At 33.2% G+C, this 72,089-nt stretch overlaps 1 protein-coding gene and 2 long non-coding RNA genes across 4 annotated transcripts; 1 reads left to right on the forward strand and 2 right to left on the reverse strand.

The window, feature by feature from the left end:
• Positions 1-3,035: 3,035 nt before the first annotated feature.
• LOC134252838 (serine protease FAM111B-like) lies at positions 3,036-37,983 on the reverse strand. Its single transcript, XM_062735381.1, has 6 exons — positions 37,929-37,983; positions 18,858-19,076; positions 18,393-18,783; positions 16,780-16,877; positions 5,418-5,625; positions 3,036-3,716 (listed from the first exon to the last, which is right to left on the reverse strand). The coding sequence occupies exons 3-6, from the start codon at positions 18,472-18,474 to the stop codon at positions 3,046-3,048; spliced, it is 1,059 nt and encodes a 352-aa protein (XP_062591365.1). The 5' UTR covers positions 18,475-18,783; positions 18,858-19,076; positions 37,929-37,983; the 3' UTR covers positions 3,036-3,045.
• On the forward strand, positions 24,729-29,923 carry LOC134252836 (uncharacterized). Of its 2 annotated transcripts, none has more exons than XR_009989027.1 (5): positions 24,729-25,084; positions 25,901-26,152; positions 26,357-26,423; positions 28,103-28,209; positions 29,493-29,923. It is a non-coding gene; the product is annotated as an uncharacterized LOC134252836 (long non-coding RNA). The 2 variants fall into 2 exon arrangements; XR_009989026.1 differs by having other exon boundaries at positions 25,933-26,152.
• On the reverse strand, positions 31,909-37,155 carry LOC134252835 (uncharacterized). The gene is made up of 3 exons (XR_009989025.1): positions 36,650-37,155; positions 34,943-35,073; positions 31,909-32,306 (listed from the first exon to the last, which is right to left on the reverse strand). It is a non-coding gene; the product is annotated as an uncharacterized LOC134252835 (long non-coding RNA).
• Positions 37,984-72,089: the final 34,106 nt, after the last annotated feature.

Here is a 72,089-nt window from a genome sequence, read left to right on the forward strand (position 1 = left end):
AGCTACAGAAAATATTGTTTTTAAATAATACAATTTTCACAATTGACAAAATTGAAATAACTCTTCTCTATATTCTGAATGTATAAACAACGAGTCACATTGAATCGTTAAGATTTTTTATGGATTGCCGTTTTTGATATCTTATATTCATACATCTCGGCAAAATCTCAGGGCTGTTGTGAACAGTGCGGAAGGAAGCATGTCATGTGACCTTCTGGACCACATGTTTCGTGTATGGCAGAACGGTGGAGTGGGTGAAAAAAAAAGAAGGGAAGTGACTTAAAAGATAATAAACACTAAAACGCTTATTATAATTAATTTCATTATATGACGTTAATTATTTTGTTTGGGATTTTTTCATCTCCCCTTGTAAAAATAATTATTAACATCGAACAAATATTTTCTCTTGGTTGCTTCCTTCATATACCCTTATCACCTACATACGTGGTTTATACCTCTCAGTTGATTCGATACGCAAGAGCAAGCTCTATGCATAATCAATTTCCAGTGAAGTTGAAACAGTGTCGTTAAAAGTTATCATCTCGTAATTTCTAATGTCAATACAATGACCTTGTCATCAAATACATGGACAATCTATCATTAAGTCAAAGGCTGACTGACGGTTTTCATACAATTTATTTAACCATTATTAACAGACTGAAATGTTGACGGATTTCTCCGTTAATTCCCTACCATTACAAGAGCACAAGGCGAGATGTGACCGTATAACAAGGATGCTTACTCCTCCATGGCACCTGATCCCACTCTGATGTTTAAGAGGTCCATGTTTTCCTTTCACCTGATTTGTATTGTTTTATGGGCATATGGGCTTTTATACTGATCGTTATCTCTATGTATTTCATGTTGTGCTCAGATACTATTAATCCCAATAATTCAAATAAATTAATGATCAACTGCTTGAATTTGACATTCATAATTCAAATCTCTTTGTATTTTAGTGAATGAAGGCCATGGTATTAATTATCATGAAAACTTAATTAAGGAAATAGACTTCTTAAATCATTATGGAAAAATATTGCATGATGAATGTTTTAATTTTTTTTATGTCTGTTATGGTTTCTTCATCTTTTTGCTTAAAACACATGCATTTGGTTCTTTTTTAAAAGAGAGCAACCTGTTTTCTATATAACTAATAAAAATGAAATTTTTCAAAAGATGTAAATTGAATCAGAGGACTGAAAGAAAATCCGAATAAAAAAAGGATTTTCTCTATAGTTTGCATGAAAACCTGAAGGGCTGTAAAAATTATTTTTAAAACAAGTTTTTTTTTTAATTTTGTTCCGTATGGAAAATATGAAGATAACAATGAGTAAATATATTATATGTTAAATATCTTTACAGTCAGCACAAAATAGTACATTTGTTCACACTCAGGTTATTGTTTAATGATTTATATTATAGTTTGTAATTAAATTCTGCTATATACTTTTCTTTGGTAAATGGAAAACCATAGGTATCTGGGAGCATCAAACGATTCACTCCAGTGATTTTCCGTTTTTAGTCTTAAAGTTGCATAGACACAGATTTGAAGTTAATATTTTCGGTATAAAATCACGACTTATATAGTGTAATAGCTTTTCACACGAAAACATGAATATTTCATCTAAATGTGATTGAAACTGCAAAATTTTGGATGGGTAAGGGTTTAATGGACACATCTCTTACAATTTCATAAATTTTAATATCATTTTTAATAATTAAAAGTGACAATCGTAATGTGTATAAATGAAAAATATTAAATTTGATTCAGAAAGATATCGTTATTCCGCGCTTAGTGTTGTGTACAGAGTTTAGCAAATTGAACACATCCGTGAAACGTACACACTTTTTGTACACAGGGCATGAGTTCTACTATTGTTAATGTTTACGATTCACCGGGTGTGTTCAATTGTTATAGCCTGTTCACCACAACTGCAAGTAACTTTTTATTAATACACAACGAGATTGCCACTTTTCAGAAGTATTAAGAATAAAATCAAAATTTATTAAAGTGCAAGGATGTGTCAATCAAACCCATCCAAAAACTTAAATTTCAAAAACTTTATAACAAGATATTATTCTTGTTTAAAATCTTATTATAGAAATATCTAATATCATGGAACCTACCATCTGCATCACACGGGTCTCTTATGCATAGAATTCCTGATTTAATCCAATTTTCAAAATAAATTAATTTGTTTTTATGTTTAAAAAATGTATTGTTCTATTCATTCATAGTAGTAAAGATAGAAATTCGTCTTTGGATAGCTTTGTAAAATCTTTAACCATTTTACAGGCATTGGATGTACAAATTAATTCTTTGTAAAAGGTGGGAATGTATTTAAGCTCTTTGCTATCATCTACATTTATTAGATTAGTTTTTTAAGTGTAATATACTCCTTACTCCGCTCCTCTAGAGCAGACGCTCTAGCACTGTGCCACGCGGGCGACGTTAAAACAAGGAAATACATAAAAATAAATGAATATGCATTAAACATATAATGAGAGGCATTGATTTCAAATCCTACACTTTTAATTCTATTTTTCAGTGCATTTATATAGGACACATTTTTGATTTGAAGAAAAAACCAATTCAATGCTTCATTAAGAAAAAAAATATCGATACTACTTTATAACAAACTGTACAACAACAAGAATAAAGATGGGTTTCTTTATATTCAAACTATTTGACTTTTAATTTACTCGAATTTCAATCCTATTAAGCAGATCATTAGATAAAACCTGTACTTGTTATAAAACTGGTGTATAGTTCATGCCCGTAGCTGTCACTGTTTCTTGCTGTTTCTGCTGTTTCTTCTGATCATGAATGGAACTATATATATTTTTTTCAGAGTAATTGTGTGAAGAGTACTTGACAAAGGTAATTTAGATCTATTGTGAATAGATAGTATTCACTGAACAAAAGTTTTGTAAAAGGTTTTCATATCACTTCTGTGTGCATGCCCTATCGTTTTGGCATCAGAACATATTTTAAATAAAATTGACCTTCTAAAGGGACAATGAATTTCAGGATATACAACTGTTTTAAATCCATTCTTTGAATATTTCTGATGCCAGTTTTCTAATACTTTCACTTTGTGAGGTACGCATATCTTGATGAATATCTTCCATTGCATATCCATATTCAACCTTCTTGTTGTCTTCTATTGACAAGTTTGAAAACTTGTTCTCGTAAAAACAACTTGGAGCACCGCCCCTTACGATGAGAACCACACTTGGTCGTTGTTGTCTTAATATGACGCCAGGTGAACCGGATGACCCTTGGTTAAACGCTGAATGGAATAAGATTTTCCTTGGTGGATCACGAAGTTCTCTGTAATAGTCTACACCATCAGGAAAATATCCCACACTCCACTGACTTAAGTCTTCAATGTATTTGTCAACATCATTATTTGGTTCAATAATTCCTGGGTAAACTTCGCTGTCTTCCTTCATCTGTACACCACCAGGATGACCTATAAGATGTACCTCTGAAGGAAACTGCTGAATTGTACTGAATGAAGACAAGGCTGGTGGAAACCCGACGTCTGAAAGGTGATGCTTCTTCAGTTCCAGAAGAGCAACATCAAATCCATCGTGTACGTAATGAACAGATCGTTCAAAGTTGAAAGAATTTTTTTCTTCACGGTCTTGAAGGTAAAGCTTCCTCTCAAATTGTATGAAGATTCTGGAGTGGTCCGTCAATTTTCGATGTTCTGTTATGTTAAAATATTTTTCAATCAATCATTCATTTCATATCAAATACAAATGCAAGCAAAGTTGTTAAGAATAATTATAGACAAATTCTCAAATCAGATGTCACATGAGTTTTGTTTGAAAAGTTGATATAATTTGTTTGTAGGAAATCAGGACAAAGCATTGTAAGAAATCAATGGATATTGAAACAATTATGTAAATTGGCAGATACGTTGTAACAGAGTTGAGTAACAAAACAAAAAGCATGCAGATTATACAACTATTAATATCGGAACATTCAAAACATTTATTTTAATGAAAACAAGCTAATTCAGAGAATTTGAGTCCTCCGCTTAGGAAAAAAGTAAACCAGTTTGGGTAGAGGGGGGGGGGGGTCGGATACCCTTGACTGAATTTGTAGAATTATGAAATGTATACATGTATACTGAAGAAAATAAAATATGCAAATATGGATATAAAGGTTTGATTGCTAATTCTTTAGTATGTGTATTGAAGAGTCTTTTTATATGGAATATTTATCACACTGTAATGATGAGTATATGAGTTTGTACAAGCCAGACCTCATACATTTTTCATTTCACATGCTGAATACTATCATTTAGTAAAAAATTTCGAAAAAAATAAATGGCTTAATCGGGATGCGAACCAGGGCCCTCTCACATGTGAAGCGAGAGACATACCACTAGACCAGGCGCCGCTATACACTAGCGTAAATTATATGCAAAGATGAAGTCACATACATGTATATATTCACGTTTGATATTGTCAAAATTTTACACAATGCATGGTGTCTAATATAACCTTCATTAAACAGTTCTATTAGATGTAATAAGAATATAAAGTACAATAAATACAATAACTACCAATAAAACAAGCGAGACGGGAAACTTTGAGAGAGGTGAGAGAGGTCCTAGGGAGTTTTGGTATAAAATTACATTGCAAAAGCTCAAAATCTTCTTAAAATATCGCCCGGTAAAGATAGTGTTTCATACAGACAGAATGTATAAATTCACGACCTTGAACTTTGACCTTTTGACCTCAAAATCAATAGAGGTCTTCCTTGGGCCACAGGAATTAGTTATGTAAAATTTCATTGCAAAAGCTCAAGGGGTTCTCGAGATATCGCGCGGAAACGAAAGTGTTATAACAGACAGAATTTGCGAATTTATGACCTTGACCTTTGACCTTTTGACATCAAAATCAATAGGGGTCTTCTTTAGCCCATAGAAGACGGACGGACGGACGGACAGACGGACGGACGGACAGACCCAAATTAATATCCCCCACTTTTCAAGCGGGGGACAAAAATTAATGTAAATCACAATAATATTATTCAAAACATTTGAACCTCATGACTTTAAAAACGAATGCCATCCTGTTTACCCCCTGTTTTATTCAAAGCTTGCCGTAACGTTCGGTACGGTAGTATATTGACTATGAGGAAAATAATCCAAATTTTTGAAAGGTGTTAAAATGAAATATTGATATTTCTTGAAGTATGTATACCACTACACATTGATACAGAAAATTCCAAAGAAGTTTTAACAAAAAGGCATTGATGATAGAAAAGTAATCTCAAAAATAATGATATCAATTCCTTTTGAAAATAGTTTTTCAACAATATAATCCTACTTTTAAGATGTTACGGAATATCTATGATACAGATACAAACTAGAGAGTTCTGAATATGAACTGTTTACCTGTAATAATGCTCTGTATTACGTGTAAACAAGTCATAATATATCTGTCTCCAACACGGAATCCTGTCCCTGCAGGATGACCATCGATGTAAATCATCCCAACACTTCTGCTGACTTCTGCTTTAAGTTGACTTGTCATCACATCTCTTTGAAACGTTGTCTTGGAAAAGGGATACAGTGGTCCTGTCTTTGATAATTTCGTCTTCGGCTATATGAAATGTAATATTATATAATTAAAAATTGAAATAGAAATTCTATAGAAATCTTTATATGCAAGCAGAATTCCTCTTAAGATTTGTAAAAATCGATAATATGAAATTTAATAAATTTTTGTCTTGGAATAATGATAACTTATTCAGATAAATTGAAATCTATAAAGCGAACAACAATTTATTATTTTCTATCACGAAGTGTAAAAAGAAAATTTAGACAATAACCTCGGAATGAGTTAAAACATTTAAACGATTCCGCTTCTGTGCTGAACTCTTTGTATGTGAATAGAACTGCGGGGCTTTTGGTTCCTCCTTGGAAAAAGAGATAGAAAAAGACATAGAAGCTATGTAAAATATATAAGATTTCTTCCCTATTTTTCATTCATGCTTTTTGGAAAACATATTTTATAAACATTGTTATGTGTCATGGGTTATTAAAACCATCATCTTAATTGTAGATTTAACGGAGAAGTGTGGGGGATGTTGATTACACAGAAAATCATTTTAATACATATTATTAGTAAAACTGATAATAAGTATTCGTGCTGAAATCTTTAAAACATATTTACCATTAACGTCACAAACTATTGTAATATAAATTCATACTTTCTCTCTTTTACCTGTTTCCAGAATCGCAGAGTGCTGGGAACGTTTATTTCGTGTTTTTCATCGAGGGGACAGTGCATACATTGGACTGTTTCATATTCTATTTTTAACAATTCACTCTCGGGTATAAATGACAGATCCTTTTCATTACATATTTTGTTTTGACATTTGAAACCTTTTTGAAAAGTCTTCTTTTCAGCAAAAGTCTTCGTGAGTTCTAACAGTCCAAGTTCAATATCAATTCTGATTCTAAGACAAACTTCAGAGTTTATTGTTAAAGGAGCAATACACCTGACTTGCAGCTGTATGTCATCATTACATATACCAAGAATCACCGTGTGATGTTGATGTTCAAACACTGCTGCTGTGTGATAGAGACATTGACTGCCTTTATCACAAGCAACACGCCATCCGAGGTAGCTCATGCAATAGGCTACAAGCCTATAAAACACGAACGAGGCAAACGAGTTGAATCGAAAACACAAAATCGACGAATAACTCCAATTCTCGTCAAAGATGTCTTTTTTAAAGGGTTTCTTGTTCATGCATGGGACATACCAAGACATTGCAGTTTTCTTCTTACTAATCACGACAAGCATTCGAAGCCTCTCCATATAAGACATAAGCTCAGCTTTCAGTTTAACATACGACGGTTCCTCTTTCCAAAGAGCTTCGAGAAGTGTACCCTTTAGTTCCCCTATCACGTTGAAACATTTCCATTCTTTTACATATATTCTTTTACAATCTTTGGTTACGTGGATTTTATCAGCAATAATTCTGCTGAATGCATTAGAGAACCATTGTATTCCAAGAATAACATGCTCGTTTAGTCCATCTTCGACAAAATATAGAAAAATTTCATGTGCATGATAAAATAGTAAGAAATCTAAAATTTCTTCATTTGTTTTCAATTGATATTTTTCGGGGATTTCAGAATTGACTTTTTTGATTTCCCCAGTGGACAGCAGCGGCTGTTTTAATTTTTTCAAATAATGTTCAAGCAAAGCCCATGAAGAAGGAACTTCGATTTTTGTGTCTACTTTGCGTGATACTATGTCTGCAATTGAACATTTTATGGACTGTAGAGAATTCTTGCATCCTTTGTTCAATTGCAAATTCGTTTCCATTAATAGACTTGTAAAGCCATGATTTGTCCTCTTCTGGTACGGCGAGCCAAAAGCTCTCAAAGAACTTTTCTATATCCTGAATTAAATAAAAAAAACTTTATTTATCAAGCTTATTTAGATATCCAAAACTAAGAAAACAAATATTAAAAAAAAAAAAGAAATTTTACATAAAATTTAACAGAACAGACACTCTCTGAAGATATATATCGTTGCCTTCTGTATTTCGTTTTGTAAAATCAAACAATTAAAATGACAAAACAAGAAGTCTGTGAGCCAATGCTCGCTAGTAATACCCCACTCTGATGTGAATATACACTATCATGTTAATATACACTAGTTCAGTTACGGGAAGATGCACAGATAAATAAGAAGTTGACATCAGATTCATATAAAAATAAATCCAACCATATGATATGCTCAACAAAGTATATGCTAGAATTTCAAGCATCTGCAATGAGTAGTTGCTGAGAAAACTGCACTAAGACTTAGGTTCTGTATGATACAGACAGACGCATGGATAAACAGGAAGTTGACATCAGACGTGTACAAAAATAAATCCCACCTTATGGCATGCATTAGCTATTGAGAACATTGTGTTAAAATATCAAGCATCTGCAATAAGAAGTTGCTGAGAAAACTGCAACAAAAATTTGTTAAGTATGAAACTTACAGATGCACAAATAAACAGGAAGTTGACATTAAAAGTGAGCAACACGAGTTCTAGGGGCCACATCGCTCACCTGAGCAACTAGCTAGGTAAATGCCAAAATCAGTTCAGTATTGAAAAGTTTCATTATATTATAAAAGTGAGTTCCAGGAAAGAGGGGGTGGGGATTCGAACAATCTCAAATCTGCATTTCCTAAATAAGAATGCTATTGAATTGATATGATAAAAATGGCTTTGGTGTTTATTGCTATGATTCATTTTAGTGATGCTATTGGATTGATGATCAATCATGGGTTTGTGAAGAATTTTAAGGATTGTTTTCATGCATTAATATGTAAAACTCTGATACCCCTTTTTGGTCCCAGTATGATTTGAACAAACTTGAATCTATACTACCCAAGAATGTTTCCATATAACTATGACCAATCACAACTTTGCTGTTGTCAAAAAGAAGAAATTTAAAGATTTTTTTCTACGTAATCCTACTTTAACCCCCACCCCCTTGAGCCCCCTATCCTCGAGGGTCGTGATTTGAACAAGAGGCCCAGGGGCCATATTGATCACCAAAGTACTGTGGCTAGGAAAAAGCAAAAAATCAGTTTAATATAAAAAATAAAGTTCAATGAATGAGTGGCCCCAACCTACTCCTCAAGGGAAGAAGGGGAAAGGGGAAAGGGAGAAGGGGTTCAGTTTGAACAAACTTGAATCTACACTATCTGAAATTGCTTCCAAATAGAATTAGAAACCATGGCTTTGCAGTTCTTGAGAATATTTTTCCTATATATTCCTATGTTAAACTTTAATTTGATTATCCATTGTAGCTCCACCCTACAAAGGAGGGGGGGGGGGGGGGTTATCAAACTTCAATCTACGTTATCTGTGGATGCTTTCTTATAAATATTTACAATCACGGCTTTGGTGTTCTTGAGAAGAAGACATTTGAAGATTGTTTCTATATACTATTATTCTGAACTTTCATCGTCCATTGTGACTCCATCCTATCAACAAGGGCCAAGATTTAAACAAACTTGCACTACACTACCTGTGGAATCTTTCACATAAATTTGACCAATTATGGCTTTGATGTTCTTAGGAAGAAGATTTCTAGAGATTTTTTTCCTATAAATTCCTATGTAAAACTTTGATCGTCCATTGTGGGCCCACCCCTTCCCCAGGTGTCATATTTTGAACAAATTTGAGTCTTCACCAACTGCAGATGCTTCCATATAAATATGACCAATCAAGGCTCTGATGTTCTTGAGAAGAAAAGTTTTAATATGTTTCCTATATATTCCTATTTAAAACTTTAATCATCTATTCTGGCCCCTTCCTACCCCAGGGGGTCATGTTTTGAACAAACTTAAATGTACACCTTTGAGGATGCTTCCATATAAATATCACCAATCATGGCTTTGCTGTTCTTGGGAAGACTACTTTAAAATACTATAAACTTAACAAAACTTCTAAGTGTTCACTTAAATAAATGTATAATTTATTTAAAAACTCCTTTATGGAATGGTGTGATATTTTCAAATTATTACAACAAATGAGTTTACTCAACAATTGTTGAAAGAAAATCAAATATCACTGATGAAAGCCAATGTTCCGTGACGAAGCTTAAAAATAATTAATCTGTACTTTGTGGCACGTGTTTTGTGTAATTAGTATCATTCTGTGATAATTATTAAAATCTTAAAACTGGTTTCACTAAAAACACAAAACATTGGCAAATTGACTATTGAGATAGAAGGGAGAGCCGTTGGAATGTTGATATCTGGATCATCATTACGACACATTTTATTCACTTTTATTTTAGTGCTTAATTGTACTTGATAATGCTTTTAAAAATTAACAACAAATATCAAAACCCATTTAAACACATTTTTCTATAGACTGTGTGTCATTTTTCATCACAAATTTATCAGAATTTGAAAGGTTTTGACAAAATTTGACCAAACCGGAAGTGACCTTGAACTTCTTCTGATGCCAGAATTTTGCGTCACACCATGTTAAAAGAGTGTTAAATTATCCTGAAACAATCGTAGAAACATGAAAATAAACAATTTTAATCGTACGAAAATGATAAGAAATCGGTGATCATGACAGTCTAATATCAGCTCAAGCAGTCTGAATTACCCTTTAAGAGATGCTCTTGTGCTAAACACCCTAGGGTATAGACCAAAAAGGCATCTGTGTGATGATACACTGTCAAATTCCCGGATCTGAATCCCATTGAACACATTTGGGATTTTATAAGAAATGTCACCCCCCCCTTTCTATGCAATTTCAACGGTTTGGAAAGATATAGGCAGTAGGTGTTACAGCAGATGGGTCAATATACTACTAAGGGTCATATGGTATTTTAAAAATTGTAATTACATTCTTGTAGTAATTAGAGCGAGAAAAGGATTATCAAAGAAGTTTCCTGTATATTCCATTGTTAAACTTTGATAATCCAATGTGGCTTCACCCTACCCCCGGGAGTCATGATTTGAACAAATTGAAATTTAAATTGTCACTACCAGAGGATGCTTCTACATGAGTTGCATCTATCCTGCCCCAGTGGTTCTTGAGAAGGAGATTCTTAAAGATTTTTCCTCTGTATTCTTATGCTAAACTTTGATACCCAATTCTGGCCCCACCCTACCCCAAAGGGTCATGATTTGAACAAAATTGGATCTACACTACATGAAGATGCTTCCACATAAGTTTAATCTTTAATGGTTCTTGAGAAGATGATTTTTAAAAGACACCATTACTAATACATGATCATCTCCCCTTGGAAGAAGGTGTGGCCCTTCATCTGAACAAACTTGAATCCCTTTCAACCAAGAATACTTTATGGCAAGCTTGGTTGAAAATGGCCCAGTGGTTCTTGAGAAGGAGATGAAAATGTGAAAAGTTTACTTAAGGAATCACTGTCTAGTTTTGAGAGTATGCCAGGGCATCAACAATAGTGGGAAACATGGGATAATTTGCCTAACGGGCGAAGCCCGTTGTGCTGAAAATATCCCATGTTTCCCACTATTGTTGATGTCCCTGGCATACTCTCAAAACTAGACAGTGATTCCTTACATTTTCATTTTGTTGTTGTTTTTGTATGCATCCAATTTAGTAGATTTGAAATACGCAAGGCATTCCATGTTATTTTCCATTGGCCGACCTGTGACGTCAAATTTTACTATAAAAAATAGTCCAATACAAACACGAAACAAACTTAATGATTATTAAATTATACTGCAGTCAAATATCAACATTTATAAAATAAACAAACAAAGAATTTTATATTACGATCAAAGCAATCTTGCTAACTTTAATTATATATGTGACCTAGATTTAGGTTGTCGGAAGAATGAACTCGTGTATAGGCACTAGGTCACTTCTCCGCCGCCATATTGAATGCAATGTCACAGTTGATGAAACGGAGGTTGGTCAGCATGTTCATAAAACAGAATTGTGTGTGTTAAAATAACTGAGGACGTCTAATTACGTAAGAAGTTGGATGGTAATGACTGAGGGACGATGTCTGTATCGGATGATCTATGGGGCAATGCTGATTTCTCCACGTGGTTCACATGGGCTGTTTACCATGTTTACGGAAGTGAAGTTCGCGGTCTCGCAAGGCCTCGGTGACAATGGACAGCGTTGCAATAGTGATTTGCTTTTGATCCGAAGATAATTTATTATTTATTTTGTAAAAAGATATATCATATCTGATTTCTTAGTAAATAATTAAACAAAACATCTTTTTTTTCAATGCATTTATACGCCAATCATATACATGCAAGTTTGACATTTGATCTTTCAGTAGTATTTCAATCTACACAGAAATTTACATGCCGCAGGAATCACGTTGAAATAAACAAGATTCACTTTTGTGTTGTTTATCACAGGGAAAACAATTGGAAATGGAAATATAACAAAGACAACAACGACGACAAACAACGGACAAATTTTGATAAGAATAGCTCACTAGAGGCTTTGGCTCAGGTGAGTTAAAAATGAATTCCACCATATGGCATGCCCCAAAGAAGAATGCGTTAAAATTTCAGAAATATCCGATAAGTAGTTGCTTAAAAACTGCGACGAAAATTTGTTACGGACAGACACATGGATACACAGAAAGACAGTATACCCCTGTCTCTTTCAGAGCGGGGGTATAATAGCAAAATTTTTAATTATCAAAATTAAATTAAGAGTATTATTTTCGCTGTTATTTTTGACAGCATGATGTCAATGATGTCAAAAAGCAAGGAAACAAATTTATTTTGTGGAATAGTTGTATATAGAGTTGAAAAGTTTTTATTTTATTTATTTCGGTTTACGAAAAATACGATTTCAAAATTTCCAAAACTTTTCAAAATTTATAAAAGATTATAAAGAAGATGGTTGAATAAGGCGGGAAGAATGCCTATAGTGCGACAGATAAGAAGTGAAAATTTTAATCTCAATTGATTTCAAATTTTACTTGATATTTCATCTAATATTAAAGTATACTTTATGTAAAATCTCTACAATTTACAAAAGTCTCACAAAGGCTGAAAATATTTGCCTATGAAAATGCTTTCACACACTAAAAAGAATAAAAACGATCATTTCATCATACTTAAACAAAATTTTTCAATATGGGTGGGTCTTCTCTCCATTTTTTTGAAAGATGATCCTAAAAGTGTGCAATAAAATACACATTTTTTGGTTTTCAAAAACATGGAGCGAAAACCCACTATACTTTAAAAGTACAATTTTATGACACAACATTAGCATCTTTCCGAGAAATACTTCAAGTCCATTAAGTTGCGGGTCATATCACAAACATGACTTAAACGCCTAAAATTACCATGTGCGGTGTAGCATAGTGGTTAACGCATTAGGCGCAAAGCAGTATGCTGTTGATACGTCGGATTTTTATTGCTAGGGTTCGAATAATCCACGAATACCATCTAATAATTTTATGAAAGAAATTTTTTACGATATTTTTTCTCTCTCAGAAAAGTTTTTTTCCCTCATAATTTCAAAAATTTCAATAATTAGAAGTTAATTTAAATAATCCATTCACATATTTAATATGATTTCTTAATATCTGACGCTATAGGCATTCTGCCCGTCTTGTTCACCTATCTTCTTTAACAAATCTGATTAACATTACCTCTTGAATATATTGTTGAATAGTAATCCTAACGTTCTCCTTCACTACTGTTAACATTTTAGTGAGGAAGAAAGAAAGAGGCATGATAAAGCATTTACTGGAACCTGCTTTGTATATTTGTTTAAAGGATTTTCATGAAGTTAAGGAATCCAGTAAAGGTATAATAATTAAAATTAATATTGATCGTTGAGAATAATAAATTATTCAACAATGACAGCTAATTATCTAGAATATCCTCCTAAGAAAGTGACCTGCTGATGCACACAAACAAAATGTAGCCTAGATGCGAGTGATTATTCGAAATATTTACAAATCCAATGACAGGTATTTCCACAAAGAACTATTTCCACAAAGAACATATGTTTGAATTATGGAAGCCCTAGCCCGAACAATTCAAAAGTTATGGCCGAGGTTAAAATATTTTAGATGTAGGTTAAACTGCAAGATCAGCAGAAGTTCAAGGTTATTGGTATTGAATGAAAAGACTTGTCACAAGAATTACAAATGTGAAGTACGAAAGCCCTAGCCCTTATTCTTGAAAAGTTATTGCCAAGGTTAATATTTTTTCATAAGTCCGAGAATCTGTAAGGTCAAGGTCAAAAGGTCAAGGTTATTGGTATCTTATAAAAGGACTTGCCACAAAGAATACATTTATGAAGTATGGGAGCCCTAGCCCTAAAGGTTAAAAAGTTATTGCCAAAGTTAATATTTTTTCATAAGTCTGGAAATCTCCAAGGTCAATGTTATGGTATCCAATGAAAGGTCTTTTCACAAAGAATACATATGTGAAGAATGGAAGCTCTACCCCTAACCGTTCAAAAGTTATGGCCAAGGTTTTAAAAAGTTAAAAGTAGGTAAAACTCTAAAGTCAACGTCAAAGGTCTTGATACCAAATGAAAGGTCTTGTCACAGGAATTAAATATGTAAAGTATGAAAGCACTAGCTCAAACCCTCTAAAAGATATGGTCAAGGTTTTTTTAAGCAGGTCAAGGTCAAAGGGTCAAAGCTCTTAGTATCCAATAAAGCGTCATTTTGATTGTCTGTCTCTCTGTCTGTCTGTCTGTTTTTTTGTCCGCAAAAACTTTAACCTTGCCCATAACGTTTGATTTAGTGGAGCTATGACTTTCATATTTCACACGAGTATTTTTTGTGACAAGACCTTTATTTGGGTACAACCAAATTTGGTCTTTTGACCTCGACCTTGGAGTTTAACCCACTTTTACACAAAAATTCCAAACTTTTACTTTGGCCATATCTTTTGAACAGATACCAGGAAATTTATACTTTACATATGTATTTTTTTTTGTTAAAAACCCTTTCATTGGATACCAAAGATCTTGAACTTTTGACCTTGACTTTGGAGATTTTCTATACCAATGAAGAAACTTCAACCTTGGCCATAACTTTTGAAAGGTAAGGACTAGGGCATTCATACTTCACATATGTAGTTCTTGTGAAAAGACGCTTCATTGGGTATCAAGAACTTTGACCCTTTGACCTTGATCTTTGAGTTTGACCTACTTTTGAAATACAACCTTGACCATAATTTTTGAAGTGTTGGGACAAGGGCTGTCATACTTCACATATTTAATTTTTTGTGACAAGTCCTTTTATTTGATATAGAAAATTTTGACCCTTTGACATTTTCCTTGGAGTTTGACCCATTTTTACAAAAAAAATTTAAACTGTTAATTTGGGCCTAATTTTTAAACGGTGGATACTAGAAATTTCATATTTCAAATATCAATTCTTTGTGGCAAGATCTTTTATATGAAAGCAGCAATTTTGACCTTTTGACCTTGGAGATTTCCGTACTTACGAAAAAACTTTAACCTTGGTCATAACTTTTGATCGGAATGACTAAAGCTTCCAATCTTCACATAAATGTATGTAATCCTTGTGAGAAACTCTTCATTAGATATCAACAAGTTTGACTCTTTGACCTTGACCTTGAGTGAAAATACCCTTCATTTGATATCAAGAATTTTGACCCTTTGGCCTTGACCTTGGAGTTTGACTTACTTTTAAAAAGCAAACCTTGACCATAACTTTAAAGGGATATGACTAGTGCTTTCATACTTTACACATTTTTATTTTTGTGACAAGACCTTTCATTTAATAGCAAGACTTTTAACCCTTTGACCTTGAACCTCAAAGTTTGACCTACTTTCAATTTTTTTAACTTGGCCATAACTTCTGAATGGTAAGGGCCAGGGCTTCTATACTTTACATATGTATTCTATGTGACAAGACCTTTCATTTGATACCAATAACCTTTACCTTTTGACCTTGACCTTGGAGATTTCCGTACTTATGAAAAAACTTTAACGTTGGTCATCACTTTTCAAACCTAAGGGCTAGTGATCTCGTACTTCACTTATGTAATCCTTGTGAGAAGACCCTTCGTTGGATATCATGATTTTTTACCCTTTGACCTTGACCTTGGAATTTGACCTACTTTTAAAAAGCAAACCTTGACCATTACTTTTAAAGGGCTAGGGCTAGTGCTTTCATACTTGACATATTTAATTCTTGAGACAAGACCTTTCATTTGATAGCAAGACCTTTGACCTTGAATTTGAAGTGTGATCTTTTTTGAAAAAATGTTAAACCTTGGCCACAACACGAACGGTAAGGGCTTCCATACTTCACATATGTATTTTTTATGGCAAGACCCTTCATTAGATACCGATGACCTTGAAGATTTCCGTACTTATCAAAAAACTTTAACTTTCATATTTCAGTATTTCCAGTGAGAATACCCTAATTTTGGTACCAATATATTAAATTTGCGTTCAAGAAAATTTTAATCTTTGCTATGTTGCCATACGGGGGCATGACTGTTTCACAAACACATCTTGTTTCTAACAAATAATTCATCCTGAATAAAATCAAATGCTCAAGACGACTATAAATTATCATGGAATTAATTACGTTGACCTGTGTTGCATAAATGTGCACTGCATGATGCTAAGGGATCATGTATATACCCGGTAAGACACCATAAAATTTTACATTGGTGTAGCAACAGCACTTATTTTTTAAAAGAATCGAAAAAGACAAAAGACAGGGTGATTTCTGTTATGTTATAATGATTACAAACAGAGAAGAGTAAACGCACGCTTCCCGATCTTTTCAAATGCGAAAACAATCCGGCTGATGTGACGTTAATTTGACGTAGCGATGCTGCTCCAGTTTTATAGACATATGCATGTTTAATATTTCACCAGAACTTATCTAATTATCCTGTGGATAAGAAATTTAGCATAATTGTTTTATTTGTTCTTAATAACATGTTTACGAATTTTCATGAATCTATCTCTGCCCTTTATGGAGTTAAAGTAAATGTCCTAACAACCCTCGTAGATTCCTAAATATACACGATCAGTAACATTTTGCGTAAGTTCTTTAGAAGCATCATTCGCAAAATAAAATTACTTGCTTTCATTTTTTTGGGTACTGAAAAGCATATAAATTCTCTTGAACAACCATCCACTTGTGAATTATATTTTACTCGCGATTTGCCCTCAAAGAGCAATTTCGCTTAATTTCTAAAGTTATATTGGCAAATAATAATAAAGAGACACAATATTTGATTACTTACATCCTTAGTTTTACCCTCTGCGTGTGTAGCTACAAGAAGTACAGTTGCATCAGAACCACCGAACGATTTGATGGAGTTGACCCATAATCGAAGATAGTCTATTAAAAAAAATATAAGGGAACTAAATATTAATACGCCCTCAAAGCATATTCTAACCAATAAGGCGAGTATCATGAACAAGGATTGGTCTCCAAAATTCAATATTACAATTCTTTGACCAGTGCGTACAACACAGACCCATTGAAATTCAAACAGTAAGCATCTCTTGTTGACCAGTCGCACCTGCTATGACCCGTTCTCTGAGTAGATCAGGTAGACGGAATATTTTGTAGCCATATTTAGTGTAAGAACAGAGAGCTACAGTGCCACCCATTGAAGAAAAACAGTACATTTATTGTGCACACAATTTTGCGCTTGGATTAATTCTCCAAAATTCTAATCTCAATCTCAAAAAGCTAGATCATACTATAAAAAAAAATTTCTTTCATTTCAGTTCATTTTATAGAAATTTCAAATTTCTGGACGGGTTTGATTGCCACATGTTTTTAATCTAGAAGAGGACGTTACGGTCATCTATTATTTGGTTGCCCTCTCCTGACCGACTGGCTAAAAATGATACAAATCTTTTTCTGACCTCCAGGAAACGATAATTATTTATGCATTTCATCAAATAAATTTTGAATATTCGGTAATGATTTGAAGGTTTACTGAGAAAAAAACATTACATATCGATCCTAATTCGGGCAAGGGCAATCATAATAAAAAGACTTATTGACAAACGTGCTGACTTTAACTTTCCCATTGTCATCTTCCCGATGCTGACGTCCAAGGCGATTATGATTTTTTATGTCTCCCAAACATTCATGCAATAAACTGTTTATTATTCCGAATCAATTACAAAGCAGGAAATCTAAAAAAGATCCAATGGAGAAAGTAAGCATTTTATAAGAACATTATGAAACAGTTGTTAATGATACTACTAGCCGCACTACATTAAAATAATAATTCGTGAAAAGTCCGTGTGATTTATACACTGGTCGCATTCAAACTCCGCCCAAGAAAGTATGCCTCTTAATATCTACAGTTAATAAACTATATAAACAAACACCATTAAGTCATCTCCTTGTGACGTAACATTCGTGAAACACGAGGTTTGAAGTAGAACAAAAACCGTTGTTACTTAAATATGGAATTTATATCCCCCAGCTAATTCGATACGCAAGGGTATATTCTTTGTACGAACACTTTTCACAACGAGGCAAAAAACAAGAATATGAACAGTCTCGCTTGAAGTTGTCATTTCGCAAGTTTTATAGTCGATACAATAACCTTACCAACCATTTCAATGTAACATCAACGTTACACTGACGCTTGTCATACTAATTGAAAGGCCATTATTTACACCCTGAAGTTTTTAAGGATTTTTCCTTTACCCAATCATGACAAGGAGCACAAGGCAAGTGTGACTGTTCTACAAGGGATGCTTACTCTTCCCGTTTGGGGGTACTTATTTTCTCTTCTCTCGTTTTGTATCGAACAAATTACATTGAAATTAAATATATACATTTAAAAAAAAAAGAAAAAAACATTCGATGAGATTGTAAAAAACAAACCTTTGTAAGTCCACGTAGAAAAGACAGAACCCTTTCGCTCGTCTTTTTCACTGCTTACGACATCCTCAAATTCTTTAGTCATATCCAACACTAGAGTATAAAAAGCCTATGACCTCATGTAAATTTGATGGCATGCATAATAAGCAAATTGTCCAGCAAAATCTAGCATGCTGACACTTGTCTCGTTTTCCCTTTCATCCAATACGTCTTTAAGATCTATTGCTAATGGTTTAGTATTTGCTCGACACTCTTGAACATTGACAGCATCCTCCTCAATATCCATTAAATGGAAATCTGCATCTTGATTTAGACTAAATATTTCTTCTTTCTTCTTGAAAGCGGCGGACTTTGGAACACATCAATTGTTTGCTTTGAGTGTGTTCTTTTTTAGCTAAAATGATTTGCAATCAATAAAACATAATGTATTTGAAGATATAAACTCCATCGGTATAAATAAATCATTACCTCTTAGGGTTCCATCTTTTAATGTAAATACATATTCGTAGATTTGAAGTCCTCTTGTTGACGTTATTTCGTCTATTTCCTGAGGAGTTCTTCCCATTAGTCTGTAAAGGAGTGTTGTTTTACCAGCACCAGCACATCCAACAACAATCCCTCGTGCATGACGAACTGTTATTTTTCCAGAGATCATGTATTGCAAAATCCATTGTTTTGCTAGGATATCTGTTTTCAACAAAAATTGCATGTCTTGTGAAACTTAATTTTGATATTTAAATGAAAATTTTCATTGAATAAAATGACATGTAATATTTTGCTTCAATATGCAGTGGCCTTCAACTCGACATTTAGATATCCATTCTTATGTCGATACAATATATCCTGCTGAGATTGAGATAAAAGAGACCACATCGTCTCACACATCTGTTTCATATTTGGATATTTTACTTGAAAAAGATATTAAAATGGTACAACCAATCTACAGGATGTCCCAGAATATATGATACCATTTCATGAATTAATAAAATACAATAATGAATACTGAATTACAACAAATGCACTATAAACATTGCATCATCGTCGGAAACCCACGGGTGATCTCGTCTTTACTTATCACCCGTGGGCAAACTCGCTGGAATATCGCCGTAAAATATGCTAATTTGTTATTTTTAGACAACCAATCAGAAAGTTGGAACTCTTCAATTTTGAAAAATACGTTTATTACTTTGCTGTTTATGGTAAATATTTGACGCTCGTTAAAACGTGCTAAGTTTGATTTAAAACAATGAAAGTCAATTCGTACAGGTTACTGACATTAATATCTGTCACCTATTATGAAGGAGTACCTCTTTCTAACTGCAAAATGCACCGGTGAGTGGATTTATCAGCTGCGTTAACTACCGATACTACGGAATGAGTTTTTCATGTTTTTGGCAATGCCGAACATGCATACGTAACGTGAACTGTGATTCGTTGTTTCGCATCGCGACTCTGTGATGCGGCCAATCAAATGACCTATGCATATTTAATTACATACGACGATTTTTCGGCGTGTTTGCCTACGGGTGATAAGTAAAGACGAGAGCTCCCGTGGGTTTCCGACGATGACATCGCATATACTGTCCAATTTTATTCATAAAATTTTATGGACAATAAAAGGAACACGAAAGAATGAGTTTTTAACAAATGTCCTCTAATTGACATCCAATCTGGGTAATGATCAAGTCTAGACCTTGCACAAAATTCCATAACCCAAGACAACAATGCGTTTTTCTTTATCTAGATTTTCATTGGATATTTACCTTTTTAGATAAATTAAAGATTTAGATTTAGGTTTAGTAACAATATCTTAAGACTGGATTTGATGATTACAGTTTAGAAATGAGGGTACCCAGCTTATTTGATAAATCAATTTTGCTTCAGATGCGATTTTTAGCAATTTTTTGACGTAATTATGTGGCTACATTGCTCCAACTATGTGAACATTTTTAACTGAAATCTTTTGATGCCAAAAATTGTATTTACTCAAATATTTAATAAGAAAGATTTCAACATAATTGGTCAAGACCTGCGTTTCTGACAATAAATTAAAATGGTATCATATATAATGGGACACCCTGTACGAGTATATGAGTATATGATAAACTTGACGACTTTAAGTTTTCTATCGTCAACTTCCCTTACTTATGCAGCTTATATACCTTTAACGCCTGCATACAGAGTTTATTAGCAAATTAGCCGATATTCATTTTAGTTAAATCATTAATGACAGTTTTTAATATCATCTTGTTAGCCCTATATGGTAGTTTTGATGAAAAAGAAAAAAAAACATCCAATTTTTGAAATGTAAGAATGGGTTGCACGATTGGTAACAGTAATTTTTTTTACGCTTGATCTCCAGGGAAAAGGTAATGACTTTGACCTACCGGTAACCTTTTCTCTAATATAAAATGGTCAAAATTAATCTCACTTATACCATCACTTAGTGATATTTACTTCTTCATTCTTTGAAATTTTCATTAATTTTTTAGTACAAGATACATGAGAAGAATCCTACCTTAAGTATTATGTAACTTAATTGATTTTATAAAATTAAGAATTTATACATATGTATACTAAGACTTTCAGTCTTGATCGAACCCGTCTTTTGAATTCCCACGTTCGTTTTACCTGTCCTTAAAATTATCTTAGATCAAAATAAAACAGACAACTTTATTTAGTTGATGTCTATATTGTTTAATTTTTTCACCTAAACAAAGATTGATGTTAAGATGTGGGATTTCAAGAATATATAATTCATGTACTATTATATAAGTAACTTCCTTCTAAAAACCTGCATCTTTTAAAAACACCTTAACACTTTCACCACAACGATAACTTCGTGGGATTTTCATCTTAATCATGAAAAAAAAATTGTATGAGTTTCTCAAAGAGATGCTACCTGTTATTTTTTGTTGTCATGGTCATTAGAAATATAAAGAAAAATTCACGAAGAAATTATTTCAATTACTTAGGAAAATCCTACCTGAATCTACCGGCCCTCTTCTTTCTATCCGATAAGGAAAAAAACAAGAGATATTTATCATTTTAACTAAACTATTGGTAAAAAGGGATGCTTTTTGTTCTTTATTATTGTCATGATTTTTGGAAATATAATCTAAAAATTCGTGAAGAATTTATTTTAATTACTGAGGAAATTATAATCCTACCTGCACGTGAGTTCCATATGCCTCCTATTCGATGAGAGAGAAAAACAAAACGTATATTGATCAATTTTAATTTAAACCAAAAAAATTAAATTGTATGATTTTTTTCAAAAAGATGCGATTTGTTCTTTATTTTGGTCATAAGTTTTGGAAAGATGAACAAAAATTCCTGAAGAATTAATATCAGTTACCAGAGAAAATAATAATCTTAACTTTACGTCGATGTGTTGTACAAGCATTGCGATAAGAAAAAATACAAAACAGATATTTATCAATTTTGGTTGAAACTAAGACAATAATATATGAATATCTGTTTTCATAAAATGCTGCATATTTAAATCGTCTAAATGAAACATTTCTTAAACAAGGTAAGTAATGACAAGCAAGTTGATGATGTGATATATGAAGGTAACAGACAGTATTCAAGCTCAAAAGTCCATTTTTCAATATAAATTTTGAAGCAGAGCAAACACAAGCCTCTAAAACACCAGAGGTGGGATCATGGTCGTGACAAGGTGAACATCTGTGCTCACAGGTGAAACCCGTTGTGTGCTTCCTGTCGTGATTGACGATTCATTGTGTAATGAAACATATGGAAATAACGAAGAGTATTTTAGATCAAAAGTCCATGAAACAATACAAAATAGGACTAGAGAAAATATTGACTTCCAAAATATTGGATATGGTGTCAGGTCTAATTGTTAGTTAACAATTAGTATTAAAAATGTCAGTCAACATTTGACATTTTGATATAAATTTAATCATTATTGTTAGATTGTATGTTGTTTAAAGTCCTGTTTAAGTATTTTTTACGAATGGCGAGACATCGCAAGAAAACATTGAAGACTTTCAAATTCATTCGGAGCTCAGGGGCATTGAACAATGAGTATTTCTATAAAATTTAGGATATACTTAGGGAATTAATGAATTAAATATATAACATAATTGATTTTATAAAATTAAGAGTATACAAAGACTTTTAATGAACCCCAGCCCTGATCTAAAAATGTGCATCTTTCAAAAACAGCTTAACACTTTCATCACGATAATAACGTCGTTGGAATTTCATCTTTTCATCTTATTCATGAAAAAAAATTGAATAAGTGTCTCAAAGAGATGCTTCTTGTTCGGTATTGCTGTCAAGATTATTGGAAATATAAACAAAAAATTCATAAAGAATTTATTACAATTACTGAGAAAAAAAAATTAACCCACCTAAAATTAGTGGCGGTATAAGTACAGGTCTTCCTGTCCGATAAGAAAAACAAGAGAGATATTATCAATTTTATTTCAAACTTAAATATTTGTTTAATTTTATCAAATAGATACTTCTTGTTCGGTTTTGTTCTCATGATTATTGGAAATATAAACAAAAAATTCGTAAAGAACTTATCTCAATTATTGAGGAAAAAATAATCATACCTCTGTACGGAAACCTTCTTTTTACTATCCAATAAATAAAAAAACAGATAATTATCAATTTTAATTCAAAGTAAAGTGTTTGTATAATTTTCGCAAAGACTGCTTCTTGTTCGTGTTTGTTGTAATGATTATTAGAAATATAAACAAAAATTTTATGAACAATATACTTCAATTACTGAGTACAATAAGAATGAAAAAAGGCCAGTCAGCATTTCACATTTTAATACAAGAAAATCGTAATTGTTAGATTGTATGTTGTTTTACGTCCCGTTTAAGAGTTTTTCACTCATGGAGAACAGTTTTTAATATCAAAGTCCATAAAACAATACAAAAAAGAAGCAAAGCAAAGATGGACCTCCGAAACATATCAGAAGTGGGATCAGGTGCCAGTGAGCAGTGAGCATCCCCTGCTGATCGGTCACTCCCGCGATGTGCTCCTTGTCATTATCTTGAAATAACGGAAACATCCGTCGTCAATTCAATGTATAAATAATGCACTAAAAATTAGTATGAAAAACTTAAGTCAGCATTTGACTCAATGAAAAATTGTATTTGCTGACAAGGTCATTTTATCGACTATTGAACTTACGAAATGATGATTTTAAACGAGACTCCTGTATTCTTGTTTCATCAACTTGCTTATCAATAATTTACCTCGTTTAAGAAATTGTTCAAGCGTAGAGCATGCTCTTGCGTATCGAATCAACTAAGATATATAAACTCCGTATGCAGGTGATGAAGGTATTTCGCTGCATAAATAATGGAAGATGACGATAGAAAAGTTAAAGTCATCACGTTTATCATATAGCGTGGTTGTTAGATTACCATTTACGTCTTTTTCGAGTAATATATCCAAATATGAAACAGATGTGTCAGACTCTGTGATATCTTTTATCTCAAGCTTTCCAATGAAAATTTCCATTATTAATTTATTTCTTACTTTTCACGCATAAGATTTTGCAAAAATTATAAAGCTTAGGATAAACCTAGGGAACTGAAGTATAAAATATATAACTTGATTGATGTTATAAAATTAGGAATATACTAAGACTTTTAATGAATACTGGCCCTGATCCCTCCTTTTGAATTCTCACGTTTGCTTTACCTGCCTTTAAAATTATCTTAGATCAAAATCAAACAGACAACATTATTTAGATGATGTCTCTATTATCTAACCTTTTCATCTAAAAAAGGTAGTCGTTAAGATGTGGGATTTCAAGAAATATAATACTATTATATGGAAAGCCGTAGGGTACCCCCACATTATTATTATTTTTTCCTATATAATTATACCAAAAATAATTATCTCATCCCAAACTGAAAATCTTGCTTTTTACAACATTATTATGTTTTTCCTGCAATAATTATAATGTTGTCTGTTAAATTGTACACATTATTTTATTTTCTCCTCCAATTATAATTATTTACATTTTACAATAATAATCTTGCCAGTCAATGTGGACACGATATTAAAAAAAAATAAATAAAAAAAAAAATTAATTATTTTTTTTTTTTTAAATTATTTTGTACACATTTTTTTTTTATTTTACTTCAAGATCATAATTATTCTTATTTCATCATTTTATAACAATGCATCCCTGTAATAACAATGAAGTGATTGAAAATAAAAAAAAAATTAAATTAAAAAAAACAAACTTAAAACAATTATTTCCGAATTCTTCGTTATATAATCTTTGCAACAATAATAATGATGTAAACGAGACTTTGTTTTTATTTTCAACAGGAAAGATAACTTCTTTTTAGTGACAGTAACGAAAACTCTGTCCCCTTCTCCACAATAATTATAAGATTGTGACTGCCTACATTATTTGAAGCGTGAAGATTTTATTATTTCTAGCGTGACGGATACAAACGTTTAAGTGAGAGAGATTTTCCTACATTATTTGAAGCGTGAAGATTTTATTATTTGAAGCGTGAAGATTTTATTATTTGAAGCGTGATGTTTTTATTATTTGAAGCGTAAAGTTTTTATTATTTCAAGTGTGACGGAAATCAAGCGTCGATGCGAGAGAGATCGTCACCTGAAAAAGCCATGTGCTGTGCGATTATATATATAAACAAGAAGCCGACGACAGACAAAGCGCTGTAAGTAGCCTAATATGTTTTACGGTGTGACCGTTGGGGCGAGCGCAGTTGTACCATCAAAAACACTTGAGATCAGCCACTTCGAACGTCAAGCCGCACGAGATATCTCGACTAGCTGTGACGTCATACGACGTCACAAAGCTCGTCGGAGCTTACGGAGACAGCCGAGCGTCTGTTTGAAACTATAGAACTAGTGCAATTTTTGTCGAAAAACATTGCAGAGTTATTTCTTGTTTCTTTGAAAGATTTCTACAAACTGAAAGTCTGATATATGCTTTACGTTATTATTTATTTATTTATTCGGCAATATTCGCGCAAAGGACATTGGGTAGTGCAGGAATTCTGGGAATGTTGCACAGAGAAATTTGGCTGACGTATGTACAGATTTCAATCCGAATTTCCTCTGTTCTTACACGTTAGTCTATTGAGCTCGCTTCGCGAGCGTCGCTTCGCGACGCTCGCTGCGCTCGCTATTACGTATCATTTATGTACAAGTAAGTGTCATGCATTCATTTAATAAAGGTTACGCTTTCAAATCTTATCGTTTCATGTCAGTCATGATCTGTCAAACTGCAGATCAAATTTAAGAGCTAGCCTACCGAAGAAACAGGTAGTTGGAATTGTCTCTGTACTTCTTTTCCATATAAGAATGGAATTGTTTGGTGATTTATGTTGTACATATAAATAATTTAGCATAATCTAGATCTATTTCTTTATTAATATTCTATATATAGTTAAATTGGCATAATTTAAGTATATTTCTCAAAAAGCAGTATATAAAATAAAAACAAGTAGATAGAAAAAAAAATTTCTCAGGAAGTGGTATTGGATTGGCCATGTATTTATAGTCCTAGGATGGAGAACAACATGATTTGTACTCCGGCAATGACATGGCACTCAGAAGAAAAGAGAAAAGTAAGCTGGCTGAAAAGAACGTGGAGAAGAACAATGGAACAAGAAAGATTCCAGCTGGGTTGGATTAGCTGGGTATCAGCAGGGGCATTAGCCAAAGACAGAGGCAGGTGAAGGCTGTGGTAATGGGGCCTTATGTACCTGTAGGCATGAAGGGTATAGTATATACATGTACTTGTATTTTACAGTTTTAACTTGAATTTTCTCTGCAGTAAGTCTTTCACATCTATTGAAACTGAATGCTTTGATTGGGTTTCAAGTTGAAGTAAAACTATAATGTAATCGTATTGATTTGTCTACTCAGTTTTTATTTACTGTAGGACCAGATCATCAAAATACATGTACTGTCTTATATTGCAGATCATGAGATGTATGGATGTTGTCCTAAGTAGGAACTGTCCTGGCAATGTTGGAATGAAATTTACAGGTAGAAGTGTTATTGCTTGTGTTTCTGCATGTGTGGCTATGGGGGAGGCTTTTAATGTACCGGGTATTGAAGACTCTCTACACAGTGAGAGACCTACAGTGTATTTGATTATGATTTTAATAGAGTAAATAGAGGATATTCAATGTTTTGGAGTTGAATATGGAATTTATTTCACGAGTGGGACAGGATTTTTAAAAAATTTTCACGAGTGAAAATATTATTAGTTACACAGTCAGTTAGTGACCTAATACGGATTCATGCAGGGTGTGAAATGGAAATCCGTTTGCGGCACGGCAACGCCGAGTCCCAATACGGATTTCCATTTCACACCCTGTATGAATCCGTATTAGGTCACTAACTGACTGTGTAACGAATTTATCCCGCTGAAGACCTTTTTCGATATAAAAAAGATATTTGTGCATATTATGAAAATATTAAGCTTTAATCTAATAACAATCAACATAAAATATCGTTACGGTAACAAGAAATTTAACTAAACTACCTACGTAAACCGTTTCTTAGCCGCCATTTGTATTTACAATAACAACGCTTCGAATGGAATCGCGTGCCCGATTTTCATATTACGCCTCGACGGAGACGTAATACGGAAAATTTCAGGTCGTCATGTGATTAGCTTTTATCCAATCAGTTATCGACAAATTTGTCTGAAGCGGGATAAAAAGCAAACCACTTAGTGTGAGTAGGGAATCTGGATATAAACTTTTCAATTTTGACTTTGTACGGATTAAATCCATTCACAAGTATTGTGATGAAAAGATTTTCTACATATTATTTTTAATGTAATTAAATACTGTTTATATAAAGTACAGAGTTTCGCACCATTTGTCAGATTATTATTATCAGTGATTTCACGACATGTGCAATCAAATCATTTCACTTATAGACAATAGCTTGATTCTCATGTTACATTGATTCTCTGTTGTTTTGGAACTGAACTACCAGTTCCCCACCACCTTCGGTATCTGATCAAGGGAAACTACTCATGAGAGGGGGTATTAAAACATTGTTAATCCTATAATGCCTTGATGTGTTAATCTTTTCAAATTTATTTATGACCATCAGTCATCTTAGTCATCAGCCTCTTTACATGATCTCAGGCCATCGGCCAACACATAATGGGAATTAACACATGGTCAATCTTATAAGTAAGTCTTTGACGTGTATTAATCTGCCCTAAAATAATTTGTACTTGTGACCATCGGTCACCTTGGCCATTGGCCTCTGTATATCTCAGGCCATAGGCCTACTCTTAAGTTTTTAAAGCCACCAGCATCACTCAAACCATAGGTCAACAAAGGCCACCGGCCCTCGTCTACAAGGCCATCGGCCTTTGATTTTAGAGCTAACAGGCAAGCTTGGTTATTTTTCCTTTACAGTTTTGTTTTAATGATTGCCATATGTATAGCACACTTTCACTGTACTAGTTTAAACATGCACGCCCTCTGTGTTCATGTTCTGTGTATACCATATGTTATGATATATCATGCCGAGTAGTTCCCAGAAGCAAAATTCAAAATCTGATACTGATTCCTTGCCTTTGTTTTATGTAAAACACTCTTCAGTGCCTTTTTAAACAATTCATTAATCATCAGTCATCATGAGAAATCAAAATTATTCTATAATTATTGAAAGAATTATGTGCACATTTATTTTTTTAGGAGCTACAAAGAGTTTTGGTTTTTAGAAGTATAAATGTTCTAAAGAAAGAAAACAGTGTGGCAAAGAAAGGAAAGGATTATTCACTCGAAGAAATATGGATGACAAGGTAAAATGGACATTCTGTTCTACAGAATTTAAAGAAGTGATTTATTTATTACAGATAATGGCAGATTTACCCAGGGAGGGTGTAAAAAAAGCTTGAGGGCAATTGCAGATATTTTATATGAATTTTTTAGATCTACTGGTCAGAGACCAGAAGAGCTTATGTGATAGTAAGGTGTCCGTCGTCCGTCTAGCTGTCTGTCTGTCTGTAAACAATTTTTCAAAACGCTACTCCTCCTACAGTTTTGGTCTGATTTTAATATAACTTGGCTCACAAGTAGACTACACTAAGATACATACAATAGTGCATCGGTTTTTGATTTCGATGAACGATGTTGCCATTGTTACTAAAAATAGAAATGTCTGTGAAATTCCTTTAAAATGCTACTCCTAAGGCATTCTCCAGTTTTGTTCTAATGGCAATGGCTTCTTTTCTCATCCTTTGTAGTAAGTACAAACCAGTAGAGCTACAGTCTCAACAGAGACTTCTGGTTTAAATATTATACTGCAGAATATATTAATTTAATGATGTACATAATCTAGTGGGCTCTATATTTAAATTTACTCTGTATTGATATGTTAAAATCAGACAATTTATCGTGCGTTTTAGCTCACTTGAGCCAAAGGCTTTATAGGTAAATTTTGCTGATCAGAGAGTGTATGCTATCCATCATATAGAATAACGTTTTTTATCTGTAAACTTTTTACATTTTAATCTCTCCCCTCATAATTCAACAAAATCAAAAGGCAAGATTGAAGGGGTAGGATTAAGGCTAAGGGGAGATAATTCAGAAAAGAAAAAAAGGTTTTATTGAGTCATTTGAAAATCTTCCTATTTTATTCATCTCATTCTTTTAAAACTGAATTTAACAAATTAAATGATAGGAAAAATCAGGTCAAAAAATGTTGATGAAATTAAATAGGTCCCATCAATATGTATCAGCATATAAGGTTTGACAAAAGTATTATTTATAGCTCTTGAAACTGGGCTAAACACAAATTCAAGAAATTAAGGTCAATGTCAAAAGAAAGGTCAATGTCCAAAAAAGTGGATGCAGTTGAGAGGTTCTCTCATTATTATGTGTCAGCATATGAAGTTTATTTAAAAATATTTTGAATACTTTCTTTGAAACTGAGTTAAATGCAAATTGTGATGAAGGGACAGAAATGCATGTTATGGGAGCTCATGTTAAGGTGAGCATTGTGGTCCATGGGCCTCTTGTTATGTGTTATTTTCATTGATCAACAATCAGGTGATATACATGTAATGATATTGTTACATTTCAGTACCTCCAGTGAAGGATGTCATATCCAGCTTTGAAATGTTGTGTTTGAAAGAAAAGGACCTGAAGAAGGAGAAAGATCTATTTTATAGAATTAGATGGATTAATAAACTGTCAAAGCTATTGCTATCACTAAATTTTGTACAATACTTGTAATTCTTTATCACTGAGTCTATGAGCCTTCTGACATGATAGTGTATCTAATCTGAGAAAGCAGTGTCCATGATATCAATCTTGAAACATTTCAAGATAACCTAATATCAGTACAGAATATGTACAGATTTAATAGCAGATGAAAACTCTACACAAACTGGATACTGATGTTACTGAAATTCAGAGATGTCATACTTGGTGTAGATTGATTTAAGAAAAAAAATTAATGTCTGAAATGATGTAATAAACTAATTACTCCAGTCTTGTTTTTTGCTTTTATTTTTAGGAAATATGTACCGGTATTTAGATGTAATTTGCATAGGTGCTTTTAACCCCCATAATTGAAGATTTGGGGGCTTGTGGTTTTTGCTCTGTCTGTCTGTCTGCAAAAACCTTATCCTTTTTTAGCTCACCGAAGGCTTTTCTGATCACATTGTGTAAGTAGTCCGTCCGTCCATCTGTAAACTTTTCACATTTTCAACTTCTTCTCAAGAACCACTAGGCCAATTTTCACCAAAGTTGGTACAAAGCATCCTTATGTGCTGGGGAGTTTAAATTGTAAAAATAAAGGGCCAAGTCCCCTTCCAAGGGGAGATAATCAAGAAAAGACTAATTTGGTCGGGGTCATAAAAAAAAATCTTCTTCTCAAGAACCACTGGGCCAGAAAGGATGAAACTTATGTGGAAGCATCCTGGGGTAGTGTAGATTCTAAATTGTTCAAATCATGACCCCTGGGGGTAGGCTTGGGGCCAAAATAGGAAATCCAAGTTTTACGTAGACTGAAATATATAGGAAAAATCTTCCCAAGAACCAGTGGGTCGGGAAAGCTGAAACTTACGTGGAAGCATCCTTGTGTAGTGTAGATTCTAAATTATTAAAATCAAGATGGGGGTAGACCGTGGTGGTGGTGGTGGGGGGCCACAATAGATATAAGAAAAGGGGAAATCTGGAAAGAACTGGATCACCAAAGTAACTCAGGTGAGCGATGTGGCCCATGGGCCTGTTGTCATAACTTTTGAATTGTAAGCTAATACGATTTATCATTGAGTCAAATGCTGACTTGACGTTTTTCATACTAATTGTTAGTCCAATATTTATACACTGAATTGACGACGGATTTTTCTGCTATTTCCTGATCATGACAAGGAGCACACAGCTTGTGTGACCGTTTGGCAGGGGATGTTCACTCCTCCATGGCAACTGATCCCACCTCTGATGTTTTGGAGGTCCATGTTTGCTCTGCTCCTACCGTATACGTGGAAATTTTAGCAAGAATTTTATTTTGGCATTATTAGCGAAGGCACTGATATCGCTAAAAATCAATTTTGGTTTCATTTGTAATAGCTTCTTCGGTGGCATTTTTAAATGGCTAAAATTACTTCTCGCTAACAGCAAATTTGCATCTCGCTAAAATTTCCACTTATACTGTATTTTGTATTGTTTTATGGACTTTGAAATGGAATACTGTTCATTATCTCCATATCTTTTATTACATTTTTGTCATTCAAATCCAAGAAAACGCTCAAAAAACCCCACCAGTTTATCATCTATTTCCTTATAAATTTAGTACATTCTTTCCCTCTTGGGTGGAATTGTTTTTTTCTTGTTTTTTAAGAAAATGAGTAAATATTACAATATATGATGTATTTACTGTCACTTGATGGGTAGCTCAATAAATCGTCATTATCTGAGTAACCTGATAGCTTCAAATACTTAAAATGAATTACTTCTTTTAGGAAAATGGTAGAGAAAATTCAAATATTTTATGTACATGCTAAACAAGGGATTTTTGAATGATTTTAAACTAGTTAAAAATACATTGCTAGTTAACAATAAATGTGAAATGAACCAAATTGACAAAACCTAAAACATATTAGAAGCTGGTCATTTTTCTCCTTTAGAGATTTTGAAGAATTTTCTAACCTTGATTTAAAAAAAATGTTTCTAATCTGTCAAAATTTATGTGGTATATGTTTCATTTCATTTCATAGTATAATAAAGAGAGAGTTTATGCATATTTTCACCAAGAGATTTGTTTCGGATTCAGATTATAATTTACAATATCTTTAAACAAAAACATGTGCTGCCCATATACTTCAATGTTGAATTCAAGATGCAATTAATTGGACAATAATCAAAATTTGGCAAATTCCTGCGATGAAGCATTTTTATTTAATAATAACTTCAAATCGCTAAAATGATACAATATTGAACCATTCATTACTTTGGTACAAAATATGGTCGCTATACATTGAATATTTTTATACATGTATATGCAATCAATGTAAATGCCAAAATTCAAGTTTGTTAACTCATGCAGATCCCAGTTCATTAAATGCATCACTACAAATCCAATGTCAAATGTTGTCAAAGGACACCTTTCATGTACATATTGTTCAAGTAACAACACTTGCACTCTTCCATTTAGAATTCTCTGAAATTTGCCAAGATTGTTCTTTCTTCAAAATTATTCATATTGCAAATTTTTGGTCCAGGTCTGCATACTCTTTCATCAAGAATTCTCTGAAATTTATCAAGGCTCTGTTTTCCTTACTTATCTTCACCTTGTATTTTTTTGGTCCATAGGTCTGAATTTATGATATTAGCTAATAGTCTTCCACGGATAAGTTGAAACTCCCGACATCAAATTGATGGTTCCCAAACCCTGAAAAAAGAAGTTCAAAAACAGAGAATTCTCATAATACTTTTTTGTAATAAATAATGCATACCTGGGTAATCAAACAGAACCTGGGTAATCAAACAGAACCTGGGTTTGATTGGGGATTATTTTCCTGCAGTTTGTAATGATAACTACCATGAAAAGGAAGCCTCCGATTACTGATACTAATGGCTAAACCAGAAGTCTCTGATGAGACTGTAGCTCTGATGAGACTGTAGCTCTGATTTGTATTTGTAACAAAGGAAGAGAAAACTAGCACTTAAACTTGAAACTATGCCACAGCAAAGTAAAGAATAATGGACCCCATAAAGGATTTTATCCTTCAACTACCCCTTGCATTGACCTAATAAAGGTAACCTAGAGATAAACCAAAGCTTTATCCGGTCACTGCCCTAATAAAGCCTTGTGCATGTATTCCATCGTTCTAAAAGCATTGTGATGTCATGTAAATTGCAATGTTTACACCATGGCGTCATAGTTTCAACTGCAGAGATGTGCCTAAATCTGTCAAAAATAGCTTGTTTTGGACGTTCAAATGTTTAAAATATGTTGCAGGATAAACAAAATACATGATAACTGTCTTATTAACCCTTACATATAATTATATAAAATACATGATTACTGTCTTAAAATATAAGCAATATTTGGGCTCAGGTCGAAAAACGTAAGAGGGGTAGGCAAGCCTCGCTCCTATCATGTTTTCTTACCCTCGCCCAAATATCGCTTATATTTTAAGACAGTAATCATGTATCTTATATAATTATATGTAAGGGTTAATATACTCGTAGCACTCCATTCCTTAAAAATAATGGAGGCAAGGCCCATATTACTTTTAAGGAATGGAGCGCTATGAGTATATTAACCCTCTTAAATTCCACCTTTTAATGCTTTTATTTATTGTTCGTTTATATAAAATTAAGAATATTTATATGATATAGTGTAAATAGAAATTATATATTAGCAGTATTTATTTTTTTATATACTATAGGAAGTAGGCGAAAAAAGTGTACCCAAGTAATTCTCATCCAGTGTTTCCCAACAGCTTCGATAGCTTAGTGAAATGAGTACCCTACTACAAAGCGAAGGGTACCGGGTCCGATTCTTACCATGGGCAATAACATTTTCACAAAGTGAAAATCAACTTCGATTCTTACCATGGGCAATAACATTTTCACAAGGTGAAAATTAACTCTAAAATTTTCTGAAACTCTTCTAAAAAATTTTCGAAGTTCTTTCCATGGCAGAGGCATATAAGCATCTAGGTAAAAAATGTCTTGGTACCTCTATTGAATGGTCAGCTAGCTTAGCTGCTAATTCAGTCTACATTTTGGGATAAAATTATATCAGTAAAAACTAATACAGTGTATTCAGAACAAAAAAAAAGGTCATTTCAAGTAAATACATTTGTAAAATACTGTAGACGTACTTATTTCCACGGGGTCATAATTCCGCGGAATCTCAATTACCCTTTAATCCGCGGGTTGAAAATTATGCGGATTTCTCAGACTGGCACTATGTGCCTTCCATTTATATTAAGAACGCTTGGACAAATTTCCGTGGAAAATGCATGACCGCGAACATAGCGTAAATTAATACCACGCGGAAAAAAGTACTTCTACAGTAATTAAATTCGGTAAGATGTAGAAAGTATTCCCCTATTTTTAATTAAAATCTAGTGTGCTGTGAAGTTGCAAAATAAGGCCATCTTGAATTTGGTACTAAGCATGAAATATTTGTACTAATTTAAGTCACCCTATGTAGCAGCTAGGCTAGCTCTACAATCAAAAGCATAGCTGCAGATCTGTAGCGTTATGGTTTTTTATATTTGTCTTTGACCATAACGCTACAGATCCCGTAGTGCAAAAAATGTGCAATTTACGGCACAATATTTTTTGCGCTCTTTTGGGGAGAATTTTTCCACTTTCTAGCATTGGTCAATCAGCTACCTTTCAACTCCTAATTCTAGACACATTTAGTAGCCAATTTATACAGTTTATCCACCTCCCAACCATTTATGGTTGTCTCTACAGGCAATAAACTCGCTTGAAGTGAATTTTCAGTTATCTATCAAATAATTTTAATCAAGCGAGTCTATCATTTGTATAGACGACTATAAAGGGTTGGGAGATGGATAAAATACACAGATTAGTTAAATAATGTGTCTAGAATTAGGAGTTGAAAGGTAGTTGATTGACCGATGCTAGAAACAGTAGAAAGTGAAGAAATTCTCTCCAAGTGAGCGCAAAAATATTGCGCCTTAAATTGCACATTTTCTGCACTACAGGATCTGTAGCGTTATGGTCAAAGACAAATATAAAAAACAAAAACGCTACAGATCTGCAGCTATCAAAAGCATTGCTTTACATAGTGGCAGCATAGCAGCTACACTTTAGAACACCTCCCAGATTTAAAGGATCAATCAATATAAACAATAAATCGCCTTTCTTTGTTTTGTTAGAATGGGACTTTATGTTGCAGATGTTGCAGAAAAAAATGCATACCCCGCTTACATGGGTTATGCATTTTTTTCTGCAACAACTGCAATGTTAATTACCATTCTAACATTCAAAGAAAGCATTTCATTGTTAAAATGATTTTTATTAAAGCCTTAGTAACCTTACCATCAAATTCTTCATTTTGAAATGAAACATCAGGTATCTCTTGCACCACTTTCAGACAGAATTAATTGTTCAGCTGATTCATTTTCTATCTTGAATTTTCTTTCAATCAGTGGCAGATAGACATACAAAATCTAAAAATATAAATGCCTAGATGTATGTGCAAGATTATGGCATGTACAGAGGTCTGAGGAGTAGATGAGAAATGTTTGGCAAGGAAAGGCATTTTTCACCATGTTAAAGTCACAACCTTTTCATAAAAAGGTAGTGGCGGGGTCTGGGAACTTTTCAGATTAAATTCTTGCATTCACAGGACAGAATATATGTATTTCCACTTGATCAAAGAATGGTTATTTATTTTTTCCACCAAAATCAGACTTAACTATACTATTGTAGCAGGAATGGATTTTGTTATATGCATTTATGCCTTGTATTTGAGTAATAATATGTTATTATCAATGTTTTCATACATATATGTGTATACTGCCTTATCCCTAATACATTTGTTTATATTTAGCATGTTTACAAACCTTCTCAGGGAAAAGCACATGTTGCTTCCATCAAATCTTTTGGGCTAATGTTTATCTAAATTTTGATTGGCTATTAATACGGAAGTTAACCTTTTGGGTGTCACTAATATCAGTCAAAGTTCATACCCTTCGGGTGCATCCACTAGGATTCTAAGTTGAATTTTCTATTGTTTCCGAAAAGTATAGAAACCAGTGTAATTGCTAGTTTAGTGGGGAATCTTGAAAAGCATTGATTTCCTGTAAGTTCCCTCACTTTTATAGAGGTTTATTAAGTATTTAACAGGTTGCACCCTTAGAAATTATGTTAAGATATTATTAGGTATTTGTACAAAAATTGTCGTCGTCTATAGCTCCTGTTAAATTTATTAGGCCATAAAATTAAAAGTTAGGAGTTAGGTTTTCAATAAATAAATGTAAATAAGGGGTTTTTAAATTTCCCTAGGCCTTTTCCCCCGGCTATGTTGGGCTAGCGTTTCCGTACGCTAGGTTGGGGGGTGATTTTTGCTGGGTTTTCAAAATTAGGGTTTTCTTTACAAGGCAGAAATTTACAGTTGTTATTTTTTTTATATACCATTTTTTTGTTTGTCTATACAAAGGTTAAATAAATTTTGTTGTTTATTGAAACTGGTGTTTTCATTATAATATTGACATGAGGTGTTGAAATAAAGTACAAACAGGCTCGGAAATAAGACCAAACACAATCTCAAATCAAAATAAGAACCTGGGAAATAATTTAATGAAAATATAGGAGAGTGTTGAAAATATTCTAGAACCACTAATGACAATGGTGTTCTGTAGACATACTCCTATTACACTATATACAAGGGGAGGGGTGACGGCATGACCACACTGAAAGTCTGACAGATTATATTTTCTTTATTTTTGATATCGACATACCAGTGGCTGACAGAGAATTTATAAGTCAAGGTTCAAATGTTTATTTACTTAATCCGTCAGTACAATCAAATGAAATGATTGTCCTTTTTTAAATCAGACAGGTTGGTTTTATAATGCATGCGTCTATGTGCACACTACATGGTCGGTTTCTGATAGCTGTGTGAGGCAATTCGAAATGTTTTAACTCTAGCTCAATTTACAATAAACTCACAGCCGATTTAAGAGACGTTATCTGAATGATGTAAGTCACTTACATATACATTTATGATTAGTCCGTACTCACCGCTTTTAAAAAGCCTAAAGCTGGATTTTCTGTCTTTCATTTTGTTTACAGCGCACATGGCCTTTTCAGGAGACGATCTCTCTCGCATCGACGCTTGATTTCCGTCACACTTGAAATAATAAAAACTTCACGCTTCAAATAATAAAAACTTCACGCTTCAAATAATAAAATCTTCACGCTTCAAATAATGTAGGAAAATCTCTCTCACTTAAACGTTTGTATCCGTCACGCTAGAAATAATAAAATCTTCACGCTATAAATAATGTAGACAGTCACAATCTTATAATTATTGTGGAGAAGGGGACAGAGTTTTCGTTACTGTCACTAAAAAAGAAGTTATCTTTCCTGTTGAAAATAAAAACAAAGTCTCGTTTACATCATTATTATTGTTGCAAAGATTATATAACGAAGATTTCGGAAATAATTGTTTTAAGTTTTTTTTTTAATTTAATTTTTTTTTATTTTCAATCACTACATTGTTATTACAGGGATGCATTGTTATAAAATGATGAAATAAGAATAATTATGATCTTGAAGTAAAATAAAAAAAAATGTGTACAAAATAATAATAATAAAAAAATTTAATTACTTTTTTTTTTTTAAATATCGTGTCCACATTGACTGGCAAGATTATTATTGTAAAGTGTAAATAATTATACTAGTAATTGGAGGAGAAAATAAAATAATGTGTACAATTTAACAGACAACATTATGATTATTGCAGGAAAAAAATAAAAATGTTGTAAAAAGCAAGATTTTCAGTTTGGGATGAGATAATTATTTTTGGTATAATTATATATGAAAAAATAATAATAATGTGGGGTACCCTACGGCTTTCCATACTATTATATTAGTAACTTCTCTCCAAAAATATGCATCTTTCAAATGCAGCTAAATACTTTCATCACAATAATAACTTCGCGGGATTTTCATCTTTTTATCTTAATAATGAAAATAAATTGAATAATTTTCTCAGAGAGATACTTCTTGTTCGATTTTGTTGTCAAGATTATTGGAAATATACACAAAAAATTCATGGAGAATGTATTACAATTACTGAGGAAAATAATTATCCTACTTGAAAATGTCGGCTTTACATGTATAATTCCTGTCCGATAAGAAAAACAAAAGAAATATCAATTCTAATTCAAACTAAAATATTTCTATAATTTTCTCAAAAATTGCTTCTTGTTCGTTTTTCTTGTCATGGTTATTGGAAATATAAACAAAAAATTCATGAAAAATTTATTACAATTACTGAAGAAAATAATAGTCCTACCTGAATATGCCAGCCATCTTCTTTCTATCGGATCAGGAAGAAAAAAAGAAGATATTTATCATTTTAATTCAAATTAAAACTTTTTGTATAATTTTCTCAAATGGATGCTTTTTGTTCTTTATTGTTGTCATGATTATTTGAAATATAATCTAAAATTTTGTGAAGAATTTATTTCAATTAATTACTGGGGAAAATTTTTATTGGGGAACATTAAACTAGGGAAAAATAACTATTTTACCTGGATGTCCAGCCTATATACTTTCTGTCCGATAAGAAAACACAAGAGATATTTATCAATTTTCATTCAAACTAAAACATTTGTATAATTTTCTCAAAGAGATGCTTCTTTTTCGTATTGTTGTCATGATTATTGGAAATATAAACAAAACAATCGTGAAGAATTTATCTCAATTATTGAGGAAAAATAATCATTCCTGTAGATGGGTGCCTTCTTTTTCCTATCTGATAATTAAAAAAAACCCAGATAATTATTAATTCTAATTCAAACTAAAGTATTTGTATAATTTTCTCAAAGATTGCTTCTTGTTTGTGTTTGTTGTCATGATTATTGGAAATATTAACAAAAAAATCGTGAAGAATTTATCAAAATTTTTGAGAAAAAATAATCATACCTGTATATAATTTAATTTCACTCGTAACGCGTCATTTGATTGGTTAAACGGTTTTATCCATTTTGTATAACATAACTTGCCTACGTCACAATGAGTTACGTCAAAAACGTATTACTCCGCTTGACGTTAACTTCTAAAATATGCGATGTTTGAAGCCTTTTTCCGAAGAAAAAAAATGGAAAAATTGTATCATTGTCTACATTGAAATTAAATTATAAGGAATGAAGCTTATTTCAACTTATGTTATACGATATAACATAACTTGGGGCAGTTTACGCTTTTTTATAAACCGCTTCGCGGTTTATAAAGCGTAAACTGCCCCAATTTATGTTATATCGTATAACATAAGTTGAAATAAGCTTCATTCCTTAAATGAGTGCGAAGCAGTTTCTAAAAACGTAAACTGCCCCAAGTTTTGTTATATCGTATAATATAAGATGAAATAAGCTTCATTCCTTATAATTTAATTTTAGCGGAGACAATGAGACATTTTCCCCCATATTAAGGCTTCACATTGATTAACTTTAAAAAACAGCGTCAAGGGTGTAATACGTTTTTGACGTAACTCATTGTGATGTAGGCAAATTATGTTATACAAAATGGATAAAATCTTTTATCCAATCAAATGACGTGTTATAAGTAAAATTGAATTATTTCTTATTCAAACTAAAGTACTTGTATAATTTTCTCAAAGAGATGTTTCTTGTTCGTGTTGGTTGTAATGATAACTGATTTTTAAACCGATTTTGCAATTGATAGGTAGGTTGACGTCGTTGCAGTGTGTTTTTGACGTTATGATAATCTGTAGCGCTTAAAGAAGGGGGTAATAAAAATATTATTAAAGAAAAAGTAATAAACATACGCTCTTGAAATTGAAAACATAGAAATTTGAGAATATCTCCAATATTTTTATTCTGTTTTCATGTGAATCCATTTTGTGCGTCATATTTTGTAATTCTCTATAAAAATAGTAAAATTTGCTAATTTTTTGCATTTTGAGATGCCCCCTCTGGTAACAAGACGGTAGAATTTTGTGTTTCTTACATATATCGTATAATATAGTATTGCTCATTAAATATTATAGTTTGAACAAAATGTCTATTGTAGTATTTGTATAATTTGCTTTAAAGAACTGGAAATTGGCATTTTCCTATATAATCCTATAGTAAATGTACCTGTATTTTGAGACGGTCCCTCAAAAATACCTAGACGGTAGATTTCCCCCAAACTTTGCATGTACACTGAAGTTAATGTAAGTTATATATGTTATAAAACTGAAGAGTTTCGCTATTGTAGTTTTCACACAATAAAACTATAGTCGGCCCCCTTAATACAAGAAAATCGTAATTGTTAGATTGTATGTTGTTTTACGTCCCGTTTAAGAGTTTTTCACTCATGGAGAGACTTCACAACACATTCATTTGGAACTCGGGGCCATTGAACAATGAGTTTTTCTATAAAATTTAGGATATACTTAGGGAACTTAAGAATAAAATATATAACTTAACTGATTTCATAAAATTAAGAATATACATAGAATTTTAAGGAATCCCAGTCCTGATCGATCCCGCCTTTCGAATCCCACGTTTCTTTTACCTTCCTTAAAATTATCTTAGATCAAAATAAAACAGACAACATTATTTAAATGATGTCTCTACTATCTAGCTTTCTCATCTAAAAAGGATTGGTGTTAAGATGTGGGATTTCAAGAAAATATATAATACATGTACTGTAATACGCCGGTCTTTCTTGTACATCAATGTTACTTATACGACAATTTTTGTATATACGGATTACAACCCCCTGACCTTTTTGCATAATTTGTCAAACAAAAATCAAAGACTGACTAGATGGTGTTTGTTGTTACAAGAATGCAATATAACAATTAAGCATATCAAGGGCAAAGACAATGTATTTGCAGATGCCTTGTCAAGAGTATGGTAAACGTACTAGATTTTGTATTATTTAATGAAAATATATTTTACAATAATTTACGTTTTCATTGGCATTCAAACTTTTTAGGGGTGGGAAGTGTGGGTGTTGTATTTGTACTGTTTCATCATGTATATAATTAGTAACATTAAGACGTTTCTTGAACATTCCAGAGTAGTCATTCTTTCTAGAACATTTTGTGTATGTCCAGAACGTTCCAGTAATATCATGTATTTACAACTTCTAGAATTTTCTATATTTATGATACTGTATAAATACCCCATCAATTTTATGCATAAAAACATTGTCGTATAAGCAATATTGATGTACAAGTAAGACTAGAGTACAAAGAGACTAGGATATACTTTCACTTGGACATTGTGTGCAGCAAAGGACACTCTGATGTATGTATTTTTAGAGTCTTGCTGTAAGTTTGTATTTTTTTGATTTTTGAATATTACTGTAGATGAATTATTGTTAAGTTTAAACTGTGTGATTGATCTTTGCTGGCATTAAGGGTTTTTCTGAATCATAACAGTCCTATTATATATGTAACTTCTTTCCAAAAATGTGCATCTTTTAAAAACATTTTAATACTTTCTTCACATTGATAACTTCGTGGAATTTTCATCATTTCATCTTATGCACGAAAATTTTATGATTTTCTGCAAAAATTGCTATCTGTTCGTTTTTGTCGTCATGATGATTGAAAATATAAACAAAAAATTGTAAAGAATTAATTTCAATTACTGAGGAAAATAATACATGAAATGCTACTTGTATGTGGGTGCCTTCCACTTTCTTTCCGAAAAGTAAAAAAACAGATATTTATTAATCTTAATTCAAACTTTAAAAAAAAAAATGTTTAATTTTTTCAAAGAGATGCTGTTTTTAGGTTTAAGAAAATCGTGAGGAAAGTATCTCAATTACAAAGGAAATTCATAATTTTACCTGTACGTAGGTGCTTTCTACTATCTATCCATTTGTGATAAAATTACTAAGTAAACAACATGTATTGAACTTGCTAATTGAACAACAATTGTTAAATTTTCTCTACTTTTTTGTAAGTAAACAATAAGAAAAAAACTCAAACCATTACCTTCAAATGTCGGTGAAAAAGCATATGAATGTGTTGCCTTTTCTTCTTTTATACAATATGAAAGATAAATGAAACAAAATTATATCATTAAAAAGCCCTTTTTAAGAATAAACACAAATTTATCAATTTAAATTGATAATTTTTACTTTCTGCATAGGTAATAACAAGATTCGTTATAAGTATATGATAACTCTCCTGTGTTTTTCAAACAACAAATTATTTATTATCTTAAAAATATTACGATGGCAAAAAATCATTAGGGCTATTAATGTATTCAATAAAAAACATCTATGCAGGTAGGTTAAGGTTACAACCAAATATTCTATTTGCCTATATGCTATGACGTCATAATAAGCTATATGACGTGAGATTTAGAGATAACAATTTCTTAAAGTCGATATCTAAGATTGATTTGAGGTCGTAAAAATGAACCAAAATATGCAGAGGAATAATTTCAACGGAATTTTGTCGTTCCTGGGCCTCTGTAGGTATCACAGGGGTTACATACCAAACCCGTGACGTCATAACTGTTGATCATGCAGTAGCCGAGTGAAAGTGAAAAGTAACGAAATTTGATGTAAACAAACACAAGAAATCGGAGTTTAAAAACATTTAGAATGAATATCATGTGTGATTCTTCTGGGAATAAAGCGTATGAATAAGGTATGGTAATGTAACTCTGCAATTTCTTCGTAAAATTAAAGCAGGGAGGGTGTTTACTTGCCGATCAGCCTTTCCTCTGCCGTTCGTAACAAAAAAGATGCAAAAGTTCAACACTACGCCGCATACCTTGAAACTTAATCTTTATTTCTATCTAAAGTTCTTATTCTATTGTTTTTGGAAAGTGCTGCTAGAATCGTATGATTTATGGGCATTGATGCATTTTTTTCGATGTTATGAACAAAATGTAAACATTTTGGGAAGGTTTCGTCCGAAATTGTTAAATAATTATTTCTATAAGAGAACAGTAGGATTCTAGCATCACTTTTAATGGTACAGAGATGTTTTAACATAACTATCAATATAAATTGGAACTAATTATCCCCGGGGTAGTGTTAAACTTTTCAGTTTTTTATTAAGGCATATTTTCTAATTATAGACGTCACGTGGTGACGTCGTGGTGAAGTGCCTCCTGTAGTATAAGTTCCATTGAAGTCTATAGAATCCGTAATTATAGTAAAAAATTTATCCTTGACTTTTCCGATTTATTAGTGTTGCACAATTATAAAAAAAGTGTTAATTCGCCGAATTCTGGTCCGTGTGCTGCCTTAACAAACCCGCGTATACATTAGAGGAAGATAACATTTGCTGTGGCCTTCATCTCGACATTGAGGTTCAGCGACGAATGATTATCAATAATCAATAGTTACTAGTTAATATAAAAAAATCATGAAGAATTCATCTCAATAACTGAGGAGAATAATAAACCTAAATAATTTTTTTCCAAAAGAGAAGAAAAAAACAAAATAGATATTTATTAATTTTCATTCAAGATAGGAATTCGAATAGATTGTTGGAAGAACTAGTCTCCAAAAACCACATGGGTAGTGTACAATGAGTTTGTTTTTAACAAAGTAATTTTACAAATGACCAGTGACCAGGTAAGTAAATTTACGGGTTCCTTTTTTATTGGAAAGCAGCTGACAATGATGTCAGAAAACCTGGGCTTTAATTTATCGTGGGAAATAGTTGTATATGAAGTTGAAAAGTCTGTGCAGCCTTGAATAAAATAAATTGGACAAATATATTCTAAAGAATTATCGCACTTACTGATAAGGACGAGGACAAGCTAAACAACGCTTACGGTATTATTTCGGTTTCTCTTAATTTTTACAATGGTTCATTTTCTGTGTTGAAATTTCTGTTTTTTTCTTTTTGTTCTTTAATGTGTGTTTTAAAAAAAGTCATTTTTGTTCTTTAAATGTAGAAACGGGGTGTATAACTAACACCCTCACTTCATTATATTTACTATCTATATAAGGACATAAGAAGATTCGTCATGAATGTGTTACCTCTCCCGAGTTTTTTCAAAGATAAGATCTCGCTAGAAGCAAAGACAGGTCTTGGGTCCTATTCAAAGTTTATTTTAGTACTTGTTAGATATTCTCACATGCACAATATTAATGATAGAAAAATAATTTCAGAATGTTGCGTCCAAACAAGAGAATGTCGTGTTATAGATCGAGATAAATGTCTTTTAGGGATGACAACTTTATCCTATCAAATGGGGTTGGGGCTTTTAAATTATGACTCTTTTGAATCTTTGCCAACTCTAAATATTTCTTTTAAAACGTGAAATTGCAAGAAAAATCACAAATATAAAAAAAAGATTAAATATATTTAAGCGAAGAGCTTTGAACATTCTGAAGACCCTTACCGCGCTCACTATTAAATGAACTTGATGTCTCCTCCATTGAGAATGTAATAACTGTTTCATCAGTTTTTTACAATGTCAGGAGCATGATGTAATTCTTGTCTAGGAAAGAAAAAAAATATATTCTGCATTATAATAACCACGTAACAATCTTGGATTACTATTAAATTCATGTTAATTTCCAAGAATCTGAATAAATAAGAATTACTTTCGTTTCGGTATCATCTCCGGAAGTAGGCCTTTTGAGGCGGTCCTACTAAACAGAGTAAGCTAGTACGATAGAGTACTTTAGAGTACGCTATTAAAATTTTATAATTCAATGCAATTAAACTACGTCTTGTATGTTTTTCTACATTAGTTTAGCACAATAAAAAGTATATTTAAAAGGAAACTTGTATGTTTTCCGTATTTTAGAAGTTATTTTAATTTTTGATTTCATGTTACGGTTTATCGTTTGATCCTGATCTCGATCTAATTTCACTTGAATTGTTTTTAGTTGTCGCGTATTTTTAAGCCAGTCTTTTTCTAAATTTATTATTTAATTTGTTTATTTAATATACTGCAGTATTTATATAACTCCAGGTCACTCGTTCTATTTTTAGAAGTTTGTTTATACCCAGTCACTCGATCATTAGGAGTGACGGTCCTTTGTTTATACCCCATCACTCCTTTGGAGTGATAGTCATTGCAGCCCGGAGGACCGAGCTGCTCTATACATATAAGTTTAAGTGTTGGTGTATGGGGATTGGGGTTGGAGTAGTTATTTAAAATTACAGGTTTTCTAAACATTGAAAAGATTGTGAATCAGAAAGTTCTTTCCGTTTATAAATTATGAGATACATAATATATTTACTTCCATAAAGTGAATCTGTAAAAATATATATGTTTTTCATATTTAGTATATAAAGTTGCTTATCATTTAATATCGAAAAAACGACAGGTCCCTTTTTTTAGAACTTCGAATTTTACTTCTCGGATAAAAACGTTCTCTGCACAGTTCGTGTTTTTAATCTAAAATTGAAAATTAATACATTTTTAAATATAGGTGTTGCGTGTGTCTAACTTCAATTTATATTTTATGCAGCCAACATTTACTTGGGAATTGATCAAGTTTAAATTGGTATCGTTTTTGATTAATTTTTATCCGACTAAAAGTTTTCAAAATATTCGCGACTATTATCTCCATCAATTAATAGACGTATGCCTTTTCACACATATCGAAGTGGTTTGATGATCAAGACTCATTTTCATTGTTTACTTTTATATATTTCCCGGGCGACAATTGATGGTTACATCAATGTTTTCTTGCTTAGTATATATACGGGTACTTATTTGATACGGGGACAGTTTTGATATAGTTTTGTTGGGATATACGTTTCTCAAAAAGTGTTACTGGATGAATTATACAGTGTTTGATTATGATGATTTTGGATGATTCTTAACTATGATTATGTGTTAATAAAAGTTGAACCGATACTGACTTTTGATTTCCAAGGAGAGAGTAAATCGCCGGGGGCGATTAAATACCTGGATTACGCACAGAGTGTTTAACTGTGCATATTATTGCTACCTGCAATAACCATGGATTAATTAATTAAATCTTATAATAGCTCGGACCCTACATATTGTTAATGTGAAAAATATTAAATTTTACGTAATATAATTAATTTCTTTTTAATACATATAAAATTGAATTAATAAGTCTGAAACAAAATAGTAATTGAGATCGGGGTGTTAATAACCTTTAATGCATTGAATCATTAATGTTGCTTTTTCGTCAAACTATCGCTAAAACACGAAACTTTAAGACAAATACTGCGAAATTATTTTAAAATACTGTTGAATGAAGTTGTATTTACATAAGTAAACAGTCTAATTATATTGAATTGCGCAATTTTTCTAACTTTAAAGCTACAGTACTCTAGCTTTCTCTAGCGTACTCTGTTTAGTAGTACCCCTTTGTGAGGCAATTGCCAAGTCTAGTTCGGTAAAATACCGAATACCATCACCTTCAAAGCATAAATCTACTTGTGACGTCGTGGAATATGTCAAATTATTTGTAAAATTATCTTTTTTTCATTGGATTAATAGATTTTTTAAATGAAAACATTACAAACTCATACTTTTTGACCCAGACGCGGTCAAGTGTGTCACAATTAAATTCCTTTATGTGTCAGAATAATAAAACGACTATATTGTATACTCTCTGTATTTACATGTTAAATTCTGGCTTTTGTTTTGTATGAAGAATGTATGTACATGTTTTACAATTGTTTTCGGCAAACAGTAGTTAATATAGAGTTTGTGTTCTGTTTTTATTATACATGTATGTAAGAAATATTTTATAGATGTAAAGAACAATTGTCCACTTTGTTGATAATCTTTGATGCTTATATAAACTACAATTTTGTTTATTGATCAAAACCTTTATTTTGATCAATAAAATTCAACTTCAATATACATTTGTCTTTTGTCCTTTTTCATAGCATTTTGGGAAAAGAGGAGGCATAATTAAATGCAATTTATGTAAATAAATTATTTTATGACAAAGAATTTCCATGATTTATATTTCTCACCCTTGGTGAGCCTCATATTTTGCTTAATCAGTAACCCGTATGTAGCCTCTCAACTTTCCTTGGATGTCATTGGCTAAGAGATAGCGTCCTTTCTGTACTAGCCTTAGCCTGGAGGAAAACAAATATTTTTGTGATCATTTTATCCAGTTTTTTATTTACCCTCCCTTCTCCCCTTAACAACTTTAAAGTGTGGTCAGTATGATTGACCCCACCTTTGCCAATTTTATAAGATTCAAACTACACTGTACACTCTCTGTATTTACATGTTAAATTCTCGATTTTGTTTTGTATGAAGAATGTATATACATGTTTTACAATTGTTTTCGGCAAATAGTAGTTAATATAGAGTTTGTGTTCTGTTTTTATTATACATGTATGTAAGAAATATTTTATAGATGTAAAGAACAATTGTCCACTTTGTTGGTAATATTTGATGCTTATATTAACTACAATTTTGTTTATTGATCAAACCTTTAATTTGTTCAATAAAATTAAACTTCAATATACATTTTGTCTTTTGTCCTTTTTCATAGCATTTTGGGAAAAGAGAAGGCATAAATATTATTTTTATTTACATTCATGAAACGTATTGAATCAGCTGGTAGATACCGATATAGAACGCCCCAACTGCGTGGATACCTTTCATTATATGCTGATACTTTTATGTTGATACTTTAACATCATGCATGTGCCGTTACTTTAATATTATGTACTGATACTTCGTGACGGGGCTCCAATACAGGTCCTTAAACGACATTAAAATTGTCAGTTTTTTATTTTTCTTCTTCCTTGTAAACCACAAACCACCTTCTGGTGTATTGTCGTGGTTGGTAGATTTTTTGCACTAGAGATTCCTTAAAATAATCATTACAATAATCTTTAAGTCTGATGATCTAATTTCCTTATTGCCAGAAATATAATATCCAAGAGCAGACAAGAATACACAAAGAACATTCTGAACGAAAATTTTTTCATATTTTGAAGCAAATTTTTATCATTATTTAATATCGTAAGACCTATAGTCTTCAATATGCAAAACAATATTTTAACATCTTTCAGCTATGCCATTATACTTTATTTTATTATGTATTAAATTTATTACTGCCTTATTACTTACTTATTGCAGCCCGGAGGACCGGGCTGCTCTATACATATAAGTTTAAGTGTTGGTATATGGGGATTGGGGTGGGAGTAGTTATTCAAAATTAAAGGTTTTCTAAACATTGAAAAGATTGTTAATCAGAATGTTCTTTCCCTTTATAAATTACGAGATACATAATATATTCACTTCCATAAAGTGATTCTCTAAAAATAGATATGTTTTTCACATTTAATATATAAAGTTGTTTATCATTTACTATCGAAAAAACGACAGGTCCCCTTTTTTAGATCATCGAATTTTACTTCTCGCATAAAAACGTACTATGCACACTTCGTGTTTTATATTCTAAAATTGAAAATTAAATACATTTTTGAATATAGGTGATGCATGTGTCTACCTTCAATTTATATTTTATGCAGCCAACATTTACTCGAGGAATTGAAGTTTAAAATGGTATCGTTTTTGTTTGACATTTATCCGACTATAAGTTTTCCAAATATTCGCGACTATCGTCTCCATCAATTAGACGCATGCCTTTTCACACTTATCAAAGCGGTTTGATGATCAAAGGTCATTTCCATTGTTTACTTTATATATTTCCCGGGCGACAATTGATGGTTACATCAATGTTTTCTTGTTTCAATTGTTTGGGAGACGATTTCTCTTTTTAAGAACATGTTATGTAATTTTTCTATTTATAGCGTTTTTTTTTATATGTAAATAATGTAAATTCTAGTTTAATTTAGTTTTTTATAAATTCGATCACATACTTTTGAACAGTACATTATTTCTTGAGATTATTCATCAACTGGGTTGGAAATATTATAAATATCTAAATAAATTGTAACCAAGTTAAAGCAACATACCTGACTGTCAATAAGATACTTGCTGAAGTTGGTGTATTGCAACAGAGAATTGTCCAAGTGAGAAGAATAAGAGTAGAGTAGAGGAGTTTGAAAATCTTGATATAATTTATATGAAGTAATATAAAAAAGGGGCATTGTATTTGTTAAATTAGTTTTTCTTGTGTTATCTTTTTTTTTTGAATATTCTATAGAAGATGGTACTTGTTTGTGTTTTATTGTGACTTATTACAAATTTAATGTTTTCAAAAAGTTATGAATCTGGCTTAATAATGAGTATATGAATGTGATACTTCATGAAAGGATATGGCATGAAGCAGGACCATTCTGGAAATAAAAGTCCATAAACCTGATGGGATTTTTTTTTAAATCAGTCAAATTGAAGCATTTCAGGGGTTGTTTCCCTCAAGAAACAGTGTCCATAATCGTTGCACACTTCAATTTTCAGATATGTCGTGTGACATATTGTAAAAGAATCACATATCTAAAAAAAGAAAAACATTTACTATACATTAATGTCTCCTGATTTTTTTAAAGAAAATACTGGAAAATGCACGATTTCATTACTTGAAAATGAGCATTTAAAAGATTATATCAGAAAACAATTTATTTTCGCGACACTATTTTTGCGAGTAAGCCATCGGGTATTAGCAAAACAATTTTTTGCAAGTTGTATCCTTTTTAAATCCCTCTAACTTATCAGCGAGTAGTATGCCTCGATTCTAAAATTGAATGATTGATGGTATAGTGTAAAACGTCGCTCTCAAGATTTTTTACTCCTATAGAAACGCCAACACTTGCCCGTGGAAAGCTGCAAATTTTCTCCTATACTTGGCACTCAGGGCCATTGAGCAGGGACAGATCTTTAATACCAGCACCAAAACCACATAAAGTTGAAAGCCACAGCAAATTCTTTCCCTTAAAAACGTTTTAAATGAATTCTGCTGCATATGAATACGAAAATAGTTCTGATTATAACGGGGCATTGTAATCCCTGAAGTTTCAGACAGATTGTTGGATGACCTGGTCTAAAAATAAGCTCACAACTATTTTCGTATTCATATGCAGCAGAATTCATTTAAAAACTTTTTAAGGGAAATATACCACAGATTCCGACACTTCTATTTCATACTTGGATATTTTACTTAAAAAAGACACTAATGGTAATCTTACAACCAAACTACTTATGCTGCAATATACCTTCATCACCTGCATACGGGGTATATATATCTCAGTTGATTCGATACGCGAGAGCATGCTCTACGTATGAACAATTTCTAAAACGAGGTAAATTTTTGACAAGCAAGTTGATGAAACAAGAATATCAGAAGTTTCGTTTGAAGTCATCATTTCTTAAGTTCTATGATCGATACAATGACCTTGTCAGCATACACAATTTATCACTGAGTCATATGCTGACTGACCTTTTTCATACCAATTTTTAGTCCATTGTTTATACACTGAATTGACGACGGATTTTTTCCGTTATTTCCTGATCTTGACAAGGAGCACACGGCGGGTGTGACCGGTCGGCAGAGGATGTTCACTCCTCCATGGCACCTGATCCCACCTCTGATGTTTCGGGGGTCCGTGTTTGTTCTGCTTTTATTTTGTATTGTTTTATGGACTTTGTTAGTTATCTCCATATTCTTCTACATAGATTTTATTAATCAGAAACTCAAGTTATTTCAGAGTACTTACATGTATGTTGTCAATATATATTCTTCATATATACATATATACAACATGTGGTTCTTCAAAATAAACAGTAAATCATTCTTTAGGATTCGCTTTCAAAATATTATACATCTGGGTCTTGGTGTAAGTTGGTTCTGGGCAGTAATCAGTCTCCACTCTAGTCTGTAGCTGTAGCCCGGTGTAAAGACGAATAATGACCCCCATCGAATATTCGACGTCGAAAAATGACCCTTTTGCCCGTAGAAAAATGTCACCACCCTAAAAATTTGCAGAACCCACGTGAAGAAAAATGACCCCTGTAGAAAAATGACTCCCTGTTGATTAAAGCTGAAATTTTTAGGGGGCAAAAAAAAAATTAGATAAAGAAGCATATTGGCCAAAATGCTCACCTGAGCTAATTGGGAATAAATTGATGATAAGTTGATCTCATAACATTATACACCTATAGCTATGTTTTAAGGTCAATGCAATGATTCAGAATCTAAAGGAGTAAACGATTTATCGAGCCTAAAGGGTTAGGTAAACATTGTTTTTCGATGGTGGAAATCATCGTACTGACAGAAAAAATCAGCAGTATTAAATATTATTATATCCTCCGCTTGAAAAGCGGGAGGGTATATAGTGATCAGGATGTCCGTCCGTCCATTTGTTACACTTTGGGGTATCCATCTCTTATCCGCACTGCTCTTATATATAAAAAGATGTGTTTTTGAAACAGCTGTGCCCCTGTATGGCAACGTAGCGAAGATTAAACTTTTCTTAAATGCAATTTAAATATATTGGTACTCAAAGTAGGGTCTTCTCACAAGAAATACAATTGCAAAATAGGAAAACCTTAGCACCACATGTTCAAAAGTAATGGCTAAGGATAAGTTTTTGAAAGGTAGGTCAAACTCAGAGGTTAAAGGATCAAAGTTGATGGTTTCTTAAGAAAGGTTTAATGTAACAAGGATTACATATGTGAAGTATATAAACCGTAGCCCTTACCGTTCAAAAGTTATCTTCAAGATCAAGGTCAAAATGTAAAAGTTCTTAGTATCCAGTGAAGGGTCATGCCAAAAAAATACATATGTGAAGTATGAAAGTGCTAGTATCTACCGTTTAAAAGTTATGGCCAAAGTAAAAATTTGGCATTTTTGTGGAAAATGGGACAAACTTCAACTTAAGGGTCAAAAGGTCAAATTTGGTAGTACCCAAGGTAAGGTTTTGTCACACGAAATACACATATTAAATATGAAAGTCATAGCTCCAATAAATAAAAAGTTATGGTTTATAAGGTTAAAGTTTTTGCGGACAAACAGACCGCCAGATAGACAGCTAGACATATACAGACGAATACGATAAAACTATATACCCACTAATCTTCGGTTACAGGGACATAAAAAGAAATGATCTTCAATTAACTTTTCATATTATGATACAGTATAAAGAAGGCGTTACTAAAAAATGAAAATGTTTGTTCCGATTTTCATATTAAATTCTCTGAAAAATATACTCAGAACTGAGTAAAAGAGTGAAGTAAAACAAGAATTAAGAAATGTAATACTGTGTGCTAAATCAAAACGTTATGTCTACATGTATAGTTTTTGCATTAGAATGTGTATTTTACACTAGCCCATAGCTTTACAGAGCATATTTTAGGTGTTATACTCTCCCAACCCCCTTCCTTATTTAGGAGGAAGTCGGTTATCAGCAAAAGCAACAACAACAACAAAAAAATATCTTACCATTATTTTTCTATAAGGTGGGACTAAAAATAAGCTTAAAATATTCTACTATTCTACCACTTTTCAACTGTTACTTTGCCACAATACTTTCAAGTATACCCCCACCAACATTTAAAGTATGTATTAATCATGGCGAAGTAAATTATGATATAATAGTACTTGTTTGAAGGCTTAACTTCATTTCAATATTTTATCTAGAGCCTCTTTCAGTATTATTGAAAGTTATAGAGTTTTATTTACATTTTTGCTTTTCATTAATTTTTCTTTGCTTTGATTTAACTTGATTTTACTTAATGTTCTTTTTTGGGAGGGAGGGGGATAAAAATTTCCTCCTCTTTCATTGTCAAATAGGATTTGCCAAACTTATACAAGCTAAAAGTTTAAATGAAGGAAAAATTAATTTTTCTATTAATGAGTATTTAAACCTGAGAGAAATGATTTTATTACCCCTACGTGCTAAGAAGAACAAAGATCAAATCTATTCGAACAAATGCATGAATTACTCGAAGGAAGAAAAATTATGATATACAGCATATTTTCCCTTTCACCTGTTATAAATTTTGTATCACTTTCAAGGGGGTCATTTTTCAATGGGGGTCAATTTTTTTATAGGACTAACATATAAAATAATGACCCCTAGGACCCTTTTTCTACAAAAAATGATTTTTTTTCTACGGGTGGGGGTCATTTTTGTCGTTGAAAAATGACCCCCGGTCATTATTCGATGGGGGTCATTATTCGTCTTTACACCGGCGCAGCGATATGAGAGACTCTCCATTTTCACGTGTCTGGTCTCAAACAGTTGCATCTCTTTAGAGGTCACACAAAGAAATTTGTTTTTGTTGTATTTGCTCTCTTGCATTTGTAAAGTCGTAGTTGTCGCAGCCTTCGCTCAGACCGATGGATTGTTTCGGTCATGCAATCCATGTAACCTAGCTGCTGGAAGATAGGCTTTAAGCTGTCGAGACCTTGCTTAACCAAAATGTTGTTCTCTGATGATCTGGAGGCCCATGTTCGCTCTGCTCCTATTTTGTATTGTTTAATGGACTTTGGTTCTTAAATACTGTACTTTATCTTCCTACGGTATGTTTCATTAATTTATTCGTTGATATTGTTAATAGCAAATTAAAGTCGCTTTCAATCAAAACTTCGTTTACAGTAAAACAGGCGAGCAACTGAGCAAATTTTATATATTTTGTATAAAACTTATGATCCTACATGTACAGTGGCGGTAAGTTCCCAGTGCCAGGAAAATAAACCGCTTTACAATGTTCTAATCCGGAGCCAGTAAGTGAAGTCCGCAATAGGAGTCCGAACTTCATCGAAATCACAGTAAGGGATAGAGAACTGCGGTTCAGTCGGTCGCTGATGGACCTTCAGTCACGTGTGGCATATAGAAGAACCGTTACGTTGTTGCTTGGGTCCAGTTGCTGTTGATAACAAACCAAAGCATATTTTCTTTCATGGGGTAAACTTTCACACGATATCGACATAGTCTCCAAATTCATCCATTATTTGCATCGTTTCTAGTGGTGGTAGTGTGTGTAAAGAGATAAATTCCAGTGGTGAATTCTCATTTATTTCATTAATTTTTGCAATATGGGTTCATTGAATTTTTGGATAGTCAAAGCAGAATTTTGGTGAAACATTTTTATTCACTAAGACGACTAGTGACGACCTCAGATTCATTGACTCTTCTATAACACCGCTTCCTAACATGTCGTAAACAAGCTTATCTACCTCTGCTTGTATATGAACATGTAAAGGCCTAGGATGCTTTTTGACAGGAGTTGATTCTCCTGCACTGATTCTATGCTTTGTAGCATTTGCCTTACCTAGATCTGTGTTAGATGAGGCAAACGAATTGGAGTTTAAGAATAGCAAGTTGGAAATTGGTTTAGCATTCATAGATTCAATAATCTCCACTGTTCTACTATACAGGTTGTTAAGTCTTACACCACTATGAACATTTCCAATGAGTGAAATATTAGCAATCAGCTTCCCTTTTTACACTGTGTGAGCATGATCAGACGAGTTAAGGTAAGTCACTCATCAAAGAGGTAAAGCCACGAAACATCATATTTGGCCCTGTGTTTTTCACAAAAATCGAGTTTCTATTCATGGCCAGTATTATACGTTAATTATTAGAGGACAACATACTTCTTTTCCTTACGTAACTCATTTTATGAAATAATGCGCTGTTAAGCACGTGCGATTGTTTGAAGATGCAACGGTTTCATAAAAACGTTCAAAAATGCCGATTTTTCGACAGATTTTCCCAAAATTAAGTGTGGCCACAGTCAAGAACAACTTTCATACTTACCATGTGTATCAATATTGCTGATACGAATCTACACGCTCAATATAATCGTTGTTCATACGTGTGGCCAAATATGAAATATGCCTTTACATTTAAATTTTGATGTCGCAAAGATTCACCAGTTTTGTTAAACATTCGGTAATATGTGGTTTATATAACAAAAGTTGTATAAAAATTACACACAATATATTAAAAAAAATAGTGAGTAGTTCGTTTGAAACGAAATTTGTGGAGAGGCATGATCTTCGATTTATATTATCTGGATTCAAAACTAAAAAAAAAAAAGTAAGTTACATTTCTCTTCGTCAGTCTTTGAACATGACGTTAAAAGTAATACATATACGTCAATTGTGACGTCATAAAGACTGTAATTATTTTAGATTTTTTTTCAAGATGAATCACTTAAACTTAAATTACATGTATTAACAGAGGTCTATTTCTATTATCTCCAATTTCACCCCCTTTCAATCGCCTGTTTTCGTTTAAAGCTGTACACTATCTCGTTTTAATTAACAAATTGAAAGAATAGACCCCCCTTCTTTCTGGATCCACATCACTGTGAACACATGGAATATCAAAATCACGCCTGCCTTCGTAATACAAGCAAACTGATACTGTGCTAGCTTGCTGCTAAAATATTAATAAAAAAAGAAATAATGTACGAAATTGAAGGATTTAGATATTAATTGTCTGCAATTCCACGAAACAAAATCTTGAACTTGGATGAGTATACCCTCGAATCATGAGTTTTCGTGGCATTACGGTTAATTTGTAATAAATTGCTTCAAGACTGAATAGTTGAGATGTTTGTTATTTATCACACATACAAACAATAATTCTCCTTATTTTAAAATGATTTTAACTCACATATCATTTATTATTTGTTCAGAGGGTCATTGAATTCTTGCATAGTTGCTCTTTCGATTTTTTTGCTGACGTCATATGTTTTCGTGGTATTTATAAAACAAGTAAACTATGGAAATCTAGTCGGGCAAAATCCTTGTAAATTTTACAGTGTCAAAAATACTAGTTAATTGACAAAATGATTACATTATTTGACATGGAAATTTATTTGTTGTTAATTAAGGCCACATCTATCTGGCCTTGCCTAAGCTGTATTGCTAAATAATGTAAAAAAAAAATCAATTTCAAGTTCCTTATAATATTACGAGAGGTAGAGTCAGCACTGTTACATATTATAGCCGCAATTTACATACCGTGATACGTATATCAGCCATCGATCTATTTCACTTTTAAACAAAATCTTCTGTGATAATTTTATGCAGGTGTAGAAAAGTAAATTTTCATATTGCTTCAAAACTAAAAATCCTATTAATGATGCTGTGCGTAGCTTCGCACTGAGGACATCGATGTATGTACATATGCATACTATATTTTCATCAATATACGAGGGTTGTCCCGTAAAATCGTGGACAAGTTGTCTAGTGTGAAAAATAAACATCACTGCGTTCTGAAATTTTCACTATTACTTAGTACATATTCTAGTAATATACACAGCAAATTTCAGATAAATATATGCATAAATATACAAATTATGTGATTTTATGCCATGTATTGTATCACCTTACGGCGCATGGATTATAACGCCAAAGTGTCTAAAACAGCGTCACGTTTTATCTTTGCTGAAAATGAAGTTGGATGAGTCCGACTTAAATTTAGGAATTTCGTTGATACACATTCTTTAGTCTCCATAAACAGTCGAAGAACCAATTGGCGCCCTCATGCGATCTTCTGAAGATTTATCAGTGGCAAGTTACGGACAATATTCTTACCATCATTCATTAACAGAAAATCTCATATCAGCGGTCTACTGTGACAGCGTCTTTTGCTATTACATTAGGAGTTTGTCCGTATGTTTTGTACTCCCCAGGGACTCGATCAAAGAAGACTTCGCTATAAGAAAACTCCTATTTCAATTGTATACTTAAGATATGGTAATATTTTTATAATCTTTTTTCTTCTATGGTCATTTCAAGTCTCTAAAGGTGTCATTACAACATCGAATTAAAACGGAACTGCTCTCCGGTGCGCCGTAACGTCATAAAACGTCGCCATTTTTCGTGTGTTGTGTTTACCACTTTCCCATTTCGAATGCTCGAGAAACTGCCAAAAATTAACCAAATGCCTTAAAATTTTTACAAAGACTACAAAATTGATTGTGAAATTGAATTAGGATAATTTTAATCCAAATCTTATGTATTTAAAACTTTTATTTTGAATTCAAACTTGTGTATTCTTTAATAAAACCTTGGTTTTTTGTCCGTGCGCCGTAGGACAATACCCCATGCACATTCAAGCATAATAAAATCTTTATTTTTGCCTATACTTTATCAAAAAAAATTATCATGCACTTAAATATGATAAATAAACATTTACTGAAATTTTCAGCTTAGTGCGCCCATTACTTTTCGAGAAAAACGTTTTGTCTACGATTTTACGGGACAACCCTCGTACATATATGTATATTTAAAACAATTATAATTCCATTTGGTACAAATATAAAATACAGAAATATGTCGGTGTATTGGTGTGTCTTAGAATTCAGTATTTATAAAATATTTTCGCAACGCCCCCTTTGCAATGTGCTTTAAATATGTACATGTAGGTGTTCCAAATATTTCATAAATAATCTATGCTACAGGTCGTCAGTTAGTTGGAGGTAGATGCAAGGGCAAATCTAGAGAAATTATACTTACATACACAATCGAAAAAAAAAATCAATTTTTACAAGTAAAAAAATGACGAAGTGAAATAAATCTATTCGACAGTGTTGGGGGGGGGGGTGTTTCATTCATAAATACAAACATAAATCAACAGGGTAGGGTAATTTATTTTCTTTATTCTATAATTGTAAAAATATCCCCGGCTGATCAGCAACATTGATTTTGCAATTGTTGCATGGTCGATAGCTTTCCATATCACAACAGTGGGGGTGATCTTTAATCTTCTTTATTGTTAAAAAATATAATATAGATCTTTAACTGCATAACATATATCTGGCCGATATTACACTTGAACGGACTTACATATTCCAGTTTCCGATCAAAAGGTGTATCAAACATTATATAAAATGACAGCAGTTATTTAATACATTGGGTGTCCCAGAATATCAGAATTATCTCGTGCATGTAATTTCGTTGCCTTCATAGATCATAATTTTAAAATATGCTAGCTTGGTATTTAGGATGTGTTATTTCACATTTTTTCTCTCTATCCCCGATATGATAGCGATTTGATAGGAATTCGTTGAATTGGTAAATTATAAACGTTACCTCCTTTGTCTGTATACCCGGTATTCATCCATGCGCGGATCTAAATGTGTATACTAAACTAAATAAAAGTGACCTTTGATCCCTCCTAGATGACACTGAAACCCTGGAATCTGTGTTGAGTTTGTATAAAAAGTCATGGTTTTATATGTATGGAAAAACACAATCATCGTCGCAAACCACGACCAAAATGCCCATACTCTCCCATTCTGGAGGAAAGAGCTGTATGCAGACTCCAGACCGTGTCTTGAGACAATGGGGGGAACAATCCGAAACATGGGAAAGGAGTTTATGTGGGTTTATTTTGTTTATTGAGGGAGGGGGGGTTGTTGTTGATTTGTTTTGTTTGTTTGCTTTTTTTTTTGCATGAGAAGAGATTTCTGAGTTGTATATTTTTTTGACTGGAAAAAAATTCTGGATCCGCGCCTGTTCATCTGTTGGCGTTTAAAGAGGTTTAAATAAAGTGGTTATAGATTTGGTAATTAATTTACAGTTTATCAAAACAAGTGCCGTCTAACGTCTTTGCCTATGAATCTCGAATGAATTTCCAGTATGCATAGCAATGTACCAGTACCCTAGAGCTTCTACCCAAGGGATAACACTTGACGATAAAAAACGTGTGAAGGTTCGTCGGCAAAATTATATCCTTCCATATGTACAGCAAGTTCGAGGAGTAATTCTAAACAAAATGTCCATACAATTACGCATGATAGGCAAAAAATACATGTATATACATGTACACATGGTAATGTTAATTACGCACGGCCCTTGTGTTTTGAATGATCACACAAGTAGCAACCGCTTAATAAAACAACCTTCTGTTGTCTTTACTATAATTTCACCCCCCCCCCCAAAAAAAAAAAAGATTGAACACTTAATATTCATTTTTTCGTGACTTTACGGATTAATCAATATTGGGAAACAGCTAATATTTACACCGTGAATAATTTCCCCCTATTTTCTCTTGATGTATCCTTTTAAAAAGTTGCTTTTGATTTAACAGGACAATATAGCTGTATTTAGACACTTTTTTATCAAAGCAAAAACTAGCTAGCTACATGCATTTATCTCATGATTCAAAACTTCTTAACAGTCCTACGATAAAATTTCCCAAATTCTTAGGTAGGGTTTATTTTAGCGGATCCTTCCAATAATGTAGATATAATTACCTTCATTTAAATAACGTTAACGTCATACCGTTACAATATACATGTGTATAAATAACGTCAAAAGTCATGACGTTATACATGTACAATGTAGATTTTACTTGAAAACAATACTAATTTCAAACGACTATAAAAAGAAAACTGGAAAAGATATCGTTAAAAAATAAATTATGTTATAACCCACAAAGTCTAACCTATCACAGAATAAAATTTTATTCATTTTGGTAACAGGGCATATTTTTGCACTTCGTGGCTTTAGCTCTTTGTTAAATCAAGGATTTTTTCGGAAGTATATTTTGGATAAGTACTCATATAGTATGACTCAAAACCGCAGAGAAAATAGGGGGTCAGTGTGCATCTTACTGATCTATAGTACAATTAAGTTGACCTTTTTGCACTTAAATTTTAACTCTTTGATTTATTACTTTATCTCTAATTTTATTTTATCAGATGTTACCACGTTAATAAATTTAATCTTATTTTACATAAAATAGTTTGAATAATATTTATCATTGAACAAATCTTGGAAATTAATGTGCGTTTATTATTGTGTGACCTTTTTGCACTAAAAATAACATATTTGGGGTATTAAAAAACTAAATAGGCAATAAAATATTTTCTTATATCAAGCTTTTTATGAGTTAAGTGCTGATCAGTCACAAGTGTCGAGTAGTTTAAAATAATGAAAGAAAAAGTTGGGGTCAGTGATGTTCATTTTGAAATATTGGTCAAAATATGTGATTTTCAGGCAGAAAATGGTGTAAATTTTATCTTGACTTCTTTAATATATCTTCATTTCTTTGCAAAGTTTATTGAGGGAAGGTGTAAAACTTGTTCTAAAAATATATATTAAGACCTATATTAAATATCCCTGCAAAATCATAACGGAAAATATTCTCCGAGTAAAAGTATGTGAGGCTAAAGTTACAAGAAATTAAATCTAATAAATGTGCAGATTTGCAGAAATTTCTGCTGAATACCCTTCCACCACAAGAAAAAGTCCCTCATAGATTTTGCTTCTTTGTAGATTTTTAAGCAGTTTTTTCGATGAATGTTAAAAAATTTACATTGTAGACTATAAATATTTTATAAAAATTGAATTTTGATACTGTATAGGGGATTAATTTCACGGGTTGTAATTTTCACGTTTTTCTACTCTGTGACCCTGTCGCGGTTTCTTGAATTCGCGGAATAGCTACATGTAAACGACAATCTTCAGCGTTGTTTTTATTTCACAAACAACAGGGTAGGTTTATATAAATTTGATAGATTTAATTAATTAATTAAAACAAGTGCAGTTATTAAAAGTCCTACACTCTAAACGTCAAATGACTTTCCTATATGCTATTACGATGAGTGCATGTGCACCCAAGATCTTCAATACAACGCGGCGAAAAACCACTGGACGGAAGTAAATGTGTTTATTAAGTTCGCCGAAATAATATCTTCCACATCTTCAGTAAGTTTGATATTTATTTGAATGATTTTTTAAAACCAAAATGTTGATAAAAACTAATATGCATGATAATGCATGTAACAAATACATGTGGTAAAATTAGTTACGCACGGGTAATCAAAACCCATGGTCCATGTGTTTTGATTGATGAAACATGTAGCGTTGGCTACTAAAACAGCTTTTGAACAAACACGAGTTATTATCTGCCGATTTGAATTAAAGTAAAGCGTGATAATTAAAATAATTGAATGAAGAGTACTACTCGTAATTACTGAAACAACCATGTACTGCATGTACATGTATATCAACCTGTCGTAGTCAACCTATCGTAGTCTATTCTCAAATTTCAAAATAAAACATGGAGATTATTGAAAATTTAATTCACTGTTTCTTGAATTCACGGATTTATTAACACCGTGAATATAGCGAATATTAACACCGCGAGTTATTTTCCCCCTATACAGTAAATGTTTTTTAAGTAAGAGGTTCTGCGTGAACTTTTCTAAAAAGCGGACGAAAGACTTACCTTAAGTATTTTACTCATGCGATTCTCTCCACTTTTACAATGTATCTAGCAACTAAAGCACTGTCGGACTCAATGAAATGATTTGCTGGTTCTATTAGCCCTATTTATGGGACCATTTAAACATAGGAGGTATGATATTACACTTTGTAGTAACTTCACCACCAGGTAATAGTTAACACAGCTATAGTCAATACAGCAATCGGATCTAACGTCTCAGGTACCTTTTGTGTAGACATTGCATACGTTGGACTTTCAATGTACATGTTTGTCAGCAGCAGAAAATGCGTCCGATTATACGACATGACTCACAACTTCTTTTAAAATTACTGACCTATCACAGTTTTATTTTAATCCGACTTAACTCAATATGAGTTAAGTCCCGTTATGGAGACAAATAGAGATAAAGAGTTCAAGGAAGATAACTCTCACTCAAATGCACTGACTTCATTTAGCCACATCCATTACGCATGTGCATTCGCTCTTCCTTTCCATCTTCCGTCATCCATTGAAGCTCAGCATCGAGTTTAGTCTCAACAATATTCGTCTTCATCTTGTGTTCCTTTGACTGTCCAATATCGGAAATATGAACATAATCAGGGCAAATAGAGCCTTGACTAAACGCCCATCCATATTACCCGATGTGAGAATAATATTATGGCATACATCCCCAACGACGATATTAACCACGTGTGCAGCAACCATTGCAGTAGATGAACTCTTGTTTGCGAACATGACCTCATTGTATCAATACCTTGGTGAAATCAAACCAACTTTTCGTTGTTATTAAAACCAACGTTTACAAAAGGTGCGCACATGCATTGGACATTACCAATAGCCACCATGCAGTGATCACGTGCCTGTTGGATCCGCCACGACATAGATTGGTGTCACATATCATCGGGTTCGGACTGCAAAATATTCCATCCATCATGTCTTCCGTGTAAACATTGTTGTATACGTATGATACTAAGACGCCATATTATTGGAACTCTTTTATTACGAAAATACAAAAGTAATAATCAAGTCGTACAACAAATGGTTCATATATGACATCCTCCTTTTTCTAGATAGAATTTTAACTTTAAAGATGTAAATTTAATTCCATGCATAACGCTTACAATTGTACAGAGACATGTTTAAACTGACTAGACTTTAACTGACTAGATAATCAAATGACAATTGAATATGTAAAGATTACAAAATTAACGAATGAAATTGCAATAAACCTATGGAAAAATTGTTTTCTCCATTGGATCCTCCTTGGAATGAATAAACACAATATGAACACATTCACATAAAACAGAATTTCACAAATTCACATTTGCTTAAGCCTCACACAGAAATCACACGCAGTCCTTGAATCTTTCTGGCTGTTTTATTACTCTGCCTGATCTGGTTGTGACAGGGTTATCGCACGGACTGCTGGTAAGTGAACACTTTTGCTGATCTGGAACATCATCTGTAGACTGAGCGGTAGGTATATCTTCCTGTACATAAGGTTCGACTGGTTCTTCAACATGAATTTGCGCTTTTGTCGGACGGATATGCTTTCGGTTTCTGCGGAATTTACGTCCACTGTTCTCTTGTAGGATGTATGATCTTGGTGATGTATGATGGTCTGTGACAGTTGATGGACACCATTTGTTGTTATACAATATGGTGTTAGAAGAAATCTGATAACAGTCTCACAAATACAAGCCATCGACAGTTATCCTGTCCGTGAGAAAGACGGGAGAGAGTGATGGATTTGTTGTCGGGGTCAACGCCAGCCATGGACTGGGCTAGTGATGATTTGGAAGGCCAGTGGAAATCGTTTTTGCAGCACGTGAACTTCGCATTCTCGGGACCCCTGAAAAACAAAACTGAGGACGAAAAGTGCGCATATCTGATGATCTGGGATGGCCAGAAAGGACGTGACATATATTCCACATGGAATCTAAACGAAGATAAACGAAAGACACTAAAGGTACACTTTGATAAATTCGAAGCTTATGTCAAGCCCAGAACCAACATTATTTACAACAGATACAAGTTCCATAGCAGAACTCAGACAGAAGGAGAAACTCTCGACCAATTTGTAACTGATTTGAAACTGTTAGTGAAAGAGTGTAATTACCAAGAACCCGACAATATGGTCAGAGACAGACTCGTGATTGGCATAAACAGTACAAAAATACGTGAAAAACTGATCAATGTAGGTAGTGACCTTACGCTAGAGAAGGCACAGGAAATTGCTCGTCTGCATGAAATGTCAATGTCACAAGCAAAGTCAATGGCACACAATTCTGGAGAGGATTCCAAGGTAAACTTGATAAAGAAATCTTATAAGAAGTCTCCAAACACTCTCAGGGTAATGACACTGGAAAGAGACAAAACTTCAGTGAAACCAAACCAAGAAAGCATAGTGATGATCAGAAAATGTGTACACGCTGTGGATACAAGCATGGAAAAGACTCGTGTCCAGCCAAAGGAAAAACGTGTGGATTGTGCAAGAAGCCGAATCATTTCAAAAAAATGTGTAGGACTAAGAAGACTGTACATTTTGTCGACAATGAGTATTCAAGTGACGAAGGAGAGGAATACTATGCTGGGAGCATTCAGATGGAATCGCAAGTGAATTCTGTAGACCACGAAGATCTAGAGTGGACACAGACTATTATCGTAAATGGTAAACCAGTGAAATTCCAGCTCGACACAGGTGCAATGTGTAATGTTATGTCGTACAGCACACTAAACAAAATTGACGTACACCATAAACTAAGAAGTACAAGAAACACTCTGAAATCTTAATCAGGACACAGAATTGTACCAAAAGGTGTTATAACACTCGAGTGCCAAGTGAAAGAGTTCAGAACATTGAGTTTTTGGTTGTTGACATAAACGCAAAACCGATAGTAGGCATGTGAAACGCTAAATCTGATTCAGCGGATGTCGGTCAACAGAGTGAAACAGGAAACGTTAGACATAGGAAGTGCAGCGTTTAAAAACATTCCAAAGGACATTCAGAAGAAATACGGGGATGTGTTCAAAGGTCTTAGATGCCTGCCAGGGGAACATTCAATCAGGATAGATCCTAATGTTCAGCCCATCAGACATCCACCAAGAAAAGTACCACTTGCCCTTAAGGAAAAAGTGAAACAGGAATTAGACCGCATGGAACGTGAAGGTGTTGTCATCAAACAACAGGAACCAACTCCATGGGTAAACTCTATGGTGACAGTGACAAAAGCTAATGGCAAAGTCAGGATTTGTATTGATCCCAGAGACTTAAATAAAGCAATTCTTAGGGAACATTTCCCGCTAAAGACTATGGAGGATGTTCTCACAGAGATAGAGGGAGCCACAGTGTTCACAAAACTTGTCGCTACTTCAGGATTTTGGTAGATTTGCCTAGATGCAGCCAGTAGCAAGTTGTGTACATTCAATACCCCATTCGGGAGGTATAGCTTTACTCGACTCCCATTCGGCATTAAGTCGGCACCTGAAGTTTATCAGCGACAGATTTCAGAACTGGTACAAGGAATCGACGGCTGTGAAGCTATTATTGATGACATTCTAGTGTGGGGCAGAGACCTCAAGGAGCATGACCGGAGACTTGCAATTATCATGGACAAAATCAGACACTACAATTTAAAGCTAAATGCAGAAAATTGTGAGTTCCGAAAGGACACAGTTACATATGTGGGACACAATCTGACTTCAGCAGGAGTGAGGCCGGACAAAGAGAAAATTATAGCTGTCACAGAGATGAACAGACCAACTTGTACTCAGGAACTACAGACTTTCCTAGGCTTCATTCAGTATCTCTCGAAATTTCTTCCAAACATGTCTGAAGTCAGCGCTCCACTTCGTCAGCTATTAGAAAAGACCACATGTTGGCATTGGGACGAAGAACAGCAGAATAGTTTCTTGAAAATGAAACAAATGGTTTGTCAAGCACCAGTGTTGAGGTATTTCGATTCGAACAAACCTTTGACTCTCACAGTTGACGCAAGCTCCAAAGGACTGGGGGCAGCACTAGTTCAGGAAGGACAACCCATCGTATACGCTTCCAGAGCCCTTACCAAAAGTCAACAGAACTATGCACAGATAGAGAAAGAGACACTAGCTATTTCATTTGGGTGCGAGAAATTCCATCTTTATATTTTTGGAAGGAGTGTCACAGTGGAGACAGATCACAAGCCGCTACAGTCAATCTTCAAGAAATCTCTATACCAGACTCCAGCTAGACTACAGCGACTACTGCTCTCACTTCAAAAATATGACTTGAATGTTGTGTTCAAACCAGGAAAAACTATGTTCCTAGCTGATACACTCAGCAGAGCGTTCTTACCGGAAACAAAAGAAGACTTAGAGCTCGATATTTCAGTCGACCAGTTAGCATATCTTGCAGTAACCTCTCAGGAATACATACAGTTCAAAAGGCTAACAACGGAAGACCTAGAACTACAAACCCTGAAAACAACTGTCCAAAATGGATGGCCATATAACAAAGAAGAAGTGCCACAGAGCATTCACAAATACTGGAACTTTAGAGAAGAAATTTCATGTATAGATGGCATTCTGTACAAGAGCCACAAAGTCATAGTTCCATCAGCGATGAGAAACCAGATGGTGAAGACTCTTCATTCATCACACTTAGGAATAGTAAAGTGTAAATCGAGAGCACGAGAATCACTCTTCTGGCCTGGAATGGCATCACAGATAGAAGAGGAAGTTTCAAGATGTAGTATCTGTGCTTTGAACAGTAAGCAGAATCCGAAGGAATCACTGATTATCACAGATACACCTGGAAGACCATGGTCCATAGTATCTACAGACTTGTTCGAGTACAGAGGAGGACATTATCTTGTCACAATCGACTACTACTCGAAATGGCCTGAGATAGCCAGACTGGAAAATTTATCAAGCACTAACACTATCACTCACCTGAAGAGCCAATTCTCAAAATATGGTATTCAAGACCAATTGATATCGGATAATGAACCACAGTTTTCAAGTAAAGAATTTGTCAACTTTGCAAGAAGCTACGGATTTCTTCACAAAACCAGCAGCCCGCACTTTGCACAAAGCAACGGACAAGCAGAACGCACCATCCAAACTGTCAAAAATCTTCTAAGAAAGGCTAAGGACCCTTACAAGGCAATGCTAGCCTACAGAAACTGCAATTGAGGACCTAGGATTATCACCCGCACAACTGTTTCTTGGCCGAATGTTGAAAACAGACATACCAACAGCGGAACCACTTCTACATAACCCAAAAAATGACTCAGGAAATCAACATAAGACTAAAAACCGCAGAAAATCAACTTTGACAAGCATGTCACAAAAACACCACTCAGAGACCTGAACTCACATGAAAATGTCCTGATGAGGAATAACAACAAATGATTCATATATGACAAACATGTGTCGGTAAAATTGTTTTAATTTTTAAGTGCTGTCAAATCACAGAACGATAAGTGAGAGGTCTAATCAAAGAATGATAAGTAAGGGGAGGTCAAATCACAGAATGACTGTGAATGAACCTTAAGAAAGACATTTTCTGCGCATTTAATCATAGTTGCATGGTATCACTTTGTTAATTTAACTGTTAACAGGTCCGGTACAATCACTAGATTTAGCTACGTAGGTAGAATTACCTACGTAGCTTTATTTACCTACCTCAGGTAGCTTTATTTAGCTATTTCAAGGTAAGTTTTCTTTTTATTAAAAAAGAGACAAAAAGTTGCAATTAAATGACTATTGATATTTATACTAGGGAGGCTTAAAAAAAACAATCCAAAGCAGAGATAGTTTATACATTGCTGCGTTTGGAAAATTTAGAGCAAAACATGTAATTCCATTGTTTGGTTAGCTGTCCATGCGGTGAGGCATGACTGATTTTGATTACTTCACATTGTGCTTCAATAATTACCGACCTTTTATCGTTTTAACCGGAACTGGACTTCTGTGTCATTTCATCCAAGGGGTAACTGTTCTAACTGTCATACATAGCCCCAAAACTTTCAGAACTTTGATTGTAATTGCGCAGAAAAAGACATTTTTCCAAGAGGGATTTATTCATGAGTTGTTTTCAGATGAGTTCAGAGTTGAAAATGATCACTGCATCAAAATGATATTTTCTGCACACACCGAGAAAAATGCTTTTAAATAGAAATAAACTAATTTGGTAGCTAAATAAAGCTACCTCAGGTAGGTAAATAAAGCTATGTAGGTAAATCAAGCTACGTAGCTAAATCTAGTGATTGTACCAGACCTGGTTAATATTTACTTGTTATTTAATTGAATTAGTTTGTGCATCAATCAGCTGCTCTCTTGATAGTCATGTAAATTTTCACACTTGTAATTGTCTTGATATATGTTATTTATTCAATGTTTATTTTTTTTAATTTTGCATTGACAACACCTAATATTTACTTGCCATTTAATTGAATTATTTTGTGCATCAATCAGCTGATCTCTTGACAGTCTTGAAATTTTTTAAACTTGTGCTTGTTTTGATATTTGCTATTTATTCAATGTTTATTTATTTATTTTTGCATTGACATCACATCGATCATCACCACCATTGTTTGTGCCTCCATGTTTTACAATGGTTGAGAAATATTTTTGAAGTAAGAGTCACAGATCAGGAAGTGTGGGAGTTTTCAGATTAACAAGAGGTAAAGCTATGACTGATTGAGAAGGGAAGCATCTACAGATCAGGTTCATATACCATATATTTGGTAAGATTTGTGTTTAGTGAAGTTTGTGTATATTGTGATGTCTATTTGTGTTGTAAATAGAATTTCATTTGGATACTATAAAAGGAAATGTTCATAGTGAAAAGTAAAGTATTTTATGATGATGAATTTGCATAATATAATGCATGAAATGTTAATTTTACAATCCTTAAAAGTTACGAGGAAAACGGAATTATTTCCTTGAGCAAAATATTCAGTGTCCAACGTTTACAAGTGCATGCTCCTTGGGTGTTCAATGACGATGTCTTACTTTTGGAAAAATGACATTGGATTGTTAGTTAGTAGGTGACAAAAATAAATAAATAACTAAATAGATAAAATAATATATTGAAATGGTTGGAGGAGTTACCTCCCGTTACTTGTTTATTTTATAATAGATAATCAATGTAAATATTGTAATTAATTGGTCAATTGACAAAAGAATTATTCAAGTATTATTAATAAATGATGTTATGTCAGATTATAAGAATTGCCTTGTTAATAGAAGAGAAGTTTGGTATAATTTGTAAATATGAAATCGGGAAACTTATGATCATTGATTAAGTTGAGGTACAAGGTGGCAGTACAGCCAACTGGCTTGTGTCTTCGCCTTGATACAGAAACCATTTGGTATATACAAATCGGTTGGTGCAAAGTTGCCGTAGTGACCAGTTAATAAATAGCTGTGTGGCATTAGATATAAGATTGCCATAAGGACAGAGCAGTCCTTGATAGATCATTCATACTGTGTAAGTATATTATAGCCATTTGGCTAGGTTTTAGTTATATAGGCAACTTGGTTAGCGGTAACACACCAGGCAGGTGTAAAAAGGCTTAGTCAAGAGGCACCAGGCAGGTGGCTGTTGACATAGTGGTATCGTGAGGCAATTGTCATATGGCACCAGGCAGGTGCCAGTATTAGCTGAAGATTTATAATTATTGTACAAAACACTTAGGTCACTTGATTTAAGGACACCAGGCAGGTGTCATACCATATCTGTATATTTTGCATTCAATCATACCCCTAGTAAAACTCGGTAATCCGAGCACGGACCTACTGACCGCTCAGGTCCGACACGTTACAATATAAATAAAATAAATGAATAAATTCCAAGGATTCCTTATAGAGTGTTAGAACTACTTAAACATTTCAACAAACTTGTCAGGAAATAGGAAATCCAATTAATGCAGATTAAGATTGAAGGCCCAACCACTTATTTGAAATAAAATATATAAATTCCAAGGATTCCTTAGAATCTTAGAAACTACCAAAACATTTCAACAAAATTATCAGGAAAAAGAAATTCCAATTAATTCAGATTAAAATTGTAGGCAACACAATTTATTTAACTTAAAATAAATAAATGAATAAATAAATTTCAAGGATTCCTTAGAGTGTTAGAAACTACCTAAACACTGACAAACTTGTCAGGAAATAGAAATTTCAATTAATTCATGTTATAATTGAAGGCCCAACCACTAATTTAACATTTCTTGTTAAAGTTAAAAATTCCACAAGCCAAGTTGAAGTTCAAGTTCAATTTATTCACTCAAACCATATAAGTGGTACATGAGGTTCAACAATATATGTAGAATATATACAAGAAATAATATACAAGATACACGTGAAACGGCAGAAATACATTCTTATGAAGTAACAAAAATAAATATGCCAAAACATATTCATTCCAGAACACATTTGTAAAGAGTTAAAATTTGTTTACCTGATTATTGTCAATTTTAAGAAGCCCACCTTTCAAATGCAGTATTGTTCAATGCTGTGGCCTTTGTCATTCAATTTTGGCTAAACAGTAAAGTTTTATCAGGAAGTATGGCATGTAGCTCAAGATTTTACAATGCAGCTTTAGCCCATAATTAATAAAAAAATAAAATAATAATAATAATAATTATGAAAAAAAAAAATAAATAAATAAAAATAAATAAATAAATAGACAATTAAATATAAATAAATGAATAAGTGAATTAATTAATAGATTAAATAGATATTTAGAAAATAAATAAATAAATAGATTAAATAAATAAATTAATTAAATAAATTTAAAAAAAAAAGATAAAATAAATAAATATAAATTAATAAATATAAAGACAAATAAATAAAATTAAGTTAATTAATTTATTGATTAAATAGATACAAAAAAAATGCATAATTATACATGTATAAATATCTTCCACAATTTGTCAAACAAAGAAACATCTTCATTATTTGAAATACTTTACAGCTACTTGTCAATTAGACCCAACATTCCACGTTCAGTTTTTTGCTTACCTTGGCGTGAAGCCTTCCCGTCATTCCAATTTACTTTAATGCTACAGAAATTTATTTCATTTGTTGGCTTTGACACTAAAACATTTAAGGGTATTACTCTTAGAATTGGGGGCGCTACACACTTGAATTTATCAGGCTTGTCTGAAGATTGTATAAAGATTAAAGGGAGATGGAAGTCCATGCATTTCAGACTTACATTCAATTACAGCCAGTCAGACACTTGTCAACACCTTTTTACTGTTTTTTATTGGTCATAAGTTTGCAGGCACTTCTGTCATGGTATGGATTATTGGATCATCTTTAAAAGTATTATGCAAAAAACCACACATTCATCAATTTAGAATGCTATTGGACTAATAACAATACAACATCCTTATCAGATGGTTTGGTCAACAAGGAATGGCCTCGAAACAGGTCCAACCATTCAAACTCTGGTGTCATAATACGACAACCCTCATATGTCATAATGATTCATTGTGGGTAATAGTATTGGTTCCATGTCCCTTTGCCATCTACAAAAGTTTATGAAGTTGACTGTCTGGTTTTCGATTATGTTTAATACCAAGGTTAAAATTTATTGGGTCACAAATACTGCCAAGAAATTACTGTATACAGGGTTATTTTCGCCCCGTCTTATTTTCGCCCTTTAACTCTTGCAAACAATTTTGCCCCATTTTAAATTCGCCAAGTCATAGTTTTGTTTAAGAAATTATACTGTATTATTTGAATTCGTCCCGTTTTAAATTCGCCCAAATGAGGGTAGGGCGAAAGGGGCGAAAATAAAACGGGGGCGAAAATTTCCCTGTATACAGTATTTCAGGCCCATGTTGTCACACAAGGCTTGCATGAGGATAAATAGCTCATTATACTGGTTCATTACCATTGATGTTTTTTATGCAAAAAGCCCCATCTTCCCTGAACTCCTCTTTCATTTTATTCAGCAGCCTAATCATCTTTTGGGAGATGGTTGGTGGTGTCATGTAGATGTGCAGTTAGGTTTTGGAATTCTGATTTTGCCCCGGTGGGTCAAATGGGGGTTGAAAAATGATGTTTTTTATGCAAATAGTCCCGTCTTCCCTGAACTCCTTCTACATTTTACACAGTAGCCTAATCATCTTTTTAGAGATGGTTGGTGGGGTCAGGTAGATGAGCAGTAAGGTTTCGGAATTCTGATTTTGCCCCGGGGGGTCAAATGGGGGTCGAAAAATGACGTTTTTTATACAAAAAGTCCCGTCTTCCCTGAACTCCTTTTACAATTTACTCAGCAGCCTAATCATCTTTAGGGAGATGGTTGGTGGTGTCAGGTAGATGTGCAGTAAGGTTTCGGAATTCTGACTTTACCCTGGGGGTCAAATGGGGGTCGAAAAATGACGGTTTTTTTTGCAAAAAGCCCCGTCTTCCCTGAACTCCTTTTACATTTTACTCAGCAGCCTAATCATCTTTTGGGAGATGGTTGGTGGGGTCATGTAGATGTGCAGTAAGGTTTCAGAATTCTGACTTTGCCCCGGGGGGTCAAATGGGGGTCGAAAAATGATGTTTTTTATGCAAAAAGCCCCGTCTTCCCTGAACTCCTCTTACATTTTACTCAGAATCCTAATCATCTTTTGGGAGATGGTTGGTGGTGTCATGTAGATGTGCAGTAAGGTTTCGGAATTCTGATTTTGCCCTGGGGGTCAAATGGGGGTCGAAAAATGATGTTTTTTGTGCAAAAAAGCCCCGTCTTCCCTGAACTTCTCTTACATTTTACTCAGCAGCCTAATCATCTTTTGGGAGATGGTTGGTGGTGTCATGTAGATGTGCAGTAAGGTTTCGTAATATTGATTTTTCCCCGGGGGGTCAAATTGGGGTGGAAAAATGACGTTTTTTGTGCAAAAAGTCCTGTCTTCCCTGAACTTCTCTTACATTTAACCCAGTAGCCTAATCATCTTTTGGGAGATGGTTGGTGGGGTCATGTAGATGTGCAGTAAGGTTTCGCAATTTTTAATTTTTCCCCGGGGGGTCAAATTGGGGTGGAAAAATGACGTTTTTTGTGCAAAAAGTCCTGTCTTTCCTGAAGTCCTCCTTAATGTTACTCAGAAGCCTAATCATCTTTTAGGAGAGTTAAATATTTTGAAAATTATGTAAAACATCAACGTCAAGGGGTAAAAAAGCATCGCATGCTGGGAAACACCTTGAATTCTTATGAGTAATTAATGTACATGTCAAATGTGAGAGTCATATCTCATCTCAATCAAAAGTTATAAGCAAATGCAACATTTCTGAAAAGTAGGTTAGGCTTCAAGGTCAAGGTCACAGAGTAAAAGTCATGATTCATTTGGAAAGGTCTTATCACAGGTAATAATATACATGCATTATAATATGAATGCCCTAACTTTTCTCTTTCAAAAT

Source organism: Saccostrea cucullata, unplaced genomic scaffold, assembly GCF_032062105.1.
Source record: "Saccostrea cucullata isolate Sc308-1 unplaced genomic scaffold, CSIRO_AGI_Scuc_v1 ctg2167, whole genome shotgun sequence".
Taxonomy (NCBI): Eukaryota; Metazoa; Mollusca; class Bivalvia; order Ostreida; family Ostreidae; genus Saccostrea; species Saccostrea cuccullata.

Coding starts and splice junctions, on each gene's coding strand:
- LOC134252838 (XM_062735381.1), bottom strand. CDS start 18,474: ATGACTAAAGAATTTGAGGATGTCGTAAGCAGTGAAAAAGACGAGCGA. Junction 16,878..18,392: donor TTCTACGTGGACTTACAAAG/GTTTGTTTTTTA, acceptor TTTTTTTAATAG/ACTATCTTCGATTATGGGTC. Junction 3,717..5,417: donor AATACAGAGCATTATTACAG/GTAAACAGTTCA, acceptor TTAACATAACAG/AACATCGAAAATTGACGGAC.